Source organism: Camelus ferus, chromosome 1 (genome assembly GCF_009834535.1).
Source record: "Camelus ferus isolate YT-003-E chromosome 1, BCGSAC_Cfer_1.0, whole genome shotgun sequence".
Classification (NCBI taxonomy): Eukaryota; Metazoa; Chordata; class Mammalia; order Artiodactyla; family Camelidae; genus Camelus; species Camelus ferus.
In genome coordinates, this window is record NC_045696.1 from 24,342,237 (window position 1) to 24,396,387 (window position 54,151).

The 54,151-nt window shown below is 38.5% G+C and overlaps 1 long non-coding RNA gene and 1 pseudogene across 1 annotated transcript; both read left to right on the plus strand.

Annotated features, from left to right (window-relative positions):
- Window positions 1-988: 988 nt before the first annotated feature.
- LOC116662872 lies at window positions 989-48,011 on the plus strand. Its single transcript, XR_004318961.1, has 3 exons — window positions 989-1,085; window positions 44,652-44,729; window positions 47,843-48,011. It is a non-coding gene; the product is annotated as an uncharacterized LOC116662872 (long non-coding RNA).
- Window positions 48,012-48,307: 296 nt separating this feature from the next.
- On the plus strand, window positions 48,308-49,372 carry LOC102518121 (annotated as a pseudogene).
- The last annotated feature ends 4,779 nt before the right edge of the window (window positions 49,373-54,151 follow it).

Below are 54,151 nucleotides of genomic sequence, written 5' to 3' on the forward strand. Positions count from 1 at the left end.
CCTCATGTTTACTGCTGGGCCAATCCACTGTTGCCCCAGAACAGTCTATGGTAACCTCATAAATGGGGTGAGGAAGATGGACAATTCCCACATGAGAAGGCTGGACAGATGACCCCATATGTGTCCACTATAGTTAATTCCTTGCCTATACATAAATAATAGGCCCTTTTTTTCTCTTTGACCATAATAAATGAGACATGAAAAGTCTACTTTTTTGTATTTTATGAAAGTAAATACTTAAAAAGAAAATTATTCTATGAAACACATATTTTGGAATACATACTTTATATGGTCCAAATTGGTAGATTATAATCTGATGGGTATAAAATATTTAGCCCAAGCCTACTATACATATATAGATTCTTTTATAAAATATCTTTGTCTATGTTTTCCCTGTAAATGGATATGTATATTTTTTTAATTGGTTAAAATTGAGTTTGAGGGTTCAGGGAGGGCTTGATAAAAAAGGTAAATATTGTAGGGAGGGCAATTAACTTGCGAGTTATTGCGAATGTAACTGAATAATAAAAAAAAGTAAGACTTGGGGCCAGGGAAAATAATAGGATTGAATAAGAAAAAAATAGAGATTAATTGGATATAGTAGATTAACAGGTAAGAAGTTAAATTAAAAAAAGTCTTTTATGAAAGCTGGAAGCTGGTATGAGCTTGTAGTTTGAGTCTTAGGAGAACCAGGCTATGATGGATATTTTCTGCTGGGCTCCCTCCCCACCCCAAACCTTTTCTCCCCCTTTGCATCGTCTGCGCCCTGGGAGTCTGAGTTTTCTAACAGCTTCTCTCAGACTCCCTTCCTGGCTGGCTTCTGTCTGGATTCTACCAGCTGAAGGCTGACTCACTGGCCAGGAGGTTAGGGAACAAGAGGAGAGAGAGAGGTCAGAGCTCTCTTCTCGGCTCCCTCCCTGCCTCATGCTGTGTCCTTCCCTGCTGCAGGGAGGCTGTGAGGAGGCTCAGCTCAAGGCTCCAGCTTTCCCTGGGCTGTGCCAAAGCCCGTTGCCTCTTCCCATCACCCTTTCAGCCTCGGATTGGGGCCAGTGGGGAGGCAGGGATGGCAGTGGGGCAGTTTACAGGTAACTGCTTCCTTCTGTCACTAGTCTCTGGTGCCTAATCTTCCCTTCTTTATTTCCTTAACCCTGCTCACACTTCTACTTCATGGTTCCTGCCTTAAAGTCTATTCATTTGAAATGTTGTGGATGAATTATTTTTGCTGCTGAAACCCTAATAATTTACAAGTGAGGGAACTTATACATGTATACTTAGATATAAACATTTTATATGTATATACAAGATTTTATTTATAAAGAGATTTATTTCAGTAATTGGCTTTTGCAATTGTAGAGGCTGATAAATTCAAAATCTGTAGGGGAGGGCGGGCTGGCAGGCTAGAAACTCTTGGGCAGCAGCTGATCTTGGCAGTCTTGAGACAGGATTTCTTCTTCCTTTGGGAGACCTTAGTTTTACCCTTAAGGCCTTTCAATTGATCGAATGCAGCCCAGCCCCATTGTTGAGGATAACCTTTACTTAAAGCCGGCTGATCCTAGGTGTTAACTACATCTGCAAAATAACCTACACAGCAATACCTAGGTTAGTGTTTGAGTGACAAGGTAAGTTGACACATAAAACTAACAATCACACCGGGCATTTGGGAGAGCTATTGCTTAGAGAAACCAAGAGGAAAAGTAAGCTCTTGGAAGAGCCAGAGACAGCCCTAGACTGGGAGAGAAACAGACTCGAGCAGTGAGGAAGAGAGATTCCGAATAGAATAATTTACCCATAAGATGCAAAATGCGGAAAGATGGTTTTCCAAATAACTTGTCCCGATGTGGTGCAAGCGTGACAAATCTTCACACTTCGTTCACTGGGGCTTTTTGGTACTCAAGACTACTGTCAGTGCTCGGCCTTGAGGAGGGCTAACATGGAAGTCCAGTTCCTGCAAGTTCCTGAGCGGCAGGAGTGATAGGGAAGTAGGGGCCCTGCGCTTGACACTTCACTGCCTCTGCTCTCGACAGGCTTATAATTTTGCGAAGGAGAGCAGCCAGAGTTCACGAAGGATCAGAGAGCAAGGCTGTGGTGTATGCACTGCTATTTCTGTTTAGTGCATTTTTCTCTCTCTGGAGTTTTTCATGGGTCCCGTGTCATCTGGCGTCTGTCCAAGGTTGTTTTATTTTTCTCACTCTTTCTTGCCATCGACGTCATGTGTTGTAATTTGGACTTCGGTCTGCAGTTCATGTTACAGCACAGGCTGTAAATTCAGTCAACAAGCCTTTATGGAACAGAAAGTACTTTGAGCATCATGTGAAGAACCCTGAACTAAGGGTTTTCTTTGAGAAGGGTTGTTGGCTAGTTGACCAGCTCTAATCTTTATGGGCTCCAGGTTGTGCTGTCTGTCAGCCCTGAGGTGGGTGGCAGGAGGTTGTGGGCCAAGGCCTGGGAGAGTTCCAGACAAAGCTTGAGACAAGGCATTAGACCTACGTGGGTCTAAAATCCCAGATGGGTGACACAGATGAAGGCCACGGGAAGAGACTGAGCCAGAGGAATCAGGAAACAAACGCAAAACAGTTATAATTAGCGAAGGACAGAAGTTAGGTAAGGAAGTGGGTTTAAGGACCAGGAAATAAAATAAAAAACAAAAAACAAAAAACAAAATCCCAGTGAGAACTCTCCAGTCTTGGGGCTGGTGATTCGGGTGGAGTTTGGAACTGATGTCAGACTGACTCTGGAATTTTAGAAGATAAGAGCTTCTGGCCGACCCGGGGATGGAGGGGCAGAGTTCTCTTGGCCTCACTGAGTTCTCAATGGAGACCACGTTTTGTTCAGAACCTTTTAGATGAGCTTTGCTTGGAACTCATCTGAACTCTGACCATGGCTGATCCCCTGTCCTACCCCTTAGGGCATTTTTCTTTCTGAAATAGCAGATATTTCTAAGTAGGTTATGCCATCACTCACAGACTAAGAATAATTGAGATCATGGATGTCAGACGCTAAGCGTGTGCCGGCCACAGAGTGAGCACTCAATAAATGGTAGTGATGATGATCCTACAAGCATGTGATTACCTTTTTTATTTTTTCATTGCTTGCCCCATACAGCATTAGTCATGGGACAGTCCATTGCTTGTGGCTCACATAGACCCCCTCATTACTTTCAAAAGTGAATGTGAAATGGTATTTTCATCTCAATACCAGATTCCAGGCACACAGCAGCTAATCTCTTTTCTTTGACCATTATTCTACATACACTATAAATAGTTATAATTTCTTTAGATCCAAGCAAGCATCTGTTTCTTCATTCTCAAGCCTTTTGAAAAGGCAAGTGCAGGAAGTTTCTCTAACTAACTAGTCATTATCAAGTTTAAGGTTGGAGACGTGGAAATCCCATTACTGCAGAGTTGATGGGAGCTGATCAAAACTTCAGTGCCCAGATTTTATTTGGTACTGTCCTCAGATTTTTTTCTTTTCCCCCCAACTGTCTCCTAATACCAAGACAAAGTTCACCTGTCTGAATTCCTGGGATCTCTCTTGGTTCCTTATTTTTTTTTTTTTAATAGACACTGTGTTAGAAACCAGACAATCTTCAAGAACAGTTGCTATTTTTACAGACAGAGTGTATGTCCCCATCCGTCTCTGCTGCTTCCCACCTTATTTCCTCCAGAACACTCAGATAAACGCCGTCTGGCCTGAGCGCTTTATTGCACTTTGCTTTCTTCGATTGCAGCATGTCTTCTTCATTGGAAACTCTAATCTCTGTTTTTCTTGTGAAAAGCGTTCTCAGAAATTAGAATTTCCCCATCATTTCCCAGAGTCAAGTGTTGCCAGAGAACCAAACAAAACCCTCTCTGCGCTAGTGTTTCTCTACCGTTATTATCATTCCCTGCTGCCTGCCTGTGATGTCACATCCAGCGGTTTACCTGCCGGTGAGGCTGCCGTCCGGCCACGCTGGGTTTCTCCTTCAGAAGCCTGCTTTTTATTCCCCAAGGCCTTAATCTTCTTCTTTTTGGGAGTGTTTGGGCTATTTCCTTTGCGATATCCCAGTCTCTTTCCCCTGGTTGTCTGTTTTTAATGAACAAACAGTTAAATTCTTGGATTGGTGTTTTGAGTAAGAAGAACTCAAGGAAGCTCCCTTTGGCCCTCAGATTCTATGATTCTGTAACTTTTCGATTCACTTACTTTTACTACTTCTTTCCAAATAGTCTTTGTTAAGTGTGAATAGCACCACGGGTGGATTTTGTATCACAATGCTAGATCGCCTGGCTTGGGGTTTTGGCCCTGCTACTTCTTAGCAATGTGCTGTTGGCTGAGTTGTTTAACTTCAGTTTTCTTATTTGTGGATTGGGAATAATAAAATGATCTCTTCCTCAAGGTTGTTATGGTAATTAATATAGATTGTACATTATGAGCTAACAAACAATATGCCTGGAAGGTGTCTGACACATAAATGTGCAACAACTGTTAGAGCTGTGTTATTACCCTTGATTCAGTGGATGTTAGATGAGTCACAATATCACATAACCACCTGTCCCAAAGCTGTGGTCTTAGATGGAGGACAGTGCAATGTGGTGGTGAAAAAGGAAAGACATTTGAGACAAATGGGAACAGGAAATTGGATATATCTCACAATATGATCAAACATAGGCTGTGATCTAAGAAAATCCAGGAGAAATATTTAAACTTAAAAGAAAGACAGAAATAATGCATGGAAAAGCGGTTATTTATGGTACTCACAGGTGGTAAGCTTTTCCTAATAATTTCATCATTAATGTCGTGAGTCAAAAGAGGTAGGCTTAAATAATGATTTGGATGATGTGAGGACATTTCTTCTCTGCTCCACGGTGACCATATATGCTTCTGGGCAAATCGTTCCACTTACTAATTTTTTCTGGTAAGACAACATTTGGCATCAAATCAGGAATTTTGCCCTCAGAGGCCTGGAAACTCACAAAAAAAAGGTCATACGGAGCTATCTGTGTCTTTTTTTGTGACCTACTCCCGCTTAGCATGGTATCTCCGGTGACATGGAGTCTAGTATCTTCACTACTTTCTTTTTTAAAAAATTATAGTTGAGTACAATATTATGTTAGTTTCAGGTGTACGTCATAGTGATCCAACAATGAAATACATTGCAAAATGATTACCACAACACATCCAGTAACCATCTGTCACCATACAAAATTATTACAGTGTTATTGACTTTATTCTTTATGCTGTATGTTACACCCTGATTTATTTTATAATTGGAAGCTTGTATCTCTTAATCCCCTATACCAATTTCACCCAACCACCCACCCCTTCTCCTCTGGGAACCATCAATTGCTTTCTGTATCTATAAGTTTGTTTCTGTGTTGTTTTGTTTATTTGGTTGTTATGTTTTTTAGATTCTACATACAAGTGAGATCATACAGTGTTTGTCTTTCTCTGACTTGTTTCACTTAGCATAATACCTTCTAGGTCTATTAATGTTGTAAATTGCATAATTTTACTCTTTTTTATGTCTGAATAATATTCCTTTGTGTGTGTGTGTGTGTGTGCACACATATATATTGCTTTTTCTTTATCCACTTATCTATCAATGGACATTTATATTTTTTCCATATCTTGGTTATAATAAATAATGCTGCAATGAATATGGGGTGCAGATATTTTTTCAAATTAGTATTTTTTTCCTTCTGGTAAATACTCAAAAGTAGAATTGCTGTATTGTATGGTAGTTCTATTTTTAATTTTTTGAGGTACCTCCATACTGTTTTCCATAGTGGCTGCATCAATTTACATTCCCACCAACAGTGCATAAGGGTTCCCTTTTCTACACATCCTCTCCAACACTTGTCATTTGTTGTCTTTTTGATGACAGCCATTCTTACAGAGGTAAGGTGATGTCTCATTGTGGCTTTGATTCACATTTCCCTGATCATGTTGAGCATCTTTTCATGTGTCTGGCTTAGTCATCCATACATGTCTTCTTTGGAGAAATGTCTATCCAGGTCCTCTGCCCATTTTTAAATTAGATTGTTTGTTTATCGATAATGAGTTGTATGATTTCTTTATGCAATTTGGATATTCACTCCTTATCAGATATATCTGGTGCCCTCAGTCTTGAAGGTTGATCTCATTCCAGCCTGGATAGAGTGAGGGAGGAGAGCTTTAAGAGTCTGTAGCTTCCTCAAATGGATTAATCTGAGCCCTAAAATTATTCTTTGGATAGGCTGGGCAGTATGAGAATAGCCCATGGACACTGATTCATAAATTACCTATATTTAGTCAAATATCTACTCAAATACATAACATAAAATATATAATAAACATATATATATGTGTATATATATTTATATATATATATAAATCAAGGCGATCAGTCTGGGCTACCATCTAGGTTAACCTCACAATTGGTTTAGATGCCTGAACTAAGCTGGGGCGGCCCAGTCTTGCCCCAAGGCTGAGCTGGTAAAATCTTTCCCCCATGATTGAGACCATGAAGCTAAAAAATTTTGGGGCAATCTCCCCAATTATTTCAACATAGTGCTTCTTTGTTTGATCTGAGGACCCCTAATTTGCTTGAAGGATGAATTAGTCTGTATCTATTTGCAGTTAGAAGGCAAGTCGAGTGATTGATCTTAAAAGTCATTTATATAAAGCACATAGCTTCCCTGTCTCGATTTCATTTTCCTTCTTCAGTGAATCACAAGAGGGTGACCATGGACGTTTAATGTGCAGCTGGGTCGGAGACCTTGAAATCCTCTGCAACATCAACTTTGAAAGCTTCCTTATTGGGAATGGGAAGATGTTTGCTTCTCCAACTCCTTTGTGGGAATATAACCAGCTTTAATATTTTAATTAAACATTGTATTTTAGGCTTGTACTGATGTCTAAATATCATGGGAGTAGGTGTTCTTTTCACAGTGTTTAGACACTACATTGTTTTGTACGTCAAGCTCTAAGAAGAGCAGAGACATCTAAGCACCGCGGCTCAAACAGTCTAGGCATATCAGAGTAACTGGGTGGGTAAGCACACATTTACCTGGGGCCTCAGGGTCTTTGCATCTCCTTGCTGTGCTCACAGCCAGGGTATTGTTCTCAGCAGCATGGTGGAAGGTGGGCAATACTGTCCCCAGGCAACCATGGGTCAAGCTAGAACTTTATTTCTATAGAAGGGAAGAGCTGCTTCGGGGGACTCTAACACAAAAACACAGATTTGTTCTTTCTTATAGTGAAAACTGGCATTTGATGAAGACTTTCATTGTTTTAGAAGTGCAGCTGACTTTCCTGTTAAATAATTGAGATGTCCTAGCCCACACTCTAATGGGATGACAGTTTAACTATGTGAGAAACTCTTTGTACCAACTGATAACTCAGTTGCTTGGGGAGGAGAAAAGGAAGAAAAAGCAGTTTTGTGTACAGGTGCCTGGAAGGGGAGCAAGGGGGAAAAGAAGGTGGGGAGATACTGCTTTTCCTCAGCTGACTTGAGGGACTACCAATAAGGTCCAATTGAAAGAGGCGTTAGGAGCCAAAGGAGCTATTTCAATGAATAACTAAAGTGATGGTGGTAAGAATGATGAAGATGAAAATAATAATATCTATATCGTTTGTTGAATGCTTCTCAACTTCTGGCATTATGCCAAATGCCTGATCTATTAAGATAGTATTTCATTTAATCCTCACAATAATTTTATGAAGAAGGAATGATTATTTCCGTCACATTAAAGAAGGAAAAATAGAAATTCAGGTTCAGAAAGGTTTCATATCTTGCTGAAAGTCAAAGAAATGGTAACGGCAAGGACAAGATTGGAATCTAGATGTGATTTTAGAGCCAAATTCTAGACTATTGGGTTCTAGAGCTCTGGCCTACCAATAGCAAAGTGCAGCTCAAAAGCTGGGGGAGAGTTTATCCTTCTAATGTTTTTCAACATCCTTCCTTCCTCCACTCCCACCCTTCATCTTACTCCCTCAACCACTCCCCCAGCCTCCAAAAAGACTCTCACGCAGCAGCCTGGCAGAAGATGGGAACACCCCAGGGAGGACTGTGCTCAGAGAGGGGCCCAGAGCAGGGGCCTGGGAAGCAAGGGGGCTTATGGAAGGGCCCAGGGACAAAGAACATCAACTGGCTTGTTTCGGAGCATACATGAGCTCTTTCTCTGGGACTTTGTGGAAATAGAGAAGATCTTAAGAGGGAACTCATGTTGACTTGCATGTTACTGTTGATGCAACCTGACTGGTCCTCCTTTGCTGATGAGGCACAGAACCACCCAGTCACACCAGTAATTGTCAGAGACTGCATTCCCCAAATCTCTCCCAAGTGCTTCTAGATTTGCAAAATGGAGGGGTTGAATGAGATGCCACCCCCCCCACCACCAAATTTCTTTTAGCTTTAAGAAGCTACAAACTTAAAATTTATTTTCAGCTGGAACCCAAGTTGGGACAGTAGGTACTAATGCATTTATACTGATTCTGACTCAAGAAGAAGAACTCAAGGCCAATGTGAGGGGAAGAAAGAACAAATGGAAAGTGATGTGGCTCAGGACTAAACCACCATCTAGAAAGGTCACAGTTTGGAAACACTATATGACAACATTTTGCTTCTATTTCTTTATCTAGAAAATCCCAACATAACCAAAGAAACCGTGATTGTAATCCTTTTACCTGGGGCCACCTGCCCTGGCCCTGAGTCTCTTATTTCTATGATTGGCTCAGGTTCCTGGGCCTCCAACCTTTGGAAGCTGAATATGAAATCAGTCTAATGGGAAGTTATTATGCTTTCTCCTCAGTGACGAGTATCCTGAGAGCCCTTCCAGACGTTAAATAGAGGAGGGAGTCATTTACATGATCATCTTTCTACCTCCGTCAAACTATCCTTCCATCCATTTATTCAGTAGCCATTCATGTAGCACTTACTACATAGCAAACGCTGTGTTGGATTCTGCGGAAAGTGAGTCCAGAAAAATGACACGCTTTCTGCCCTTGGCAGAATTTAAAACAATCCAATGTCAGTGGTGGAGAGCTAGTTTCAGCCAATGTCCTGGCTGCTACAGTTGACCAGCAAATTAAGTTGTATGCATCACAGTACAGAAGCACTTCATAAAACCAGTGGGACTAGGAAAGGCATTCAGAGAACTAGCCTGAGTTGGGTCTTGAAGTATGAATATGAATTACTTGGAGGACTAAGAGGAAAGGTATTCCTAAAATCAGACACGTAGGAAGATACAGGGAGCATTTGCACAGCACACTTAGGTAGGGAATGGCAAGCAGTTTTGCATAAGTCAAAAACACACAATATTAATAAGGAAGAAGAAAAAGATAGGACCATTTTGTGAAGAAGCTAGTGTAATATGTTGGCTGGCCAAGATGTTTGATTTTGCCATGAGGATACTAGAGAATTGCTCAATCAGTTTAGAGGGGAGAGTAACTTATTCTTCAAGAGAATTATGAAAATAAGGTGTCCTTAAGTTGACAGTCTGTGATTCTTAATGTCATTGGTGATTTCTAGAAGCATTTAACTGCATCTTCCTGTGTCATGGCCCTTATTCTTAAGTTCTCATAGTTACAGGTATTCCCTGGGAACATTTTTAAACCCCAATGACCCTGCTCTATCTCAGTCCACTTAATTTAAATGTCCTTTTTAAAGTAAACTTTGCGTTGAAGTAAAACACCCACGTGGCAAAGGGCACGTATCAAAAGTGAACAGCTCAATGAGTTATCACAAAGAGAATGTCCTCAAGTAATCAGAACCAGAAAATTCTGTCAACACAATACAAAGAATATGCAAGATATACTTTTAGAATTGGGGCTGAGAATAGATTTTAAAAAAAGTTTAGTATTTACTTTGATTCTAAAAGTAAATGACTCTAAAATGACTTACCAAAACCAACATCTAGGGTTGGTTCCCAGACATCAAGGATATTTTGTAGTTCCTAGGTGATGTCAAAGCACAGCCAAAGTTGAGAACGTCTGTGCTCAGGGTTATTCCACAAAGCTGAGCGGACTGTGTATGTTCAGTCTGTCTTATACCCTGTTGAATCTCAGCTCTCCTTCGCTGTTCATTAAGGTACACTCTGAATCCTGTTCCTGCCAGTTTTCATTCTGTAATTTTGAAAAAGACCCTCCCAAGGAATTGCATAAGAGTGCTCTCTCTCAATTCGATTGTAATTTATTGTTGGAGGCAGCAAAATTAACTAAACATTACAATGTGGTGAGATGGTCACTCTGATGTTTCTCCTTGCAGGGACTGCTGTGGAAGGGACACTGGTAGTCAGAGAGGGAGAGGGAGGTGAGGTGTCAAGGAGGAGCAATACTAAGGCAGAGTTCAGGGTCCCAGGGATCAAGGACAAGTGGATTATTCCAGGAAGGGGAATCAGAATGTGTAAGGCAAGGGAACAAGAAAAACATGGCAAAGACCCAGGGTTCTCATGACACTATGTTCATACCGCTTGGAGTACATTCCTCACATTGCTGTGGATGGTTGATTTTATATGGATCTAGTCCTATTTCTGTCCTATGAGAACATATAATAATAGCCTCTTATAAAATGAAGTGGTTTGCAGGCAAAGAAAAAAGATACAGAATTCAGTCAGACAGAAGTATGAAGACAACTAGCTTAATACAATGTGGTGACTTAAAAATCAAACAGAAGAAATATAAACATTCATGGGAATACATTCACAAGATGGATAGAAACCAGAAATTATTCTCATGAATGTAACACCAGCCTAAGTGTCATGAGCGGTGTCCAGATGCCCTTCACCTCCTGGTTTAATACCTGATTTTCCCTGAACACGCTTCTAAATGCAGTGACTTCCTTTTGGTCAACATCCTAATCAATGTGATCACGTCTCTCTCAAATTTCATCCCTTACTTGGAAGCCACACTTTGACTCAGAAGGAACTTCCACCCTTCCTTACAGCTGTTGAGAGGGGAATCGTAACAAGAGGAAGTAGCCCCATGTGCTCTCCCCACTTCCTTCCTGGCTTGTCATTCCTGGGTCTGGGTCATCCAGCTGCATCCAGGAGTCCCAGAGGATGTTATGACAATTACTTACAGTGTAAATGGGTCTAGGACACAGCTTCTTCAGAGCTGTAGCTTCTATTTTTAATTTGCATTTAAAATTAATCAGAAAGTCCAAGAACTTACCTGACATTGTCAAAACTGACATCAGTGAAAATTACTTATTATGAATGTGCTGACTGCCTATCTTTATTTCAAAGTTCTCACTGTTTTCTGTAGTTTTCTCATTAAACTGCAAAAATATTAAGGTAGACAAGTAGGTGGTATTATCCTCATTTAGACAGATAAATTGTGACAAATGTGCTTCTTAAAAGATTTTTGCAACAAATATTCATTCATAGATTGGATTTTTTTAAAATCCAAAGCATTCCCAAAGGTTATTCAGTGAAAAGAACGGACACATTTATCATTTATTTTACTGGAAAAAGACACTTAGGACTTGCATGCAACAGCTTCTTTTGATGGTGGTTTAGGGAGTTTTTCTCAGCAAGCTGATTGGATTTGGTCAATTTTCAGTTGATGACTCTTCTGTACTTCTTAAATTTGCCACTATTACTTCAAGAAAGCAAGTCTTACTCTTATTAAATAAATATAGTTGTCCTTTGGTATCTGTTGGACTTTCTGGAACTTTTTTTTTTTCCTGAATATTTTTGATCTGCAGTTGGTTGACTCTGAAGATGTGGACCCCATGGGTGTGGAGGGTGGACTGTGCATGTTTGGGGCTCTACAGCTGTCCTCTTGGCTTCATGTTTGAGCTTTAACATGTGGAAGATTTCAAAGATTGTCCATTGCTAATTCCCCTGAGGTTCATTGGGTTCATTCATCCATTTCTTTATTCTGTCCATATCCCCCATCATTTTCAGTAAACATCTCTCAATTCCACAGTCCTTTAAATCTTTCTGATTTAAACCGCACTTGAACTCCGGTTGAGCAAAACAAACAAACAAACAAACATAATGGTGCAGGATTAGTTGTAGAAATGGCCTTAAGATAAGATTGTAAATACTCATTTAAAAACTGTCTTAGATTTATCTTTTCCAGATATGCCAATCTCGGGGCAGAGACAGGTTAGGAAAGAGCTTTTGTGACTGATCTTTCTCTGAGATTCAAAAAAAATAAAATAAATTCTGACGTTCGATTCCAAGGCAAGTGATAAAGATCAAAGACTCATTTTATTACAATATTTTTGTTTTTATTGAACAGATTCACTTTGGATCTTGGCTTGCATTAGGAATGTTTACCTTTTAATAAGTGATCTGTTTAAATGTGGATCAGAGAACAAGGGTTTCTGTTTTACAGTTCAACTTTTGACCTTGGGGGATGAATGGGTGGAGGCTAAGAGGAAAAGTCCACTGTGTTTTTACTGAACTTTTTACCCTTAAAAAAAAAAAAAAATCAGCAAGTTTAAAGTTCACACAGTGCACAAGAGGTCTCCACTGGGGATTTCTGGTATTATTAACTTCCTGACCTCAGATAATTAAAAAGAAAGAGCAGAGCCACCTCAGACTATGACTCAACTTTGAACTTTTAACCTCCCAAGTAAAGTATTTAAATTGTAAATGGTAGACCCTGGAAGCTTTCTTATTGCTATTAACTTCCTTCATCCCTGGTCATGAAGTTATAATTTAGGCCAAAAGCAGAGGCCAATCTTTCCTTTTTATTTACTTAACCTCTTTTAGCAGAAAGGACTGAGAACACTATTTACCTAGAAATGACAGGTATTCTGGTGAAAGAAGTTAAACTTAAAGGGTCATTGAATTTTGGAACCAGAAGCAACCCTACATGATCCGTCCAGGCTCCTCAGCTGTGAAAGAGAATACTAAGAACCAGGGAGGTGGTGACTTCCTTAGGGTCAGACACGTAACAGAACAAGAGAGCATCCCTGATCCATTAGCTGTATTTGTTTCAGTACAAGAGGGATTCAAGCATGGTTGGGGGTAAGAAATATTTTCTTTAGTAGCATAGGGGTCTACAGGATCTGTGCTTTTATTTTTGTTAAAATCCATAAGGTGGGAAAAAAAATCACTGGTTAGGGAGTCAAGAATCCTAGGTACTAAGTGACCCCTTCACTCTATTGGTTGCATAACCTTGGGGACTCATTTAATTTTTCCAAGTCATGATTTGCTTGGTTATCAAGTGGAATGTAGTTGGGTGGAGATAATAAGCATTTAAGACTCCTTTGTGTTATGACATCTTTTGGTTCAATGGTATTCTTGCCTGAAGAATTCTTGCTGGGATTCATATTTAAACACTGTATAGATAATACAGTTCTCAAAACAGCTAGGTTTTCTTAACACGGAGGATAGGGCTAGAGGGCTGTGGTTTTAGGGTAAATGGTTGCATGACACTGGGCTTGACACTGATAGGGGGCTCATTTCTAAGAAGAGACAACCATCTCAAAGGAGAAGGGGACTATCATGTAATGAGGCATAAGGAACAGAGAAGGGAAGAACAAAAGAACCAGGACAAAGAAAGGAGGCATGACCAGGAGGAGAGGCATCAGAAAGGAGGGTAACAACAAGATGGCAGCCCCCTCAGTTGGGTGGGAACCCAGCCAACGCTTGTGATACTGAGAAAGCCAACAAGTACGTTGTGAAACCGCCAGAGCCACATGCTGTTACCACCGAAGCTTAGATAGGCAGGTCTCACTGGCACCGGTACAACACGCAGCGTGTAGGAGAGCCAGTGATCCCAGGGCCCTCTCTTCCCTCCTGCTATTCGCTAACACCTTTATTGCCTCCAGTTAGTTACTCACACCGCTCTCATTCCCATCTGTCAAGGAGAATTCCCTTCCAACATTCTGTCCTTCTTTCCTTATACAAAAGAGAGGCTCCCAGAGTGGCTGCAAAGCACAGAGCTGATATTGAGCTCTGAGATGAGGCAAGCTTGGAGTAGGGTGAGCACCAATCTCCTTTCCTGCTCCCAAGAAAGGAGGGAGATTGACTGTAGGATCCTGCCTGAGACCCTCAGACATAGACAGCTGGAGGGGCAGGAGATCACAGTGGCTGTCTGACTGGAGGCCTGTCTGCTTGGCCTGGTAGGAGAGTCTGGGGTGACTGCCTGGTCCAAGTGCCAACAGCTGTGATGGACTCCTATCGCGTCGCAGGTGTTTACACACCCATCTCCTCGACCACTCTCAGCTGCTTCACGCTCGTTTACTTCTGCTTTACAGACGCCTCCATTCCTTCTCCCTCCTCTGAGGGCCACCAAGGCAGGTGATTACTATTTGAGCAAGAGTCTGTGCAGATGTGAATATGTCTGATCAGGTGGTGGACGTTGCAGACGAGTGGGTTGCAAGGAACTATCAACTGGGGGTTTCGGTGGGCAAAATCACCCAGTTGTTTTCTCTGCTCAGTAAGCTCTGTTCATGCACCAAATTCCTCCCACATTTTCTAGTCTTGAATACATTCCTTCCTGTGTAGATATCCAGTGTGCAGTCACGTTAACCTCAAGATCCCCCGAGGAGGGAGGTCACAGGTCACCAAGCAGAGCAGGACTGTCATCATGAAACAAGTCATGTTGCCTCACTGACACTTACTTTCATCAACACCTAGAAAGGAAATAAATAAAGGACTGGGTCTTGTCTGCCAGCTACCCTCTACCTACAATGGAAAACATCACAATGCAAAGCAGGAAGGTTGCACTTGTGACATTTAAAGCAAAACAAGGTTTATGCCTCTGTTCTCACTGATGGGCCAAAGAGAATGACAGGTGGCTCAATTCAGGGGAATGATGATCATTTTTAAAAATTTACTTCTTTTTCTTTTTATTTTTTTTTTAAAGCATCTGTACCTTATGGCAATGGCAGAACACAGAGTTAAGTACAACCCAGAGAGCCAGTGCCAGATGAGTCAGTATATGAATTGTGGGCCCAAGAATCCCCGCTGCAGTTAGGAGAGTCTGAGTGCTGAGAAGGGCAACCAAGTCCCTCACCCCATTTCTGAGTTGCCCCAGCCACACCCAAGGTAAGCTGGAGGTCAGCGCGCACTAAATGGCCTTTTCTGACTCCAGCTATGCCCACCCAACAACCTCCACTCGGCTGAGAAGCCAAGACCTTGCTTCCAGAGGCAGCCAAAAGCCGATAGCTTTTCCACAGCTGTCTATCATCGCTGGAACTATTACCCCTTTTGGCATGAATATTTGAATTGATGATAAACTTTAAAAATCTGGAAATTCACACCAGCAAAAGAGCCCCTCTTCTCTGTTTTCTTCCTTTATACACTTAGATAAAATTGATCCCCATATATTTGTGTGATATGATTCCTTTGGTTTGCTGCACCCAGCTGGCAAGAATAAGCCATCTTTGGTGATTAAATTTGTAGAGTATCCACTCAAGGGCCAGGAGCACCAGAAGCCTTAATGGAACTTTGGCAGGCAGGACAGACGACAATACAGTACAGCAGGAACGACGGAAGGGGGAGGCTGGGAGGACCGGGAGCTATAATCTTCTCCCTTCTTTTCCCCAGCAGCTCTGAAAGTGGGCGAGGATCTAAATGAGGTGTTATTTTAGATTATAACTTGTCACACCTAATGGAAGGGACACCTTCAAGCAGCCAGATGCCAGTTGGAAATTTGTTGGTATCTGGGGATGGAAATGGTTGGCTCATTCATTCATTCAATCGGTCATTTAAATAACATGTATCATGCCCATCAAAGAGGTATGTCAGTCTCTGGACATGGGAGTCTTCTGGTGATCCCTGAGATATAAAAGAGCCCGTCTGGAACTATCACCGCTAAGAGCCTGCTTATCCAGGCCTGCTGGGCAGAGAGCACGCCCCCAAGAGAAGTCTGGCATTTTATGGAGTACTGAAAACCAGATTTGATTATCTTCGTGGAGCGCCAGAGAGACTGGTCCACATTACTCCTGAGAGGAAAATTAAGAGGCTCCCCTACAAACGTATGGCAGCCACATGGATGGGCCGCTCTTTTACCTCCATCCCACTGCCTTGAATTAAGGGAGGTAGAGTTAGGCTAAAACTTTACTAATTTATGTATTGAATACCTACCAAAGGCAAGGCATCTTAAACCTTGCTCGGTGTTCATTAAGCATTGGGATAAAAGATGAATTAAACCTGGGCTCTCCTTTACCTAAAGAGAGAAAACCCTTTTCAAGTGTAATTTCAATACAAGGGTAATCCTGGTAAGGACTATATGAGAAAATGGACGGTCTATGGTAAATTGTTTATAAGATTCCCAGAGAGAAAAGATCTTTCTCGAACATAAAAATAAAAAGATAGATATCAACATACATTAAAAATAATGGTAATATAGATTTTTTTTTTAATGCAGGTACTGCTTTATAAATGCTGGAAAGCAATTGAGACAAGAATGTTAAAAACTGAGCAAGTGGGATGGATTAAGCTAATAGAGTAAATAATAGTTCCTTAGACTCTCGAAAATGGTAGTTTGAAGTTGTTGTTATTGTTTTTGTTTATTTAAATTAAAGATTCCAGGAAACCAGAGACTTCTGGGTAATGTCTAAATTGTTGGGAATTGATCTGACATTTAATGGCAAAACGTTGACTCTCGAAGGCCATAGCGAGGTCAGTGGGTCAGGGCACCTCCATTACCTAACCTTGGCTGGCCTCTCTCCATGCCATATCAGAGTATTGATCTGGGTTGTTATGTGGGATTGGGCATGGAGTGCTCTATCCTTATTTTAACGTTCCTAAAATACTGGGTCTAACCAATACGTTATGTTCTGCCATGATTTGCATTTTTGTGTGATCCCACTAAAGGGGTCCACTATCTCTTGTTTAGCCTCATATTTTGATTTGTCTATACTCCCTTCAGTCAAAACTTAAGTCTTCTGAACACTCTCCATCCAGGGCTCATTCATGTGGGTCTTACCATTCTCTGGCCTTCCATCCTATATTTTGCCTTCAAATTTCATTGATTCTCCAGACTTCAGTGGTGCTACCAGCAAGATAGGCAGTTTTAATGTTCATTGAGCTGTGACACTGAATGAGTGAATAAAATTTTCTATCTTTGTTGCTAAATCCGCTAAATTGGACCCAGTGTCAACAAAAGAGTGCTAGCTTAACTGTGACATATATTCTACCCTTATTTATATACTTTCTGTTTGGACTCTGTTTGAAGGTTGATTGCTTTTTCAGTTTACCTGTTAGTCATTATATTTCATTTGACTATGAAAATATTGGGCATTGGCTTCATAGAACTAAACTGACTCCTCCTTATATTTGAACAATGAAGGAATAATTTAATTTCTAACATTGAAGAACTATAAATAGTTTTAGCCCTTCCAAATAACTTTTAGATATATTTTCTCATTTTACTCTCATAACTTGTCTATACAATAGGAGTATATTCTAACTCATAAGAGGATCCAAACACATCAAGCAAATACATCCCCACCAAAGGTGACTAATGTAGCCACAGGAATAGTTTGCTCTACAAAGGACTCAGTACAATTGGTTCTTGAATCTACATCTTATCCTCATGTTCTTATTAAGACCATAAAACGGCTTAGAAGGCATGGTGAAGATTGCAAGTTGTCCACCAAACTCTGTGCTCCACTGATTCCAAAGTAGGCTAGTTATAACCGAGATGAAGCTACCCAGCCATGGACTATATTTTTCTGCTCCCTCTGCAGCTAGTTGTGTTAGAGCATGCAGGTAGCTAGATATGAACAGAGAAAGGGGGGCATGGGCCAAATGGCAGGAAACATACTCTGGTAAACAATGGGGGGTCCTTGGGCAGACAGAGAAAAGCAGAAATCTCAGGACTGATAAGAAATCACACATTTTGGGGTAACAAGTGTCCTGGAGGCAGACAAAGAAGAGTGGGAAAAGACAAGAATCTCTATCATCCGAATGTAACCTTTTTCTCATTATGTCTTCATAAAAATAAAATGAGCCTTGCAGATCAGAAGTACCCATCATGCACCAATGCCATGACACTTCTGATCCAGACAAAATAAGGACAAAAATCCCTCCTTCCCTTGGGAGAAACATTAAGAAATATAACCCCAAATTCCTCCTTCTCTGATGAATAATCTGCCCACTCATTTTCACATCTTACATAACCAGCTTGCCAGAGAAACTCAGGGCAGCTGCTCACCTGAGTCTGCCTGCTCTCCCTTTGAGAGTGTACTATCACCTAATACATTCTCACTGTACTTTCTTGACCTCCATGTTTCATCTCTGAATTCTTTCTGCGATGAGACAAGGACCTATTCTCCAGCAATACTTGTAGCCGTAAGAGAAAGCTCTTTCCAGTGAAGAGAGCAAAACCGATTAGTCCCATTCAAGGCTTGCCTTGAAAATTTCCATGTTCACGTCTACAGCTTTTTTTCTTTCCCACAGTCTCAAATATTGATGACAAGCTGGACTTTAGGAGCCGCATGTTGAAGATGGAAGGACCAGCCTCATTCTGGGTTCCTGCATGACTGAGTAGAGCAGAGCCTCCCCACCATCCCCCATGCCACTTAGATTGTTACTTGAGAGATAAATCCACTTGTATTTTATTTCAGCCATTACATTTCCAGGGATATTTATTCAGTGGTTTAGCCTACCTAATTAATATGGACAGCTACTTGATTTTACTAGGAAAAACTTCAAGAGCATTTAAGCCAGGGCTGGTGATGAGACTAAAAATTATTAAGTGCTAACTTTACAACCTCTCTCGTCATATACTTGATGGGAGGGGGAAGGTTAGGAGAACAGGAGAGAAGAATAAAAGAGAGGTAAGTCAAGGGTGGAGGAGGCAGTGTGGAGGCAAGACTTGAACTATAAAGAGGGAAGGTATAGCTCAGTGGTAGAGTGCATGCTTAACATGCACAAGGTCCTGGGTTCAATCCCCAGAACCTCCATTAAAAAAATAAGTAAGTAAATAAATAAACCTAATTACCTCCTCCCTTCAAAAAAAAATCTATTTAAAAAACCGTTTAAAAAATAAGCATGCAAACTAACAAAAAATAAAGTTGAAAACCAAAAAAATAAAAAATAAATAAAAGATGAACTAAAGAGATATTTTTACTTCCTCAGAAATAAGAATGGACTAAAAATATATTTTAAAAAATTGTACCAGGACCCTCCCCCTCTTTCTTTCTTTTTCTTTTTTTTTTTTTTTTTTTTTACTGCATAAAGTCTTTACTAAGTATTCTGAACTCATGGATGTCACCAGCTAATGAATTCTAAATTCTTTGCATTTGATTTGCTATTTATTACAGTGAGTCAAATACCAAGAATTTAGCAAGGGTTCTAAAATAAGCACTACAAGAACATTCCCCCTGGACAAATACTGCAGAAAGGAACCTCCACGTTTTCTTTTCTTCTTCTTATGTCTTTCCCAATCAATTTGTGTCTTTTTTTCTCTAACAGTTGTCACTTAGATTGTATCTTAGTAGGTCATCTCAAAAGTCTTGCATGCTGAAGTCCTGAGAAATAGAGAGATAAGCATCACCAACATTTATTGATGACACAACTACTTAATATCTTCCAGAAGTGCTCACACATACACATTCACGTGAAAATGAGGCCAGATAGAAACTTTAAGGGGAGCTCACTGGTAAGCCCATGGTGGTGGTGTGTGCAGTAACCCAGAGTCATCACTGCCCTAATAGTATCTGACCTGAGCCTGGCACAACTTCAGAAAAAGCCATGTGTTCAGGCTAAAACAAGAATGAGAAAAAAGGAGAACGTTGCTCTCTTCTAATGTGGTAAATAGGGCATGAAGGTTTTATAGTTTGCTAGCAGAACCAGTTTTGCAGGTTCCCTCCTTACCCATAGGGCTTAGCTTTAAGGGAGAAAAAAATATTTTTGTTCAGAAAATACATTAAGACTTTGGTAGAATGTTTGAAAGTGGTATCCAGAAAAAAGAACTAGATTAAAGTTCTAATGTCTGTATTTATTGGGACAGATTTTGAAACTGGAACTATTACATCTTCATTTTTTTTTTTTTCATGAGTGCCGTACTTCCCATTTCTGCTTTTGGCATGAGGAAGTGAGAAAAGAAAGCTTCTTATGTGACCCTTAAACGATGCGGGGTTGGGGAGGGTGAACCCCCTCCATTAAAAATCTGAATGTAACTTCACAGTTCACCCTCTGTATCCAGGGTTCTGCATCCATAGATTCAAACGACGTGGATCGTGTAGTACTGTGGTACATATTTATTGACAAAAATCCACGTGGAAGTGGACCTGCACAGTTCAACACTGTGTTGTTCAAGGGTCAGCAGTATTAAGTTTGGGTAGAATCCTCATATTCATTTAAAATGGCTCTTCCAGATGGTTTATTTTCAATATCAGGAAGTGATCATTCATTTAATGGATCCTGGTCTTTGACTTTTCCCAGGATCCATTAAATGAAGTAGCTCTAACTAAGAAATCCCCACCAGGTATCAATGTGTGTGGCCCTCTGGGTGACTGTGTGTGAGATCCCACAGTTGACAGCAGAGGAATGACATAGAGAGAGGAGACAAAGAAACCATAACATCTTAAGGTAATAAAATCATCTGCAAAGTTGTTGAACAAGAATATATTTGCACATTTCAAATTTCCTTTCCCTTCAGGTTTCAGTATCTCTCAACAGAGCTGAGGTGCCTCCTTCATAAGTTTGCTACTGCAGACAGTATGGCAAGGAGGAGACAGCAGAGTAAGAGACAGATGAGGAGAAAAGGAATGTGTGTGTGTGTGTGTATGTAAATTTCACCTCATCCATCCCTCTCCCCGAGTTCAGTTATGGGGAAGTATTCTCACAACAATTCCTTCCTTTAACGACTTGTCTGCTTTGACAAAGACAAATCAACTTCAGCTTTCTGTGACCCTTTGGAAATTAGTCTCTATCTAGTGGTGAAACTGATTTTGTGAAAGCCAGTGTGAAATCTCTGCTTCCCCAGGAAGAAAATTCTATTTTTCTTCACTGAAGATTGAATAAGAGAAAATAATCTGAATAAATATTATATTCAATTTTAAAAGATATAAATAAAGAGTGCACAGAGATTGCCTTTAAACGTCAAGTTTGGGACTAAATATATATGCATATATTTTACATGTTCTTAATTAAGAATACTGATAAAGTTATAAAGACTTAATAAAGGAGTGTTTTAATCCACCCACAAATTAAAATTTTCATTACATTGAAACACCTTTTTCTGAATCAAGAACAAAGTGCTTTTCTTCCTTCCTTCATTGGAGGAGCTACAATAAGTTTTCATTCTTAACTTTCATCTTAAAAGTCTGGCTATGCAGCTAGGAGCTGGCTAACAAAATCTCCTCACATCCTCTTCCACAAGGATCTCTCCGATATTCAGAGTCAATCCTGGCAGGAGTTTTGGAGTTCTAAAACAATCACAGTCTTCTTGTCTCTAATCAGTCTCTGGGACTGCAAGAACTCAGGTATGTCAGAAAGGTACTTTAAAAGAACAAGAAGTACAAGTCTTGGCTTTGTTCCATTCAAATTAGGGTGGCTGCATTACTGCTCTGTATTTTTTCCTCCGGTGAAAGCTGTTTCTCTCTGTTTTTCCCTCTCCCCCAAACTTCAGCATTCTGGATCACAAAAAATTATGTGGCAGTCTTATCAACAAGCAGCCCATATTTTTGTTAAGTAAATGGGGGTAAATTAGAATTGATTCTTATTACTGAGAAGATGCTGTTGTCAAAGTAAATGACGAATTGAGCAAGAAAGGGAAATGCAGTCTGTTGTCACCATCACTCAAGGCAAGGCTGCACTCAGCCTAAACATGAAAGAGAGACCAGTTGAAAATGAAGACGCTTTATATACTCCTTTGTACTCAACTCTTCTTTCAGCCTCTCCTAGGAAGGAGAATGTGTTTTCCCTTCCAAGCAAGGAGGCAGCAGGGGTTATCTTTTCTTGGACAAGCTAAAATTTGTCTCCTTGTCAGGGGAGACAGATGAGGTCAGAGAAGACTCTGTCTCCCAGAACCAGAGTGCAGAAGCTGTGATTCTGGTTCTTGACAAGAATGACGAGTTCTTATTGGCAGAGCAATCAAGCAAGACACCATCTCCCTTGCTGGACCACAAATTGCAGTGCTGATTTAAAAATTATACACAGGACTTTTTGAGCCACGCCAAGGACCCTTTTCCCATTTTCGTGTCACTAGTGGTTAGTTTGCTTATTACGAGTGACATCATTTTTTTAAGAGCCATGAAACTATGCAAAGAATAGAAAGACCATAATATGGTCCCGAGGGGATACCACTGCTCAAAAAGCAAAAATGCTAGTGCATTAAATATGTCCCCTGCAGGGATTAGAAAGAGTAAACTATTTGAAGCAGAATGAATGTGATTGGAAGTATTTCTGCATGTCTCTCCCCTCCAACTTTCTATTTTGAAAAATTTTAAACCTACAGAAAATTGCAACTACAATACAATAAACACATAAATAAATACAATGCCCTTTATGTAGATTTGTTCTAATAGGTTATCTGCTATCCATATGTGGCTTATTGGCCACTTAGAAAGTGGCTGACCCACACTGAACTGTGCTCTTCTATGTGACATTTGAAAAATAAATACTTCCTAAAGTTTTCTGTAAAGTGAATAGATACTCGGTTCCTAAACCAAGCAGATGAAAATATATATGTGTATAGATGCATATATAGTATATTATATATACACACATATGTAATATGAATTCATATTAATATATATGTATAAAGAACATGTGTATGTGTATCTCTGTGTACATACATTTATCCATGGATCTAGTCTTCACTTTCAATAAGTTGCTCAGAAAAAAGTGACTGTTTGGAAAGGTAGGATGAGGGGTAGGCAGCCAGCCTTTAAAATGTCTTCATGTTTCTCCTACGGAGTAGACCTAGGCCTAATGAGAAGTTATTTCTTCTCATATTATATATGAAGTATATAATAAAGTAGAAATAATTGAATCTCTCCTTTGTAAAACATACACCCAAAATGGACATTTTAAACACTAAGATGTTTCTTTTGGGTGATTATGATTTTACAGAATAGCTTAGATCTAAAACTTACCTGTTTGAAATCCCCTTTGTTCCTCTACCTAGTCCAAGGCAAGCTAAAATACAAATATAGAATTGTTAAATTTATTTGTAATTAATTCTAAATCTAATAATTAATATTCAAAGATTCAATAAATCAGCAAAGTCACTGAAAAGCTTAAAAACCTGCAGTCAGTGATTTTGATCCTCTTTCAATTCACTCTTATGTGAAGTGTGACAAGATTGTTTAATAAGTAAATAGACCCTCACATTGGTCAGAATGGCCATTATTAAAAAGTCCACAAACAATAAATGGTGGAGAGGGCATGGAAAAAATGGAACCCTCCTATACACAGTCAGTGGGAATGCAGTTTGGTGCAACCATTATGGAAAATAGCATGGAGATTCCTCAAAAAGTGAGAAATAGGCTTACCATTTGATTCAGCTATCCCATTCCTGGGCACATATCTGGAGGAAACTCTAATTCAAAAAGATACATGCACCCCAGTGTTCACAGCAGCACTATTTACAACAGCTATGACATGGAAGCACCCTAAATGTCCACTGACAAATGATTGGATAAAGAAGATGTGGTATAATATATGATGGAATACTACTCAGCCATAAAAAAGAATGAAACAATGCAATTTGCAGCTACTTGGATGGACCTAGAGATTATCATACTAAATGAAGTACACCAGAAAGATAAAGAAAAATACCGTATCAGTTATATATGGAATCTAAACAACAACAAAAAAGACACAAGTGAACTTATTTACAAAACAGAACAGACTCACAGACATAGAAAACAAACTTATGGTTACCATAGGGAAAGGAGGTGGGGAGAGATAAACTGGGAGTTTGGGATTTGCAGATACACACTACTATATATAAACTAGATGAACAACTAGGTCCTACTGTATAGAACAGGAAACTATATTTAATATCTTATAATAACCTATATTGAAAAAGAATATGAAAAGGAATATATGTATGTATATATATGACTGGAACATTATGCTGTACATCAGAAATTGACACCACATTGTAAACTGACTATACTTCAATAAAAAAAAATGGAAAAAAAAGTAAATAGAACTGTACTCAAAGAAATGGTGTTTCCTTCTAAGTAGCTCCCTCCCTTTGCAAGATGATTCTCTCATGAAAAAAAAATTTTTAAGCATATTTCTGTTAGTACCCACAGAAGTGCTTTATCATACTTCTTGGTAAGTAGATTTGAATCTTGCAAACTGACAAAATTGTTTAAAACCAGCAGGATGATGCGATTGATAAAACTACTTGTATCAGTCATCTTTGGCGGCCATAACAGAATATTGTAGACTGGGTAGCTTAAACAACAGAAATTTATTTCTCATAGGTCTAGAAGCTGGGACATCCAAGGTCAAGGTGCCAGCAAGGTAGGTTTTATTCTGAGGCCTCTTCTTTTAGCTTGTAGGGGGCTGCCATCTCGCTGTGTGCTCTCTTGGTGTGTGAGCATGGAAGAGAGAGAGAGGAGAGAGGGAGAGGAAAAGAGGGAGAGAGGGTGGGAGAGAGGGAGAGGGAGGGGGGAAGGAGAGGGAGAGAGAAAGGTCCTTAATACTTCTTATAAATCCACCAGTCCTATTAGATTAGATTAGATTTTCTGTTGATTTATTATTATTCAACTCATGTGACCTCATCTGACCTTAATTTCCTCCTAAAGACTTTATCTCCAAACACAGTCATATTAGGGTTTCAGATTTAACATACGAATTTTTGAGGGTCTCCATTTAGTCCATAGCACTATCTGAATGTTTGACACCCCCCAACACCCCCCAACAAAGGCACTAATTATAAAAAAACAGGCCAGTTTCATGCATGTGTGTGTTTATGGCTGAAACAGGACTGGATAAACTTCCAAATGAAAGCTCCAAAAATATTTTATGGTATGCCAGTATTGTTTGAGGAAATATATTAATCACTTCTTTGTTAATTTTTTATCAATAAATAACATATTTCCTTTGCAGAAAACTTGGAAAATGGAGAAAAAAATAAAGAAAGTTGAAAATATTATATATTATTAAAATTCTCTGAGAATATTTTCCCAGTACCTTTTCTAAATATATTTAAAATATATATTTATTTATATTTATGTATATTATACAATATATATATTTGAAAAGCTTGGAATCATATATCTGGGAAATGTTGTGTGTCTTATTCTTTTGTACTCAGAATTACATCATGAGCATTTTCTAAATTAAATAATTTGAGGAATTTTTGTTTTCATTTTTCATTGTTGTGCATAAGACCATGGGTTAACCCTTGCTTTTATTTATTCATCCTTGTGCATAAATATTTGATGCAGGTCTGATTATTTTCTCAGGATAATTCCCAAAGACGAAAATTACTAGGTCAGAAGATGTCAATAATTTTTAGATACTTGATTCATATTGCTGACTAGCTCTCCAGCAAGACTGTATCACATGAAACTCTTACATGATATTTGAGAGGGACAAGTTCATTTGCCAATACTAGTCATTATACTTAAAAACATCTTTCTCAACTTGTAAAGCAGCCTGAATCTGAGTTTATTTTGCAACTGAGAACTGAATCTGCGTGTGCGTGCTTATTCGACTTTTTCTTCTTCTATTTGGAATTGCCTATTCCCCTCCTTTGCCCGCTTTTCTTTTGGCAGAGTCCAAGTTTTCTTACTAATTTGTTTTTTTCTGTGGATTTATTATTATTCAACTCTTTGCCATATAACCTTGCAATTTGTTTTTGCCAGGTTTCCTTTTGACTCGATTTTGCATTCTTATTTTATAGAAATGTTCGTACCTGCCTAGCAGTGATTCTCAGATTTACCGTGCATTGGGATCTCCGGGTGTGTTCATTAAAACACAAATTCCTGGGCCCCACTATCAGGGAGTATTATTCATTATTCCTTTGGTGTGGCTCTGATGACTGCTTTTAGCAAGTAACCCAGCTGATTCTAAATGGAGTAGTTAAGAAACCACACCTCAAAATACTGCCTTGCAATTTCTTACTTGGGCTTAATACTTAGAACTTCTCATGGTAATATCACATGAACAGCTAGCCGTATTTTCTCGTGTTATCATTCCTCTGTATCTATTTAATTCAGCTGGAATTTATTTTACTGCATGCTTTATCCCAAAATATTGAACAATTTTCCCTGTAACAATTTATTGAATAACACCTTTCCCCACTAATTTACAATTTCGGCTTCATATTTACTACAATTTTATAAATATTTGAGTCTTTTGCTGCGCTTGTTTTTTCTGTCCCATTGAATTATCTGTCTATCCCAGACATTATATCTTTTTAATGTAGCTGTTACTGTGAAAAAAAATGTCCCTTTCCCAATACTCTTCTTACTCAAAACTATTTTGGCAATTCTCACCTATATAATATAAAAAAATCAATTTGTCAAAATCAAATAATTTTTAAAAATTTACTGAGTTGTATTTAATCTATAAAGTAATTTGAGATGTCATATCTGTGCAACATTGTAGCTTCCATTGATTTATATCTTCTTTTATGGTTGCTGTGGTCTGAATGTTTGCATCCCCCCAAAGTTCATATGTTGAAATCCTGACCCCCAAAGCAGGTAGAACTAGTAAGTGTGGCCTTTGGGAGGTACTTACATATGTGGGTGGAGCCCTCATGAATGAGATTAGTGCCTTGTTAAGAGGTCTCAGAGATATCCCTGACCCCTTCCACCAGGTGAGAACACAGCAAGGAGGTGCTGGCTGTGAATCAGGAAGGGATCCCTTACCAGAAAAACATAGTAACCATATATGACACTCAGCCACTTACTGGATGGATGAAGATGGGCCTCATCACTTTAATGTGGTATCGTTTTGGTATTTTAGCAATGAAGATGAATATGAGCAAGTAAAAGAAATGTTTCAATAGCTGTTTAATGATCTACCCTTTTTGTTTGTAAAATTCATACTTAGTCTTAGTTTAACTCATTGTTTAGACCCTAGACTTATCAGTTCTCCTAATTTGCATGACTGAAAAAAGTTACTTTCCTATTTTTATATAAAATGCCATTTTCTGGACACCAAAATAAATAAATACAAAAACACATTTTTCCTGATTGTTCTGAACCTTATTATACTGTTAAAGTTGTTCCAAAGTAGTAAAAATTTTGTTTAAAGCTTCAAAAGAAAGGAATTTGGGATGATGAAGAGATGTGGATCCCTTCCTGGTGGCCTCAAAGGCAGACAGTCCTTGCTTTGCTCTTGTTTCCTCTTCTTGGTCTGGTCTGTATCCTTCCCATAGGCATCTTCACCTGAATAGTTTCCTGTCCTTTGCGTGAGGCCAAAGAGAGAGAGAAAGGCTTATTCCCAAATAGAGGCCCTTTTGGAAGCAACCCTGGGCTGTAGGAGATGCCATGGTCCCAACCAGGCAATGAGAGCAATGGGAGGAGGGAAGGAAAAACGTGCCAAATTAGTCAGAGTTTTCAAGATGTTTCCAACTCCCCTTTAGGACCATGGTTCACAAAAATGTATTTCTTGCTCTTAAGGATATGATGAAAATAAAGGAGGTGACAAGATTTGTTGTAGAACTCTGAGAGAACATTAGCCTTAGGGACATGGGGGAAAGATGAGTTATCTTTGAAAGGGTCTGAATATGACTGAGTTTGGTCTGCTGCAGAGAAAGATAGTGAATTGGTTGGCCCACGGATCTTCGGAGAGAGATTGAAACCACAGATGTGAACTCCAGAGGCCCTAACATTTTGGCGATGGCTGAGACTGTAGGATTGTTTGAGGTCCCTCAGGGAACATCAAAATGTGAGGGACAATGAGGAGTCCCATGAGACGTGTATCGGGTCTCCTGGAATAAGATGGTGTGTTAGGACCTGTGGACAAGGGCATTTTAGGTGAAGACTAATGACTTGATCAAAGCATCTGTATTCATTTTCAGGGGCTGACATAACAAAACAATAGAAATTAATTATCTCACAGGTCTGGAGGCTGGAAACCTGGAATCAAGGTGTCGTCAGGGCCATGCTCCCTCTGCAACCTGTAGGCGGACCCTTTCTTGATTCTTCCTAGCCTCTGGTGGTTCGCTGGCAATCTTTGGTGTTCCTTGGCTTGTAGCTATATAATTCAATTGTCACGTATCATTCTCCCTATTAATATATATATATATATATAATTATTAAAATTTTAGTAAATTTCGATTTTTTTAATTAATATAAGCTCCTAAGCTATTCCAAGCAGTATTAAAGTATTGATATTGACATAGGTTTATTAGATTCTCGTTATTTAGACTTACATACAAGCATATAACTGCATGTATGTAAATATAAAACTTTTCCTATCCTTTGTACTGTTTCCCAAGATTCTTAATATTACACAGTTACTAAATCAAGCAATGCTATCAGAAGATGGAGGTCTGCAATGAGAAAGGCATTTTATAGTTTATAACCTAATATATCTATTTTTCTTCAGAGTTTAGAAAACTATTTGTTTTTCTGTGATTAAGTAAAAAGCTGTTTTACTAAGTCTATTTTTCTTCAAAATTCTCCAGTATAATGAAGACCTCTGAAAAGTTTAAGATTTTCCCTGCCAAACATACTGCCTATATTTAAATATTTGTGAGTATATACAGTATATATGCTCCCTAAAATGCAAATAGAATGTATTTTATTATTTATTAATACATATTCTGATTAACTAAACAGATATTAAAACTGTACATCACTTTAAGTTTGTTTGATTCAAAGTAGTATGTGGTTTTGGTGATAACTTGCATATAAAAACATGTAAAAATGTGATCTTATTTCCTTCTCATAATCTCTCCTCGGGCAAGTAAACAGGAACCATTTAAAGACGCACCTAGTGCTTCTCAAGGGTTACTTCACTGGCTCAGTCCAGCTCTCCAATGTGCTGGCATTTTTCCTTTTAAGGACAGTGAAGTCCTGTTCTGTGAGGCCACGGTGTCATGCACAGGGAAGCCACGGCCAGGATGAGGCAAGCCATCCCCTGGCCAGGTTCAATATTGCCCCCGTCAGGAGCATCTTGGCAATGGAAAGGTTTCAATGACTGCCCAGCAGTTTAAAGAGCAGGGATGCAGTGAGGCCAGAGAAAGAACTTCTATTTTCATTCACAAATTAACAAAACAACAAAAATAAGAGAGAAATCACTATTCTCTATCTAAACTGGAAGTCCAAACAATCCTCCCTGATTTAATGTGCAGATTCTGGCTTCACCCCCACATTCTTCTTTGATGTCCTTCCCACAGGGTCATGAGGCACCTTCTGTTACAGCGTGTGCCGCCTGCAGGGATTTTCCAACCGTCTTGTGACTCTTGGGCAACCTTGCCTTTTCGTTTGGCTTTGAGCTGAGCAGGCTATGGTCTTTTAGGTTTAGCTTAAGGAAGCTGCCCCCTACTGGGCTTCAGTTGGTGGGAGAACTCCCAAACTTGGGAAGAGTGGCTGCTGTACTCGGCTGTTGAATGACCCCTGGACTTTGGAACCTTCTGAATGACAGAGTTGCTTACCCTCTTGTTATCAATCTGAAAACCTAGTCAAGCAGTACATTTCCAATCTCCTGACTGTCTCATGACCAACCTGTAGGTATCAGGCAACGCTTAGTCCAGAAGGACTGTCATAAAGTTGTTGACTGGACTCCGTCGCAGAAAAAGTTCAGCATGTCCTGGCAACCTGATGCTTACAGCACCGACTCTGAGAGGTCAAGGGTATGAGGCAGAATAGGAACGCTCTTAAAACTGACTCGAACTGGGCTGTGAGTAGCCGGCTTATCCCTGGTCTAACAGAGGGCATGTCAAATGGCCCGGCTAGGCATTTCTTCAAAGTCACTGACAGCAGGTATGAGGAAGGGGTCAGTCAAGTAAGAGAAAGCCTAGACAAAGGTCACATCAATGCCAAAGAAACTGTCAATCTCTCTGCACATCTCACACATGCCCAGACATCGCACTCAGCAGATACCGGAGCAAAATGAAGATAAATGTTACATGTAGTTTGTTCTGATACAACTGTCACTGTTATAGGGCAGAAGCTCTCAGTGAGGATACTTCTGTTTCATTAATCACATTCTTTCGAAAATGTAACTAAATGTAAGTGATGACATTTCTACTGCTACTTTTGCCTTACAAATAGGCTTTGAGTATTTAATTATACATGATAGATGTTAATATTTCTGGGTTGGACGTGAGAAAGGCTATTCTAGTATGCGATGTAGTAAAATATTTGTTTTATAGAAAGAGAGAAATTCTCGATCATTTTAATTTACATTCCTGTGCAACTTGGGTCATGCTGCCCTAAGGAGCTCTATTTTCTAAAGAATAAGTCTATGGAGTGACTTCATCCTAGATGCAGGTTACCGCATGAAACAAACACAGCCCGGGGACTTTTGCTATGCACAGTACTCTTATTCTCTAGAACAAGACAAAAGGCAGTTATTATAAGTAATTTTGAATAAAACTCTGATTTATTATTTTATTTGTAAAGACCTCCATGAGTTGAGATAATTAACACAAAGTTTTTTTTTTTTTTTTTTGCTCTGATAAGGTATAAATAACAAAAAGAAATGTACTAGTGGTATAGTTTCAAATGCAACTTTAAAATTAGAAATATATGTATTAGACTAATTTTTTTTATGATCAAGGAAAGACAAGTTACCAAATTGCCTTCAGGACTTTATGTTGCTATGTGTGCATTTATTTCAATTAAAGAGAGAGATGATACAGCAAAAATAATGACGGAAAGTTAAATTCTGTCTTAAATAAAAATTAGGAAAGAGATCTTTTTTTCTTCCTTCCTTTTTTCCTTCCTTCTTTCCTTCCTTCCTGTCTCCCCCTCCCCTCCTTTTCTTTTCTTTCTTTCTTCTTCTTTTTTGTTTTTGAATAAATAGGGTAGACATGACAGTGGCCAGCAGGGGGCTTCTTTTAGTTTTCTCCTTTAAACCCTAAGCTGAAAATATCTTTTACTCTTTAGCTTTTAAAATAAGAAATAAAATCTAAACAAAACATGCTCTTCTTCTCTTCAGTTTATTCTCCTCTCTTACTTCCTTTCTCACCACTCTTCTCTCTCCAGACCTGTAACACGTGCCCCTGCTGCCTGGGTTGACCACTTCTGCTTCTGCCCCGACCCCAGCTTAAATTCCGTCTTTGAAAACTGCCTGGTGAGGTGGGAGGATTTGGATGACACGCTTCCCACCAAATGTAAATTAAAATTAAATCAAGAGCAAAGAAGTATATATTGGTTTGATGATTTAAATGGTAGTTACAGAAACCTGGTTTCACCCTGAACCATTTGAGAAGGACTTTCTGAAATGACAGGCTTGAATAGTAGTAGAAAAGTTAATGAATGGCCATATAATGTGACATTTTTAAAAAGTATTATGTTTTCTCAGGGATCTGAGATTGTGAAAGGCCTCCAGAACCAACTGGCAGATTCTGACCCATCTTGGAACATAGCTCCAAACCATCCCGCCGTCCTGTTTGATTGGCATCAAGTTTTACCTTTTCTTTACCTTTTTGGGGCCAATTTCATAAGTGTAATCTCAATAACTCTAACAACAGTGCATAACAATTCACCGGATAGTGAATTGGAAGGCAACATTGTGGCATTTTGTGTCATCCGAGTGATATCTGAAGGTAAATTGAAACTAACCTCATACAATTTTTCAAATAAAAATTGGATCCTGACAGAGGAGGCAAGCAAGATATCTACAGGGATTCTGAGGTCAGTAATTCCAGGTTCAATACCCGATACACAAAATTATGTTAGGATTTTGTTTTAACTTTGAGAAAATGAAACTTCGATGGTCAGGGTGATATAGATGATACAGAACAGACTGACTTAGAGTCATGTTTCCCAAGCTGGGATGTGTGGCCGTGGGACATAGGTCACTGAGACTCCAGGATGAGTCTGTAGCTTCCTCCTACTGTGCCTGTTTATATGAGGATTTAGAATAAAAAAAAGATAAGTAATTTAACTGTCAAAATTTTCAAATACTTTCATGCTAATCTAATAGTACCATGTTATGAAGTAGAATATAAAATTCAAATGATTTGTTTAAGATAAAATATGAATCTTCAAGAAATTTTGAACATGCAAAGGCTCACTATAGATTGACCATTCCCTTTTTTCCCCACTGTGACCCCCAGGATATTAATTAGATAAATGAAGCTAAACTGTGAGATTTCTCATCCTGTCAAATTGCTTGATTTGGTTAACTTTTCTCATCTTGGTTGTTGCTTCAGTTAACTTTTCAGGCATCAATAAAATTGGTCACAGCTTTTCACCCAATCAAGAGATTTTTAGAAAATTAGGAGTATAGAGTTGAACATTGGCTTACACCATTTGCACGGGTAAAGTGTAAACGCCACTGTAAGTGTGTAAGTCTTGGGATCTACCTGAGAGGAAGAGAAGAGAGAGGGGTTGGAAGCAGAGATATCACAACTATTACTAAAACATAACTGTGATTTATATGTGCTTGCGTGGCTTTGTCCTCTACCATACCTTAGTTCTCAGGGTTAGCCTTCAAAACAGGGAAGACATGCATTTTTATTACTGGATGATTTAACCAGTGGCCAAGATTTTGACTTATAACCTTAGATTTTAAGACTGTCTGTGGGTATAATTTGAGCCTGAAATTTAATGGATTCCCTCTCTGGCCCTAAACGAAGGGTCAATAAGGGAAGACTTCTTTTATCTAGTTGTGGTTTAAAACAATTCCTGGGAATGACTTAGCAGTGCTACGTACTTGGTCCAAATTACTCTTCAGTATCTATCAGTACAACTTTCCCCAGGAAAAGATGCCTTTTGATACTGTAAAGGAGCCTCTGATGAACATTAAAGGAAATGTGCAAAAATAAAACTCCTAATGGCCTTTCTTTTAAAAAAAAATGCTCTATCACTTTCCCCTTTTTAAAATTTATTTTTCTTCTGTGGATGGGAATAAGAAATGAAAGTTAATGTATGAAGTCATGCATTCATTGAGCTTGGTTATCCTTTGAATTTTTCTTGTCTGGTTATTATATTGTTTTGAAAACCTTTGATAGAAAAATATTAAGAGGAACATGAATAAAAGTTAGATCAGTCAGTTGTATGGCACAAACTTTTAATTAAAATATGTCTAACTTTTTTCATGTATACGTTATTTGTATGCAATCATATAGAGCCTTATTGTCACCGAAGAAGTAGCTGGTTCTCTTTCTTCTGTGTTCTCTCTTCACTCTCAGTATATTTCCCAGAATTCTGTGCTGGGAACCTCTTTAAAAAATATAAAATCTCCAATCCTATACTCAATCAATTTTATCCTGAAAAAAAAACCTTAGAGATTATGATAAATTGATTCTATTAATGGCTCCAATTTTCCATGAACAAACGTTCCATGCCCTTTGGTAGCAACTTTCCACCCTGATTCTAACTTGGCTTTGTGACTTGTTTGGCCAATGGGCTTAACAGCCAATTTGATGCAAGCAGAAACTTGAAACACCCTTCTGCATTTCTGCTCCCTTTTGTGAACCCCCGCCACTGCCATTAAAACATGCCTGGCTAGCCTGCAGGAGAGACAGACGAGGAGTTCAATGAAAGATCAAGGAAGGACAACTGAGTTATCCCAGTGATACCATCAAGATCAGCTAAACACAACTGACCAGTTAGCTGACAGTAAACACAAGAGTGAACCTCACTGAGATCAGCCAACCCATTGGTTGAAAGAAAGAAAGAAATGGCTGCTGTCTTCAGCCATTAAGTTTGAGGTAGTTTGTTATGCAGCAATAGCAGATTGATGCAGAATGTCTCATTTGAGACTTCCCATTTCAGAGGTGAGAAAACTGAGACTGGGATTTACATTTTCCCCAACTTTATAAAACTACTAACCTCCTCAGATTTTAGAGTTGAGAATTCTAGTCCTCATTTGTGTAAAAGCCCAAACACCCTAATTCTAACTAATCATATCTTACCAGATACTTCCAGACAGCACAGTAAACAATGTTGCCTGGAATCATTTTGGTTAGTATTATATTTCAGATTAAAGATTTTGTCAAGGATAAACTATATATTGCATTGCAGAAATTCTCAGTCATGTGAATTTATTCTCTTGTGCAATGAGAAAGCTTCATTTAGTGTGCTGAATTTGTAGTTGCATATGATGCTTAAGGGGTTTGTGAAGCACATTACAACTGTCTTCTAGAGACTGGACTAGTTTCCAACTGATTTCAAGTTGCAATTCAAAAGATTGTCTTTCCTGTATAACAACTACATTGTTTTAATTCTTGACTTACTAGAAATAATTGGAAATAAAATCTTAAACTTTGGAATTGGAGGAAATGTTACTCTGGACTATACAGAAGGGCAACATCATATGAGTCAGGAGTTTCAACTATAACTCAAGCTTTTGGATCTAAAATATAGAGCTTTTTACTATATTATACCTTTCTTATGGCAATTGTGTTTGGATTGAAAAGTGTAGATTCAGATTGTCTTCTCTTCTAATAGTTTGATATTTAATAGGATTTCCTTTTATTAAGCATGTATCTTATTTTCTTTATTTTAATCTAAATGATTAATAATTACATCAATTATTTTTCTTTTTGGTCTTGGATATAGGAGATAGGATTAATAATACTTAAATGAGTATTTCTTTCTTCTGATGCTGACTTGCCTTTAAGGACCAGGTTTTCAAAACATATAGCACTGGAAGTAATTCACTCTGATTTTCATTTATTTATAAAGTGTGCACTTCCGTGCCAATATTATAGTGTCATTAGTTGGCCATAATAAATCTATATTTATGTTATGAAATAAATTGATTTTTTTAGTCTTCTCCCCTACCAGCCTAGGTTATTCTTTATGTCTGTGACAAGGTTCAAACGATTTAAAGGGAAAATATGTTTAAAAAAATAGTTTGGGGAAAAAGATATGCCTAAAATTTTAAAGATCTACACTTGAGGATTTTTGGTGAAAATTGGAGATAATGTACATCAAAAGCACATGGTAAATTATAGGCATTCAATAGATAATAATAGAAACTGTGGTTGTTCTCTGCCAGAAATCAGGATGCAAAGATGAAACGTGCATAACTCCTACCTACAAATAACAGAAGGGGGAGCAAATAAGCACAATGCAGAGTACAGGTCTGAGCAAGCGATGGATCACAGAGAAGGAAGGGGTTCGGTCTTTGGGAGGGTCATAAAAAGGTTCACATGCTAGTGACATTTGAGATGGTTCAGAAAAAGTGAATTAGGTCTCTGAGAGAGGAGACGTAGGAGCAATATGTGTAGTTACAGTAAGTATGAAAGAGCACCGAACACACAAGAACTTCAAGTAATCCGGTTTCTCTAGAGCACTGGGCTTCCCCAGACTCTCTCTCTTTCACCATCCTGCTCTTCAAGATTCAGGTATGGCCTCGTTTTGTCTCTGAATATTCTCCTAATATGTATCACTCAGAAGAATTACCTACTCCTTCTCTCATGCTCCTCCTGTGCTGAATATATACCTTAAACACATAGTCTCTACCACTTTTTCAAACTTTAAAAAATTTTACTTGTCTTTCTTCACTACTAGGTTGTAAATTTTACAAGTTCATTGACTAGTCGTATTAGTCATTATATGTAAAAAAATTAAGTAATTATAATAAATTTTTGAATAAATGAATTGTGGGGCAATGGCAGGAGAATAGAAGAAGTCTGAGTTTACTAAGCTAAGGATTTTGCATTTTTTTTCCTATGGGTAACAGAGAGGCATGTCAGGGAGAGGGATGATTTGAGGAACCAAAAGAATGAATTTTAGGGCATCATAATTATCCAAGACAAGTTCTAAGGGAAAATGGTGCAGATTGAAGGGAAGAGACATATTCAAGACATATTTATGACTTAGAATGGACAAATCTAGGGAGCTGTTTGGTTATGGGCATAAGAATTCCTAGTAGATGAGAATATGTGGATATATGGTCCATACTGAACATATTGAGTCTGAAGTTTCTATGGAGCTTCTGTCAAGAATCAGTTGTAAATATTTTATAGAAAGTCAGGAGAGTGGCTAGAGTTGGGGAGAAATATTTGGGATCACAGGTGAAATTAAAACTGTAAAGATGGTTGAGATCACCAAGAAAGGCATGCAGACTGAGAAGAGAAGGTGGTCAAGCAAAGAACCATGAGAAGCATGAATACTTAAGGGGTGAAAGGAGAAAAGAAAGCCAGAAGCACAGATTGGGAAATGAAGGTCAGGATTTTGTGTAATCAAAGGTAAGTGAGTTTTAGAAAGGTGGGTGTCATTAAACAAAAATAACAAAGAAATAAAATATGACTTTTGACCAGAGACTTCTGAAACTAACAACTAAGAAGTTTGTGATGATCTTTATTGCCACATTTTCTTTTTTTTGGTAGTTATAAAGCAGAAACCAGATTAAAATGTTTGAATAGAGGCTTGTGCAGAGAAGGAGGATTCTGCCTACAGACTCTTCTTTAGACAATACTTTGACCTGAAAGATAAAAATATGGTAGTCATTAAAAGATCAAGCAGGCCAAGTGTGGATCATTTTAGTATGTGAGAGACTTGACCATAATTATGGCCTGAGAGAAAAAGCCAGTGTAGAACAAGTGATTGAAAATACAAGATAAATATAGGATTATTGATGGAGCAAGTGTTACGAGGCAATAGAGCAGGACAAGTAGGAAGTGTGATGACAGAGCTTGAACTCCTCCACACTGTTAAAAGAGTGGGGAAGAGAATTGTACAGTCAACATTTTTTATGAAGTGGTCATAAAATAGGGACTCTGTCAGTGACTATTTAGGGCATTTATTTGGAAACATATCTCATTTGTTCAGTAAACACTTACTGAGGATGTGCTGTGTGACTAGCGCTGGGTTGGATGTTTTCACGTTTACACCGTCATTTAATCTGAAGATACATTTTTGATCCCAAAGAGAGGCTTAACACTGAGGCTGGAAAGCAAATGTAGGGGTAAACTTTGGAGGAAAGCACCTTAGAATTTTTTTCAAATTGCACCACTCGGAGCTACTTCTTGGCTTATCGGTGAGATGGTCTGTCTTCCAACCTTATGAGATGGCACACCCAGTGGGATTTGCACCTGTGTAGATGTGGTAGTGGTGCCTTTGGGATGTTTGTATAAATCATTTGTATCTTTAGGATATATTTCCTCCTCTGAGTACATAGTTCTATTTTAGCCCAATTAACATTTGTAGGGGAGACATAAAATAGCTCCTATCAAGCCCTGAATATCAGGCTCCAATTAGGCCAACTTATGGTCGTTTATAGAAAGGCCTGGAAAAGGGTCTGACCATTTGTTATCTCAGCAGGGAGGATTTTTTGCCAGGGGTCATCTGGCTTGTTGCATAAGTACAGTGTAACTATGAATGGAAGGGTTTATTGTGGATTTGGATTTGAATTTTTGTTCTATATCTGATTTCTGCTCTTTAATATTGTCAAGGTAGTGTTTGAGGCTAGCCATGATACTTTTGTCCTTCATTCAATTTGATCCTCCCATAGGTACCAATTGGACATTTATTTAGCATGAGAGCTCTCTGCTCTCTGCAAAATCCTTTTAAATATGAAAGCTTTTCCAAATCAAAGGATGTGTCATCTGGCCATTGTTGATTTAGGGTCTCCAAAGGTACAACTGTTCCAAAATGTTACTGAAAACCAGTAAGATTAACCATGGACCCAAAGGTATCTGCTAAGAGGATGCAAAAGATGTAGCCCCCATGATCCAAAGTCACTTCCCAAAGATAGCCCTAGAGAAGGAAGAGACTTAGAGAAACTCGAGAGCTGGCAATGGTCTGTAGGACACCAACTGCAAATGGGATGCCCAGGTTACCTACATTTCTTTCCAGCCAACTACAAATTCTCAGGGCTTCCCAGTCTGATGGTGACCACCTTATGCCATAGATTCAGCAGGTGGAAAACTAGACAGAATGCTCTCGCTAGATGCAAGCCAAGCTCTCAGGACAAAATGAGGCAAACAGAACACAACAGCTCTCTCCAGGAGGAAAAGGATCTATAACAAGAGTACTCAAACCAAAAGCAAAATACCCAAAGAACTAGTCCTCCAACTCTTTTCTCCTGCTAATCTAAATTTTGGAAAGAAAAGACAAGGAGAGGCTCTTACTACCCTTGCTTGACTGGACCCTGAGCAGAGATCCAGGAGTCTGACTGGTAAGAAAATATATCTTTTCCAGCTGGGTCAGAGGTCCCAAGATCTTAGCTGCAGCCTCCAGAGTGTTGATGCGTCCCAACCATCCCATCCTCATCACCAGACTTTTGGGGAGGAAAAACTTTTCCTCTGCCCATGTCTATTAATGGACCGGGGGTCAGCAAATTAAAATGACAAAAAAGACAAATTAGCATGGGAAAAAAGTAAGTTTACTTTCATGAATATGGGAGCACAGAAATGAAGAGGCTCATTAAACAGCTTAAATTAGGGGCTTAGACATCTAACTTAAAAGTGGAAAAGGAGGGGCAAGAAAAGGAGGGGCAAGAAAAGGGTTCTGGGAAAAATAGGTTTCTTTAAGAAAAAAACAAATGGGTTCTTAGTGGAACAAGCAGGAGATAAAGTTTGTAATAATGTTTGTTTATACAGGTGCAAATGGTCTTTTTCCATCTTCTTTATGGCCATAAAAATCCCCTGGAGAAGGGATTTATGCCAGTTGAATTCTTTTAGGAGGCTCTGCCTTAAGGCAGATAAGAGGGGTTCCGAAGAAAGGTTCTTCACAGAGGTTTGTTCTGAATCTCTTTCCGTAGTTCCACTGCAACTTTCACGTGAACTTCCATGACTGTCCTGCTCCATAATGCAAGACATCATTCCTGAAGCCTCACACCTAATGACAGTGAGGCCTCATGTATCACTTATAGCACATAGTGTCAATTTTTTAAACCACTAGATAGTTGAACTGGTTAGGTTTTTTAACTTATATTTATTTATTTTTAAACCATTATTTACTGTAGGAAAAACATGAAAGACACCAGAAACCCTGGTTTACATTCTTGTTTTTCATAAAGTTGTATATTCTAGAGTCTTTTCTTTGAAATGTATTTATTTTTTCTCATGTAAAATGAGGATAATAGTACTATTGATGGATGATAAAGAGATTAAAAAAGAATGAAAGAACTTCGCATAGTGCTTGGTACATAGTAGGGCTTCATTAAATTTCAGTTGAATTCAAATCTAGCTGAATTCAACTTTTTATGATGGCAGTAAGCTAACCCATTATATCTTCTCCCTGTTCTCATTCATTCCTCGTCTTACTTTGAACAGTTTTAATTGTAGCAGAGATGTAATAGCATATTCTACTTTTTCACTTAATGCTATCTGATATATATTTACACTGCATTTGTACTATGTTATCCCTTTTAAGGTCGTTATGCCATGCTGTCACTAAAAATCAGTCAAATGGAACCACACAGTCATTTGCAAGCACTAGTTACTTGTTTGGCAAGGTGGAAGCTTATACTTTTAGATCAGTAAATTAATGGCTAAGTTAATCTTCCTTTTTTAATTGAGAAAAGTCAACTAAGCATAAATGTTGATTAAACAGACGATGGTACTGAAAGCAGCATATAGATAATATATGTTACACAAATTACTTAGCCTGTGTCTCTCACGAAGAGTAAAGAGAAAATCAAGGTGATTATCTGAAATATGTAGGCACAAAGTATAACACAAAACAATGTTCACTTCAGCTACACCTGTGAATTTTTGCAGGGACTATTCGTCTAATTGCTTCAATAATCCACTTAGCTCCTTAAAATATTATCTAAACCTTCTTTGTTTCAGTCATTAAAAAATGATGATTTCTCCCTTCACTATTTTATACATGTAAATATTGAGACGATAAAGGACAAAGAGTGACTACTAAGCTCTTTATAAGGAAGTGCTGAGAATAAAGACAAAATACAAAAACAAAGCTGTAAACTACTCACATTATCTTGGGTGAGAATTTTCTTATTATTCTTGACCAATAATTCCTAGTCTCAGGCTAAACCTTGGAGAATCGGCATCCTAAATCATTTCTACAGGGTGTAAATTCATCTCCTGTTCCTCCAAATAAGTTATTTATTTTTAGAGAAAAATCAATTTTGAAGTTGAGACTTGGTCAGGTTAAAAAGCAGCTTAAACCCAGAGATGAAAGTGTTCTCTCTCACTTTCTCTACTGGTTTGAATTAAGGTATCTGTGAGCCTCTAGAACCCTTTCCCCCTCATCTTCCTGCTGGTCTCGGTGGACAGAGAAGAAAGGAGTACAATGTTTATTGTCTAAGTGCTGACATGAACTGAATCATTTACTGGGTACGGACACTAAAGAAAAGGAATAAAAAGCAGGCATTTCGTCCCTCTTCTGAGAATAACACAGCTTGGGCTCCCTCCCTCTGGCGCTCTGCTCCGTGTGGTGAGGACTTTTTCCCTCTTGCTTTCGCTGTTTATGTACGAACATCGAGATGCATTTATCAGATTGCCTTTGGAAACTGCCTGGGAGGATACGGATTTGCATTCACTTTCAAAGATCACAGCATCTTGTTTTGAGAACATTCCTACGACTATGGAAAGCAGCAGTCTATACTAAAAATACACACGTGTCACTTGAGAGCCAAGCTCTCCGATGAGAAGGAGGACATCTGGTGATCCTCCTCGTGCTCCCTATACTCCCACAGTCTGGAAACTTGCAGAAAATTTGTTTTTAGCAAGTAACCAAACAACTACACAGTACAACTACAAAAACCTTATTTTACCTTCCATTCATTGAAAGATGTAAAATAACCTTAAAGAGCTGAAGTTTAGAGTTATCAATGTTATAATATAAACATGTAAGAGTTTAGAAAGAATGAATATAAGCTAAGGGGAAAATATCTTTGGAGGAATTTTGCAAAATTTCTTTAAAAAATAAAATAGCATATGATATTTTAAATAATTTTTAATTCTGATCTGTTCATTACTTGGAAGTTGATTTATCCAAGCCAGTCTTGATCAGTTCATATTATGAAGGAGTTTACTGTACATTTCATTTTCTGCCAGGGACACACTCTTTCTCTAGATACTCATGTGACCAGCTTCTTTATTTTTCTTTAAGTCTTCATGCAAATATCACCTAGATAATGTAGCATCCCCACTGTCCCCAGGACACTTTCTAGCTTTTGCCCTGTCTTAACTATTTTTTTTTCTCCTTAGCTCTTACCACCTATTTGACAGACTGCATGTTTATTTGTTTATTGCCTCTCATTTTCTGCTAAAATGTAAACTTTATGAGATCAGGGACTTTACTGGGTTTGTTTGTTTTTTGTTCCCGATGCCTATAGCAGCTCCTGGCACGTAGAAGGTACACAATAAATATTTGTGGAGTGAAGGAACAAATGAAATTTGCTTGACTCTGATGCAAAAAAAAAAAAAATGACTAAGGAAAAGATGTAAACAGATAAATAACTGATGGAACATTAGCACAGAAAAGGACCCTTTCTATTTGTGCCTGATGTTCTCAAATCTATTTGTTGTTTGTTTTTTTGCTGGGCTTGAAATGTAGGCATTCAGCCAGAAGGCTGCATGCTGACTAATGAGATAGAGATACAGATCTATTCCAGCAATATTCATACATTCTATATGGATCATTTTTCTCTAGTGACATTTTAATATATTTTGGTGAAGATATTCCCAAGATAATGAAGATACGTTGAGTGAGCATCAAAAGTGATGAGTCTTTTTTTCTATTATCAAAGACAAATACAGGTGTGTAATATATGCAGAGCATTGGAAGCAGGGAAAGAAAATGAGAGAATCTCAAGTAATGAAAAGAAATTAAAGCTCTCCAGCAATGAAAAGGAAGGCCAGACTGAAAACATAAATCTCTGGACTCAGCAAGGATTTATACTGATGTGGAGAAAGTGGACCAATAGCTTTCGTGATGTGATTCATTTTGAAAAAATGTCATTTCTACTGCCAAACAGACTTCGTGGTTTACTGAAAATTTCATCTTCAGTCTAATCACATGGGCCAAATTCTGACCCGATATATTCTGATATGAGGAATGAACTAATTCCTGAACTTATTTGTGAGATTTTAAGAATAATATCAAGGAAGGTGACAGCTAACATGAGATCTTGGTTTATTTGCATTAGGTCTTATGCTATCTACTAGAACTTCTGTGTAACATGACATTAACAGAATAAAGATCATGTAATTCAAGACTGGTCTAGCTCTCACCTTCTGAGACAGCTCACACTCTGTCTGTGGAGTGTGCACCTTCCTGAATAAATCTACTTTCATTCTATTAGAAAAAAAGAGTGGTTTAGACTCTGTCCAAATGACCTAGAAAGATATCAATTCATTTATAATGCAATCCTGTTGGTCAGACCATAGGATAGGAACTGGTTTTACCAGAGACTCACAAGAGCAAGGCAGGGGGGAATCTAGACAGGTCATTTTCAAGTAGGACTAAATCTAAATCAATTGAGAGAGATAGCACCAGCTTTGGAGATTGTGCCTTAAAGAACAACTATCACTAGTCAATTTTTTCTTTGAAATTGACCATGTTGCAGTAAATCAGATTAGAACATCACTAATACTGGCTATAGAATGGCAAAATTAGGGCAAGTAGTTCACACAGTTTGTACCAGAAGGTACTGATGATTCGAATGAATCCAGCTATTTTATTGGTAGGATGGGGAGTTGATAATTTGGCAGTAGTAGCTAACACAAATAATGCTCACATAGTGTAGGTCATCCTATGTTGGTTTGCTATTTATTATTGGGTTCCATATATTATACAGTAAAATTTGACTTCAGTCTTTTACCCAAAATTTAGGGATTGGGCTGTTTAATTCAGTCTTTAATAAACTGATTTCCAATTCTTTTGGTTGGAGTAAGTGCATAGTCATAGAAGTAGAGAAATAAAAATGAAAGCCAAAATGTAAATGTAAAGACAGATTCATAGAACTACATAATGATGGTTGTTGTGGAGCTGAGATTTAGATTGGGAATAGGACTATTTAGTCTTCTTCCAGGTGACAACAGCCACTCAGAGGATCTTCTGTTGAAAAATTGTCTACTGTATCATCTGAGGCTAAGGACTAAAATCCACAGTTGAGTCAATAGGTTTTTCAAAACTTAGTAGGTAAAGTTGTCACAATCAGGAGGAATATATTTTAACAAGGATTATTACAAATTGTGATGTCATCCCCTTGAGAGATCCTGTCTGTGTGTTTCCTGCAAGTCTTTCAATTATTTTTGCAGATTTACCTAGGCTTTGTGTTTTGTTTTTTTTTTTTTTTGTTATTGTTGTTGTTTGTTTATAGAAAATGGTACAAATTGATGTAAGAAGATGTCACTTGCTTCAAGCTCTAGCCAGTATTTCCATTTGCTCTAGTCTGAATTCTCCCAAAGTGGTCCACTTCCAAGTATAAAGCGTGAAATAATAGATCATGACCTGAAATACAATATGCATTTCAAAAGCTTATTCTTTAATCTTATCAAATGAGTGGAACTTTTGCCAAGATAAATAGAATGTTTTCCACATGATATTTAATCAGTATAATATCTTTCATTTTTAAGTTAAAATTAATTTAGTTTCATTGTTATTGGAATGAAATATACAGAATGCAAACTAGAAAACAAAATAGAATTGGGTCTCAATAAACTTCCAGCATGGCTCTCCTAACAGTTGCACATGAAGAGAAAAAAAAAAAAGGCAATATAAAAACTTGTTTTCCTGAGACACCATCTGTTATTTTTGTTTGAATTAAGCTCAGTGCTCTAAAGGTTATGGATGCTGTACAGTAATTAGCACCATTATGGGAAATGTTGTTACTTTTATGTATTGAATTTTCCCAGTTATATAAGTAGAGAAATCCAAAATGATCTCTTTTATCAGAGGTGTGACTAAATTTCTTGTTTGTGTTATAATATCAGCAAAGTAATATTGCATTGTCAATGTGCTGGTTCTGAAATGCAAATAAAATAGGAGCTTTGTTTTACATATTTTACATCTAATTGTTGTTTTCTTTATGTCACATATATAGACATTTTGAAGAGAGTGATCATCAAATTGTTATCAAATATCTATAAATTCTATTGATTTTTGTACCTTAGGGAAATTAGTTTTCATATCAGTTAATAAGAAAGTTAGATTCTCTTCGCCAAAAGGAAGTCAACAAGTTTTAAGTACTTTTAAACACTGTATAAATATCGATATATGTTTTGTACAACATTTCCCCCCTGTTCTTTGGAAACAGTGGTCCAAAAATATTTAATTGCATGACATGAGGTAATAAGTATTTTACACTGAGGTTATATCTTATCCTTTAACTTATAATTAAAGTGACAAATTTAAGATTCATGTTTCTCAAGCATTGCTCTTATAATATTTTTTTAAACAAGCTTAAAACAAATGGAAAAAGAAGAATAAATAATGTCTATACGCAGGCCAAAGCTACTCAAATTAGGGCTTATACCCTAAATATAAATTGCAAGAGAACAGACAGTATTTAAAAATTCACCAAACTCTCTAAGGTCCAGCAGTGTCTGGCATGAGCTTCATCAGTTTCAGTGCTCTGTCGCTAGTTGCTCTGGTCTATGACAGGAATTGCTATCTGGTTAATTTCATCTAGCGCTAATGTTGATAAACTAAAATGAGAGTACACTTGGCATGGACTGAGTGCTTTGTATAAATTAACCCATTTAATTATAAGCACAAATGTTTAGGGACCATTCCTACCTCAATTTCACAGGTGAGGAAAGTGAAGTAACGTGTTCCGTGGTGCTGGGGACGTAAGTGACAGATCCGAACCAGGCAAACTATCCTCAAGGTAAGTCTGTGCTTTTAACTTACACCCAAAGAAAGCAGTCAGCCACTGAGGTTTGCTTTAAGACTGCCATAAAGGGAAAATTTCATAAAGGAGGGCCAGGCTCGGTCTCTGCAATAATAATAGCAAGTCCTTAGGTGGCACTGCTCTCTGCCAAGCACTTTACATAGGTCAGTTAATTTAATCTTCCAAACACCCACAAAGAGTATTTTTTAAATTTTATTTTAATAACATTTTTAAAATTTTTAATTAATTTTTATTTTTACTTTATAGTTATGGAAAATGGGACACAAAGAGGTTAAACAGTTTCCCTACGACTGCATTACAGTGGCAGAGGAAGGATTTGCACTCAGGCGGTCTGATTCTGAGTTCATTTTCTTTACTGTTATGGGATATCATATCATGTTTTGGAAATTAAAAACCTTAAATGATTTATGGGCAACATTCAGTTTATGGGTGTCAAGTTTTGGAGAAGGAGGTAAAAATTCAAATTCAATAAAAAGGGAAGAAATATATTTAAAAATACCAATGGCAATAATACCTGGGCACTCTACAATTTAATCTACATTTACCCTCTTGTTTTAGTATGTGTTATAGGTTTGACGTGTGTGCCCCCCAAACTCATATGTTGAAGTCCTACCCCTGAACAGCTCAGAATGTGACCTTATTTGGCAATACGGTCCAAACAGAGATAATCAAGTTAAAGTGAGCTTATTGGGGTGAGCCTGTATCCAATCTGACTGCTTCAAAGAAGAGAAAATTTGGACGCAGACACAACTTGAGGGAAGACGATATGAAAAGATGCAGAGAGAGAGCCATTTCCAAGCCAAGAGAGAGACGCAGGGACCTAGCCTTCCCTCAAAAGCCCTCAAAAGGAGCAAACCTTGCTGACAGTATTATCTCAGACTTGTAGTCCCCAGAACTGCAAGACAATACATTTCTGTTGTTTAAAGCAACCTAGTTTGTGCTACCTTGTCACAGCAGCCCTAGCAAATGAACATAGTGCTCTTAGATTAAGATTAGCAGAAAATCATTTCAAACAGCTTAGCCAAAAAAATAGGATTTAAGGAAGGAGACTGGGACATGTCATAGACTCCAGGAAAGTCTGGACAACCAAGCCCCAGCCTACAGGCACTGGGGAGCAGCAGGATCTCAGCCAGCATCTCCATGGCTCATCTTCTCTGTCCCTACAGGCCACATCGTCACCCATTCTGCTCTCTTGCTTGCACACAGATCACTTTTTCACACACATGACAGCATCAAAGCCTACAAAGGGTGCAGGTCCCATCAACTAACAAATACTTATTAGGTTTAAATCTCAATTCCAAACCCATAGGAGACAGAATCTGATGGATCTGATGTAGGTCAAGTGTCTATCCCAATTTCAATCAGCTACGGCCAGGGAGGTGGAGCGACGTAGAGTAAACATGGCTTTGGGGAACAGGGCCGTATTATGACTGTTACGGACTTCAGGCACTCTTTTCTTCATGGACCCCACCCTCCCTAAACAAACTTATTTAAAATCATGTTTTATGATTAGACTGATATATAGTATTATATATTAAAACATTTTCTTTCACATAAACTTAATTTTCTCCTGATTTTAAAGAATTAAGACATTTCCATGGGCCTTGAAAAGTATTGGGGTCCTCGGTACTGGGCCTGCTGTGCCTAATATGGCTTTTTTGATGCAAAAGACTTCTTAGACAAAGAAGGAGTATGTATGTATAGCTACACAGTCCTATCTGGCTAGGTTGTTCAGTCTTTTCCCGTCACTTTTCCAATGAGACACTTGTAACTTGTATTATTGTTAATGAGGATACAAGTAATACCAGTGCTGGAGAGGATATTTTTCCTTGTATGTTCCTCTGTCTAATGCCTCTCAGATTTATAACTGAAAGTTGTTGACTTCCATCTCCTGATTCCAGTATGGTCCCAAGGGTGTAGAATAACCCAGGTACTTGTGGTGGAATAGACTTGGGGTAAATTATTTAACTTCCTGGACAGAGCTGAGTAGGTATTTTCGAATCCCTTCTCCCATGCACAAGGTTATATTTTACCAGCTCTAGCCATAAGCATATGCCATTAGTCCATCTTTCACAAGTAAAATAAATCAAGAAGTCCACTTAGTCACTAGAAATACATATATCTTTCCTTTTAGATGACATTTAATTATGGGTCAAGTTGAACCACTGAAGAGGTATATTTTCTGTGCTAGAGGCTGGAAGGGGTTTCTAAGACTTACTCAACTTCTTTATTATGTGTCACTTTTGAGCTCTTTCGTCTGTGCTAGAAACGATGATAGAAATGAAATAACAAAGGCAGGGTGACAAGTGTGCACTTATTTTCTGGGTTTCAAATCTAATATGTTGGACATATGACTAGGTTGAGTATAAGCATTACACCTAAGTGACTATTTCAAGTAGTTTTCAAGTGGGACTACCATCACATGATGTGAAATGCCCTGTGAAGCACACTTTTGGGGAAAAAAAAATCCCAGCTCTTATAGACTTGTGGGTTACAGAAGTTACAGTAGTTTCACGTGGGCGATTTTAAGAAGTCAGATCAAACTAAGACTCTGCAAAATGCCACAAACCCCTCACTGGAGTCATTGTGTATGTTAGTAGATATTGGTTATTTATTGCCATTTTTGACTGTACACACAAATGTGCGTTGCATTCACCCTGAGAACTGCCATCTTTGAGAGCAAAAGACCGCCTCTTTATTGAGAGCAATAAAATACGCATGAAGAAGTGGAGCAGAATTATCACTGGTTTGGGGCTTATTCATTCTGGAAACCTGATGGGTATAATGGTTAATTTCATGTGTCAACCTGACTAGGCTATGAAATTCCCAGATATTTGGCCAAATGTTACTTCGGGTGTATCCATGGGGGTGTTTCTGGATGAGAGTAACAAGTGAATTGGTAGAATGAATAAAGCAGATTGTCCTCCCTAATGCGGGTGAACCTTATCCAATCAGTTGAAGGACTGGATAGAACTCAAAGGTTACTACCCACCCTCAGTAAGAGGAAATTCCTCCTGCCTGACTGATGGTAGCTGGTACATCAGTCTTTCCTAGCCTTCCATTCAAACTAAAACATCATCTCTTCTTAGATCTAGAGCCTGCCAGCCTTCCAACGGGAACCACACCAACTACACCACCAGTTCTTCTGGGTCTCCAACTTGCCAGCTGCAGATCTTGGGACTTCTTATCTTCTGTAATCACATGAGCCAACTCCTTTTAAAAAATATCTTTATACAAAGGGACAGACTGGGATTTCAAAATATGTAGATACTGACAGGCATATGCAGAACAGATAAACAAGATTATACTATGTAGCATAGGAAAATATATATAAGATCTTGTGGTAGCTCACAGCGAAAAAAAATGTGACAATGAATATATGTATGTTCATATATAACTGAAAAATTGTGCTCTACATTGAAATTGGACACAACATTGTAAAATGAATATAACTCAATAAAAATCTTTAAAAAACTCTATACAAACATACATATGTCTGTCTGTCTATCTATCTACATCCTATTTGTTCTGTTTGTCTGAAGAACCCCAATGCAATGATTACAATACTAAGTAAAGCTCAGTCTGAGTTGCTGCCTTGTAACACATCAAATACTCTTCATAACTTGGCCAAAGTGAAACTAGCACATTGTAGGCTCTCAAAAGGATTTATTATAAGGAATAGAAAATAAAAGAGTTGTTACAACTTCTATGATCAGACGTCTTTTCAGAGTACAAGTCTTTGTTTCAACTCAATTAACTATTTTTAAACTGAACCTGATTAGAGCTTTCAAACTAGTGAGCAGTGGCACACTTCTTCACGGTGAATAAGGTATCATGAAAAGCTGAAACTTAAAGAGCAGCTGACGGCACATAGAGAGAGTGCGGCAGGGACAGGGCACCTTCCCTGAAGGTCTACACGGGCGCAGCGCTCCCTTACATCCACCTGGAAGTGGGCGTTGTCCAGGCACCAGGGGGGCCCTTGTGTGGTCCCCAGCCCAGGCAGGTGAACCCATTAACCGAGGTGAAGCTGGTTAACAAGCTGAATGAATGGAGGCCAGTACTGCGGTGGTGGCCAAGATGACATGGCACTCCGAGTACAGGGATAGCGCCTGGATCTTCCTGGGGGGACTTCCTTCTGAGCTGACCAAAGGAGACATCCTGTGTGTATTCTCCCAGCACCTGAAGATTGTTAGCATTAATCTCATGTGGGACAGGAAGACAGGGAAGTCTAAGGATTCTGTTTTATCTGCTGTAAAGACCAGAGGAGTTTTGGCTGTTGATAATTTTAATGGAATCAAGGTCAAGGGAAGAACTACCCCAGTGGACCACTGATGCTGCCCCGCTGAAGCCTCAGAGGACGCTCTGATGGCGCCACCAGAGAGCCCTGGGAGAAGCGCTGTGGGGCTCTGACCCCCTCATCTAGTTCATCTGGAAGCTCAGATGATGGCATAGTTTCAGAACAGCACAAACAAGAAAAACAGAACAGAAAGATCAAAGAGAAGACTGCTATAGCGTCAAAGACTAGGAGGGACAGAAAAAGCAGCCATCTTCTCTGCCAGCCAGAGGCCAGCTTAAAACACAGAAGGGCACTCCAGGCTCCAATAAACATACCAAGGTGAAGTTGGAGTCTAGAGAAAGTACAGAGGTATCTGGAGAGGGGGCTGAGGAAGGAGAATCTGGGTTCTGAGTCCTGCCCCTGATCAGAGGCAGGAGCAGGAAAAAGGCAGAGAGCAGGGGTCAGGACAGAGGTGAAGCTCAGATGTATTTTGGCTGATCTGAAGGCACAGTCTCACACATTCTCCAGTCCCAGTGACCACCGGCCTGACCAACCCTGCAGCCTGCTTAGAACCTCAAAGTTTAAAATGAAATGTGATATTTTAAATGCTAAGGGGCTGGAACTTGTCATTTATTTTACATAATTTCTGGGGCAGAATTTCTGTAAAAATTGAACATCTTTTACTTTTTCTCCAATCATTCAAAATTTTAAAACAGCTGAAATATTACCAGATTTGTATGACCCTTTGTGTAAACTCTTGAGATTTTGGTGCCTAAGATTTAAGAGTAGTGCTCTGTGGTGGTCCACCATGTAGCAACCCCCGTCCCACTGATTTCAGCTTAAGTCTCACCATTTTCTATGAAGCAAAACATGCAGAAAGAAGCACTAGATGATCTCTGTAGTCTTCTGTAGTTTCATGCTTCGTAGGCTACCGTGGGAGAATTTCAGCCAGCTCTGTAGAGGGACTTTACTGATAATCATGTAGTTTTTCTAGTAAGCAGTAAAACATATTTAGGTTTCTGCTCCTATATTAATTTTATGTATCAGTAGTAAAATAAATTTTTTTCAGTGTAACTTAAGCTAATAATAAAGGGCAAAGAATATTCTTATGGGAAATAGTATCTGTTGAAATTCACGGCTAATCATGGTAGATTAAAAAGAGATTAACTCTGATCGCACATGTTTGCTCTTCTTCTCTACTTCACATATGAACATATGCATCCATACATATAGTCTAAGAAAGCATGATAACTTATTCTCTATCATAAGAAATTGTTTTATCTGCTAGGGAGCTTGGGGTATGTAAAGTGACGCAGCATAATTGGAAATGCAAAGTGTTTCCGGGATTCTCTTAGTATTCGATGTTTGATTGATGACCATTTCATTCCCATTTGCAATTTTGTATTCTGTATATGGACAGAACTGCATATATAAACTTGCAAAGGTTGCTACTTAGGATGGAAACCTTAGGCTAACCTTTTGGAAATTGCCTGTCCATTTTAAATAAGAATAAGCCCCCAGGATTCTAATATCTTGAATGATTTTGAATGTTGTGATTTTGGACCAATTATTTTTTATACAGGAACTGTATTTTGGCCTAAAATTTTTCTCAAAAAATCTCTACTAATTTTTCATTAGTACATACAGAAGTTACCACTACCATAAGCAATGAGAATATTGATAATCAGCATTTATTCCTCAATGGAAATTTCTATAGTAGGCATTTACTATGATTTTATAGATCTTTATTATTATAATATTTTCATAAAATAACTGGAAATAGAAAAATGCTTTTAATTCAGTTGTCAGAAATTAACTGTTTTATTTTCCCACATTTACTTTGTCTTTGCCTTCGTGGATGCATATTTCGCATACTTGCAGGTTCTTCACTTACTCATTTATTTCGTTCATTCATTCAATGAATATTTCTTAAGCTTCCAGTAAATAGTAGGTGCTGTGATATCATTGGAGATACAGAAATGAATACGACACAATGCCTGACCAGAGAAGGTCAAGATGTACTGGAAAAGATGCCCACGCAATCAGTTAAATTAGAAGACTTTGAAGAGTGCTCTAGAATTGTAAAAGGAAACACAGGCGAGTCACTTGGTCAAATGAGGTAAGAAAAGTCATTACAGGTGGGGGTTCCCATGGGTGCAGAATCAAGGGGAGATGCAGGTGGTTCAGCGGGAATGGGAACACCAAGCACTGAGAAGAAGAGATGCAAGAAGGTCCTTGTGTGCTATACACGCTACTTGAGTTTATCTTAATTTGAAAGAGTCAGTGATTTTAAGAAGAAAGTGACATGATGAGAAATATACTTTTGAAAGAGTACACGTGGGAAGGTGGAGGATGTAGTAGACCAGAGAGGAACTGGGAGCAGGGAGCTGAGTAGGGAGGCAATTGCAGTAGTTTAGGGAAGAGATCGTGAGGGCGGGAACCAAGCATGGTGCTGGAGCTAGAGAAGAACTCAGGATTCCAACAGATATTTAGGAGATTATTTTAGGGGAGAAGGGAAGGCTCCCAAATTTCTGACTATTGTATATAAGAAGAGGAGCAAAGTATATGTGGTAGGAAGGGAGTGGAGGAATGGAAGGTGGTACCAGAGAAGACTGAGTTCACTTTTCTCCTTGTTGACATCAATCAAAATAACAAGCTGATAGTGGCACAGAACTTAACCATCAGGAAATTACTGGTGACCAGTGTGAGTTGCTAATGAGATAGATGAGGGAGAGCACCAGGTAGCACTGAAAGGTAAGCAAATATAAACTGCAACATCAAATATTATCTTTTGCTTATTGCATATTACACACCTTTCCATAATTTGCATAGCTTCATAATGTCACATAGTGAATACAGAATGCAAATCAGTTTCTTTCAGCAAACAGGGAGAAGTATTTTCCCCCTAAAATAGCAGTGCATTGAGCATGTTTGTGCACATGCTTATTTCACTTTTAATGTTATTTCCATGGGATAAATTCTCAGGAATTGGATCATTGGTTTGAAGAATATGAGTGGTTTTGGCTTTTTGTTTTTTTCCAAGCCACTGATCATCATTTATATATATGATATAAGTAAATGGATTTAGTCTTTGGTGAGTAAAATAAAATGAAAAATTCTGAACTGAAATTCATAGCTCTGGTGAATATGCCTGGATATACCAGTCATTTGGGTTGAGGCTAATCATTTTTTTTCTCAAATATTGTCCGTTTGAAATAAAGGTGGATCTAGAATTAGTGAGAATTCCAACAAAAGCCACTTCTTGACTTCATAATACTCTTATATGGGTGATACACTTGTTTATCTTGTTATTTAAAATTCTAAAAGGAGGAGCAAAATGCTTGTTTTATCAAACACTGGAAAAACTAAATTTTATTCTTAATTTTGTAGGGTGAGAGTAAAAATGGCTGTATTACTTGAAACAATTTCATCTATGGCGTCCTTGGCGGCTGCCTAGATCCTGTCACAGCAGAGCTGCCTCTGATTAGAAAGGCAAGCAGGTTATATATCGGATGCTTTGCATTTACTTGGAGGAGTCCATTTGTTGTTTAACATGTGTGACATTGTATACCTGTAGATTCTAAATCGAAGAGAAGCCATAAGTGAAATAACAATATCTGTTGTCAAAGGTGATTGCTTTATAGGAGTTCATAGTTTGGGGTGAATCCAGTATATAGAATTTAATAATTTGTGCTGAAATAATTCAGTTGCCTTGACAGACCTAATGTTGATTTTACTGGTTTTTGTTTTGTTTTGTTTTGTTTTTCTCCCGCCAGTGTTTTGCTTTTCTTTTGGACAAGAGGAAGAAGACACGATACGAGTTCGGCTCATGTGTCGTGAGTATCGCCCCGCAGGGAAGACCTGGTACAGCTGAAGCTATTGCTTCTTAGAGACCTTTTATCTTGAGCAGCTGCCCTAACAGCCCTCATCCTGTGACATCACATGAGATATATCTCTGCGATAGGAAGAGAGAAAGTGATGACTGAGTGATCGTTTTTGACTGAAATGTAAAACTGCAGAAATGGATGGTCCTGAAGTTATATCTTTGTAATATGTGACACATACACAGTTTTCTTATTCTAGTTGTAAAGCATTCCTTTAACCCCCAGGGCTTTGCGTTTTGTCTTATTCACAGAGTCAAACTCGTTCTTTGCTATAGATGATTGCATTTTGGTTTAATAATCTGAGCCCTTATCCAGAAGCCATCTCAAAGGGCTCATCTACAGAAATAGATTTCAGGGCCACACATTCTGAAGGACAATTCAGTGCCTCCTTTCCTCTTGTGCCCAGATATGTAAATGAAGAACCTCAATTCCTCAGCTGTTAATGTAATATAAGGCATAAAGATTCATCTACTTCATCTGATTGTGCTAAACCAGACGGCTGGGACAGAGTTACCCACAGCTTTGTTTGTGAGATGCAGCAAGAGTAGCTTTTAGCCTGTTCAGATGGTCTCCAACCTATGATGGTTCAGCTTACAATTCTCGACTTCATAATAACATGAAAATGATATGCATTCAGTAGAAACTGTGCTTTGAATCTTGAATTTTGATCTTTGCCCAGGCTACAGTATACAGTATGGTTCCCTCTCATGATGCTGGGCAGTGGTGGCGAGCTGCAGCTCCCAGTCAGCCATGCGATGAGGGGGTGAGCAATCAGTACACCTACAGCCATTCTGTACCCATACCACCATTTTTTATTTAACTCTCAGTACAGTAGTCAATATGTTACGTGAGCTATTCAACACTTTATTACAAAATAGGCTTTCTGTTAGATGATTTTGCCCAACTATAGGCTAATGTATGTGTTTTGAGCACATTGAAGGTAGGCTAGGCTAAGCTATGTTGTTTGGTAGGTTAAATGTATTAGATGCATTTTCAGTTTAGGATATTTCCAATTTACCATGGGTTTATCAGGATGTAACCCATCTTAAGTTGAGAAGATTTGCAATACCTAATTCAGCTGGAACATTGCTAATGGCAATGTCAACAATTTTCAGGCATTCTTAGTGCCTTTGAGTTTAGAAATTCATAGCTTTTCTAAAAGCACATTAGCATACTAAAATGACACATAGCATTCCAAGCTACATTTATATAATTGCAGTGGATATGATTAATATCAA